The 72,089-nt window shown below is 34.5% G+C and overlaps 1 protein-coding gene across 5 annotated transcripts; it reads right to left on the reverse strand.

The window, feature by feature from the left end:
- Positions 1–24,300: 24,300 nt before the first annotated feature.
- LOC139898133 (aspartate--tRNA ligase, chloroplastic/mitochondrial-like) lies at positions 24,301–32,823 on the reverse strand. Of its 5 annotated transcripts, none has more exons than XM_071880844.1 (15): positions 32,391–32,822; positions 31,131–31,274; positions 30,949–31,058; positions 29,925–30,036; positions 29,736–29,807; positions 29,556–29,647; positions 29,351–29,462; positions 29,088–29,210; positions 28,745–28,940; positions 28,103–28,290; positions 27,945–28,016; positions 27,677–27,775; positions 27,466–27,546; positions 24,955–25,012; positions 24,301–24,605 (listed from the first exon to the last, which is right to left on the reverse strand). In XM_071880844.1, exons 1-15 carry the CDS (start codon positions 32,769–32,771, stop codon positions 24,436–24,438), a joined length of 2,010 nt encoding a protein of 669 aa, XP_071736945.1. In that variant the 5' UTR covers positions 32,772–32,822; the 3' UTR covers positions 24,301–24,435. The 5 variants fall into 5 exon arrangements, 4 of the variants coding, with proteins under 4 accessions (XP_071736945.1, XP_071736946.1, XP_071736944.1 ...); XM_071880845.1 differs by having other exon boundaries at positions 27,695–27,775; positions 29,351–29,471; XM_071880843.1 differs by having other exon boundaries at positions 29,351–29,471.
- Between the last annotated feature and the right edge of the window lie 39,266 nt (positions 32,824–72,089).

The raw sequence follows: 72,089 nt of genomic DNA on the forward strand, positions 1-72,089 counted from the left end.
GACCTAAGTAGTCGGCGCCGTCAATGACGATTTTGTCGGGTCGCTACACTATGGATAGATCTATCGGGCTTGACAACCCCATTTCGAGCTAGTCGCGCTAGCAATTTATAATCGGAATGTATTAGTACTTCGTTATTATTTGAAGATACACCTGTTCAGTGTATATTGTGTTTGGTAAGGGTATGAAAATGGTTAAGTGATTACCAGATGACTCATGGATTAATGGAATAATATTTTATGTTTTGTAACATTTGAAATCTTGTGGTCTAAAGTTTATACGTTGTTTTAAAACCTATAATTCATTCAACATTTTTGTTGACAGTTTACTCGCATGTTTTCACAGGTACATGATTATATGGCTTCCGCTGTGGTAGAGAGTTTGCATGCATTTTCGCAGATTTTTGTTAAACATTAAAACTTTGCATTCTCTTTTGGTTTGTTAAACTGTGGGTGTTTGATTGACAATGTTTTGGTCAACTTTGAATACTTTAATGTGTAACAACCCAACATCGATTTACCAAAAACACGACACAAAAAAAATTTCTGTGACTGCCCATCTGGACGGCGTCCAGAAATCGGGACGGCGTCCAGCCTTTACAACTGGGACGGCGTCCAAGGATTTGGAACGGCGTCCCAATGAACTAAAAAGTACTGATCAGTTTTTATTTACACGCGAGTGGAAAACCCGCTTCCCGACACTTTTAAACGTAACCATTTTCACAATATGACATATTAAGTAAAACTAAGATATTGCCACCATAAAAACAAGTTTTACAACCCCGGGCTCACAATGACCCGTTTTACAAATAAAGTAGCAGTTTCGACCCATTTATCTCTTTAGACGGATTAGAACTCTACAACCCAACCCGATACCAAGAGCATAATCCCGGGGACTACCAAAACCCCATCCGCGTCCAATTATCCGAAAGCTACCCCATCAAGCCCAACCGCTCCTGCATGTCTAGTCTAACAACTAGCTAGCATCAATAACACAATACCTATAAAAAGGTAAAAAACGAGAGGGGTAAGCATAAAGCTTAGTGAATGCAATAATTATACGAATACATATATAATTATACCTACTTGCATACTTACACAAACCGCAAACATGCTAGCAAACACAATTAGCTTATCGTCACAATAACAAGCTATAAATCTCCAATACCACAAGCTAGCATAACAACCGCATATAAATATAACTCGAATAATATAATATGCTTACAACACAAATAACCATGGTCGACCAATAGTACAAGGGAACGGCGCTCGCGAAAACGCCATCGGTGTTCATAACATCCGTTAGGGCACTTAGCACCTCGCACCACTAACCCCTAGGGTGGCACCTTAACACCTCGGCACATCACCCCGAGTGGCATCTTAACACCTCGATGCAACACTCATTATTTTACGGAGTGGTGTCTTAACACCTCGACACTACACTCCTAGGTGGCATCTTAACACCTCGATGCTACACCCGAGTGGCATCTTAACACCTCGATGCTACACTCTTCACGTGAAACGTGGTGTCTTAACACCTCGACACTATACCTTTCACGCTACAACAAATAGATACATTATATACATACGCATATAATTATTCCACTCACCTCGAATTGCCCGCACAAGTTACAAACGTAAATCGCCTCCAAAAGCAACCGAGCAAACCTTTTACCTATAATACGCATATAGATATACAAACAATCAACATACATTCTCTACGAGAGAATTCGACTTCAACACCCTTAACCAAGGGTTTACACCTATCACCACAAACCGCCCATTTTGACATAAGTCCCAAAAACATCTTTAATCACTAACGGCTAGTGACTAACTTTCCAAAATACCATTTAACACTTGAATCAAACATTTATATACTTGGTTCATCAAATCTTGACCCATAACTTAGTTTGACACCGAATCAAGCTTACTTGACCCAAAATACCCATTCGACCCATTTTGACCTAGATTAGGGTTTACACCCAAAAATCAAGTCAACACAAGTGTTCTAAGGTTTAACTAACACATGCAAGGTCCAAACTAACAATTCCATCAATTGAAACCCTAAGTCACCAATTCGGGTTTACATACATGAATCTTCCCCAAAAACCCCCAAACTTCACAATAAATGGGTTATAACTCTAACTAGCACAAACTTTAACTCAAACAATAATCTTAACAAAGAAATTCGGATTTAGAGCTTACCAACACTACCACCACGTAGCCGTGAACGAGGTGAACAACATTAACTCTTGCACCTTAACCCGAAATCAACATCCTTCTTCTTCAATGGAGCTTTCCTCTCTAAAACTCTCCCTCTCTCTCTAGGGTTTGGAGTGTTAGTGAGAAGGTGGAAGAGGTGAAAATGAGGATAAGATAGAGGTTGGATCAGTTTTAGAGGCTCCAAACCGACCCCAAGTGAAAAGACCCAAATACCCCTTTTAATTTGAGAAAAATATAGCTGCTGGCTCGTCAGGCCTTCTGGACGGCGTCCAAAAAACTTGGACGGCGTCCTAACCTTCATTTCAGGACAGCGTCCTGAAGTCTGGACGGAGTCCCAAAGTCTGAGTCTGAAACTGAACTTGTTTTGGTCGTAACTTTCAAACCGTAACTCCGTTTTTGACGAATCAAATATCGTTGGAAACGTAATGAGATTTACTATCCAATGGTAAGGTTTTAGAACATCAACTCCAACTTTATTTGGGATCCAAATATACACTTACATGCCTCGTATTTCGAATGACGCTCGAAATAACGTGTAACTGAAAAACGGGTGTTACAACTCTCCCCCACTTACATTGGATCACGCCCTCGTGATCCGCATAAACACTAGAAGTTAAGCACTTCTCTCACGAACATTTCCGCTTTCAACGCGGAGTCACACAAGTAGTAAACTCATCCGAATCCTCGCTTCGTGCACTAACGCATCATAATACAATAACCATACTTCACAATCGTCCTAAGAGTAGAACAATTTGCCGACAAATATCGTCGTCACGCCTCTCGATCTTACGAAACACAACCAAGCCCGACATCCATAACATCTTCTACAAATCCGAAGATCTAACCACACGCTAATAATCACTAGCGTGCACTACCGCAATAAACGATATCTCATACACTCAACGTCCAGAATTTCCATTTAGGAAAATACGAAAAATACCACATTTTTCTTCAAGTTCTCACGGCTGCAACACGCAACAAGCGTCATCCATAACTATATCGCCCTATGCGATCTTCTAAATTCACTACACCGCGAAGCAAGTCTTACATTAATCCAAATCGAGAAGGATTCATGCTTCCTTAAAATTTCGTACTCATTCGGTTCATAACCGTACTACTCGACCGATCATTCCTGAATATTCTTTAGGCCAAGAACCAAACTCCCTCCGGCTCTACACCGGATCATTCCTTCAACAAAAAAATTTTAATAACCCCGCAATAACACTTAGGAAGCACCACTTTCCCGCCGATCGATCCACACACGACTATACGTCACTGGATTAATCCAGGACGACAATAATCCACCACGAATTAGACGAAACATCAACACATCGTCATAGGATTTCTCCTCTGAACCATACAATACGGCTTCCTAGTACTAGCATAGAAGCTATTCGTATACTAAAATCCCGTCAACGGCGAATCATCATCACAAAATTTCCGCAATTCGCCACACGACTCACAAAAATATTCACCACGCCGGGTGAACTTTCCTACCTAGACCGTCCGTTAAGGATGGTCTCAACATTTCAATGCAACTAACAGTCGCATCACTAAGGAGCACACTCTCGCAAACAAACAACATCTGCGTGTCTCGATGTGAGACAGTCAAAATCGACACTCTCCGCCTCACATTCGTCCATAAAGTGGAATAATCTACTGACAATCTTCACGATTGCGTTTCCCGACAGGGAAAATACGATATTCGCCACGATATCGAACTCGTTCTCATTCAATTATACTGTCCGGGTTTCATGACAACCCAAATTTTTCACTACGGGAGCACTCGCAACGACACTTCATTCTCTCACTCCGGGATCTCAAACTTCACATTTGGTCTCATACCGCACATTGGTACTACACGACCACCTTACATACGAAGTCTTACACTTCCTTCGATCCCATCATCACAATCTTCACGCATAACATCCCAGAGTTGTAACTCACAATCGTAAAGCACGTTCTCGAGTCGACATTAGAAACCCGTCACTCTTCCTCGTTAGGAACTCCGAATACCTATTGAGGCTTAGCACGGTACGCTCCGACATTTCACTATACATAACACCACTGGAGTTTTCCTCGGGCGGCAGTAAAAACTCCCCCACTTAGGATTTATCTCCCTATTCTCACCGCCAAGATGATAACATCCCGCGGAATTGTAATTCCACGTCACACCTGACCATTCTCACCGTTGGTCATAAACATAAATTCACCACAAATTCGCTTTAGGCTCTCAGAGCCGACATGCACAATCACTTGAGACATCGTACACGCGATGAAATCGCACCTTCATACCACAATTCACAACTAACTACCTTAATCGTTCGAAAAGCAAACTCCACCAAAGTCTTACATATGCCTCTAAGCCTAGGCATATGTCACGCCGCTTACTTCGTCGTGATTCTCAGTCGAGATCACCCGACCTTCCACTTGATGAGTCGTTATCAACAATTGCTCACTCTCATGGAGAAGAGTGGCCAATTCTGACACCATAATTGCGTCCACCACAATATCAACACTTCATCAAAACCCTTCGGACTAATCGACCATTAAGTCCGTCACCGGCTCACCGGTCATCTCTACCCGTCTATCACTTAAGAGCAACAAGATTCGCTCACCCGTCACTTCATAAGAAGTATTCGTCACAATGCTCTTAAACTTCGACTTTCGCAACCGTCGAATTACCATCACCCGTCGATCACTATTATAATCTCCGATGCTTCCAAGGGTATCTCACGGGCACCCTAAGCACAAAGTGATCACACCACTACCGGAGTTGAACATTACACTAGCAGGTATAAAAAGGCACCTGACGCAGTGTCATGCAGAATCCCACCACAATCAAATGAATTTTAGAACATCGATCTTTAGGTTCCATACACACGATGTCACCCGTCTCTCTATAATAATGACCTGAAGTCATACATACCCGACAAACCTTACGGTTTATCGTCTTATCGAAGGTTCCTAGCGATCACACGCTACCCGCAATTTTCACAAGGCCAAAACGATATAGCCTAACGAAACCCTTCATCTAACACTAAGGAGATGCTTGAGAACACCAAGTCTTACACCCTTCCACCTATCGGCACAGTCACAACGACATGGGTATTCCGTTAGGAATGTTACCCTATAATCCATAACACACCAACACACTATCGTAAACATCGTCATATGGGTCCCACTCCCATGAGTTTAATGACCCGAAGACTCCTCGATTCGCCAATTCCAAGGCGACTCACAATTAGAATCCTAACACGATTCTCTACCCACACACTCTACCGAGTGTAACTCAAAACTACAATCATTAGACTTGTCGCATTCCATTAGGGAATTCAAGTCCTCGTCGCACACACGCAAGCGTAAATCGGTCATCCTAGTTACGATGGGTAACTAAAACCAATTACAATCTCAATAATGCACCCACTACTTAGGGTGGCTAAGCACGCACCAAACTTGTGAGTTAGCTCACTCACTTAACTAACCGAATCCATAGTAACACTTCACGACTCGCAACGAACCCGATGCGACTACAAGCACATCAACCGAGACAACTATCACTTAGGAACCAATAAAAGATTCCTAATTTGACCCGAATCTACCCCAACCATGCCACGTTTCCTCCGTTCGGTACTCGTCATGTCATGCTTGATGTCAAGATACACTTTCGTAATAATGGTGATCGGTCACTATTACAAATGCGTACCTTACCATTTCCACATGGTCACGCAAAGTACTTTACCCGGACTGACGCAACATTCACACAAAATAACACGCGATAACTCCTAGTACCCGAATGACCAAAGTCCTTACCGTGAACTTGATCACTCATAACCACCAAACCTTTGAATCTCTCCAATAGATTCATCTCTAAGACAACGCACCAATTAGATACCTGTACATATATATATATACACCAATATACAATAGTAATAAACGTACACAAGTACACCACAATAACACGTCATCCTACAGCCTAGGTGACTATCACTAAAACAACGTCCCCGTTCGCCTACTTACCTTAGGCACTAACAATCTAAGGCACTAATTTACTCACGAAATAAGGCCCCACATCATCACACTTTGGACAAAAACAAGTCCTAGTTAGTCACCTACTCTAAGGCACTAACAAATCTCAATCCGACCCGTAATCCTACAAGTCCCGCAAATAACGCACAACCGCCAATAAGTCTAAGACTAGGCACCTATTCCAAGGTCACCTAATTCTCTTAGACTATGCTCTGATACCACTTGTAACAACCCGACATCGATTTACCAAAAACACGACACAAAAAAATTTCTGTGACTGCCCATCTGGACGGCGTCCAGAAATCGGGACGGCGTCCAGCCTTTACAACTGGGACGGCGTCCAAGGATTTGGGACGGCGTCCCAATGAACTAAAAAGTACTGATCAGTTTTTATTTACACGCGAGTGGAAAATCCGCTTCCCAACACTTTTAAACGTAACCATTTTCACAATATGACATATTAAGTAAAACTAAGATATTGCCACCATAAAAACAGGTTTTACAACCCCGGGCTCACAATGACCCGTTTTACAAATAAAGTAGCAGTTTCGACCCATTTATCTCTTTAGACGGATTAGAACTCTACAACCCAACCCGATACCAAGAGCATAATCCCGGGGACTACCAAAACCCCATCCGCGTCCAATTATCCGAAAGCTACCCCATCAAGCCCAACCGCTCCTGCACGTCTAGTCTAACAACTAGCTAGCATCAATAACACAATACCTGTAAAAAGGTAAACAACGAGAGGGGTAAGCATAAAGCTTAGTGAATGCAATAATTATACGAATACATATATAATTATACCTACTTGCATACACTTACACAAACCGCAAACATGCTAGCAAACACAATTAGCTTATCGTCACAATAACAAGCTATAAATCTCCAATACCACAAGCTAGCATAACAACCGCATATAAATATAACTCGAATAATATAATATGCTTACAACACAAATAACCATGGTCGACCAATAGTACAAGGGAACGGCGCTCGCGAAAACGCCATCGGTGTTCATAACATCCGTTAGGGCACTTAGCACCTCGCACCACTAACCCCTATGGTGGCACCTTAACACCTCGGCACATCACCCCGAGTGGCATCTTAACACCTCGATGCAACACTCATTATTTTACGGAGTGGTGTCTTAACACCTCGACACTACACTCCTAGGTGGTATCTTAACACCTCGATGCTACACCCGAGTGGCATCTTAACACCTCGATGCTACACTCTTCACGTGAAACGTGGTGTCTTAACACCTCGACACTACACCTTTCACGCTACAACAAATAGATACATTATATACATACGCATATAATTATTCCACTCACCTCGAATTGCCCGCACAAGTTACAAACGTAAATCGCCTCCAAAAGCAACCGAGCAAACCTTTTACCTATAATACGCATATAGATATACAAACAATCAACATACATTCTCTACGAGAGAATTCGACTTCAACACCCTTAACCAAGGGTTTACACCTATCACCACAAACCGCCCATTTTGACATAAGTCCCAAAAACATCTTTAATCACTAACGGCTAGTGACTAACTTTCCAAAATACCATTTAACACTTGAATCAAACATTTATATACTTGGTTCATCAAATCTTGACCCATAACTTAGTTTGACACCGAATCAAGCTTACTTGACCCAAAATACCCATTCGACCCATTTTGACCTAGATTAGGGTTTACACCCAAAAATCAAGTCAACACAAGTGTTCTAAGGTTTAACTAACACATGCAAGGTCCAAACTAACAATTCCATCAATTGAAACCCTAAGTCACCAATTCGGGTTTACATACATGAATCTTCCCCAAAAACCCCCAAACTTCACAATAAATGGGTTATAACTCTAACTAGCACAAACTTTAACTCAAACAATAATCTTAACAAAGAAATTCGGTTTTAGAGCTTACCAACACTACCACCACGTAGCCGTGAACGAGGTGAACAACATTAACTCTTGCACCTTAACCCGAAATCAACATCCTTCTTCTTCAATGGAGCTTTCCTCTCTAAAACTCTCCCTCTCTCTCTAGGGTTTGGAGTGTTAGTGAGAAGGTGGAAGAGGTGAAAATGAGGATAAGATAGAGGTTGGATCAGTTTTAGAGGCTCCAAACCGACCCCAAGTGAAAAGACCCAAATACCCCTTTTAATTTGAGAAAAATAGAGTTGCTGGCTCGTCAGGCCTTCTGGACGGTGTCCAAAAAACTTGGACGGCGTCCTAACCTTCATTTCAGGACGGCGTCCTGAAGTCTGGACGGAGTCCCAAAGTCTGAGTCTGAAACTGAACTTGTTTTGGTCGTAACTTTCAAACCGTAACTCCGTTTTTGACGAATCAAATATCGTTGGAAACGTAATGAGATTTACTATCCAATGGTAAGGTTTTAGAACATCAACTCCAACTTTATTTGGGATCCAAATATACACTTACATGCCTCGTATTTCGAATGACGCTCGAAATAACGTGTAACTGAAAAACGGGTGTTACATAATGACTTGGGTTTGTTTAAACTACTTATTTTGGGTAAATTTCCTTTATAGGAAATTATTTTGAATAAAGAATGCAATGTTGTTTAATAAATTCATTTAGAGTTTCGATCAAGTTGTGGGACCTGTAGTGACCCGAACTTTTCCATGTTTATATATATTAAATGAAATTGATATTTACATGATTAAGTGTTTCCAACATGTTAAGCAATCAAACTTATTAAGACTTAATTAATTGGAATAGGTTTCATATAGACAAATGACCACCCAAGTTGACCGGTGATTCACGAACGTTAAAACTTGTAAAAACTATACGATGACATATATATGGTTATATATATAGTTAACATGATTTTATTATAAGTATGTATCTCATTAGGTATTTTAACAATGAGTTATATACATAAAAATGAGACTATTAAATTAAGAAACTCGAAAACGGTATATATAACGATTATCGTTATAACGTCTTACTAGGTACATATGAATCATATTAAGATATTGATACACTTGGTTAATTATGTTAAATGATAAGTAAATATATCATTAAGTGTATTAACAATGAACTACATATGTAAAATAAGACTACTAACATAATAATTTTGAAACGAGACATATATGTAACGATTATCGTTGTAACGACATTTAATGAATATAGATCATATTAAGAGATATTCGTACATCATAATATCATGATAATATAATAATTTAAAATCTCATTTGATATTATAAACATTGGGTTAACAACATTTAACAAGATAGTTAACCTAAAGGTTTCAAAACAACATTTACATGTAACGACTAACGATGACTTAACGACTCAGTTAAAATGTATATACATGTAGTGTTTTAATATGTATTCATATACTTTTGAAAGACTTCAATACACTTATCAAAATACTTCTACTTAACAAAAATGCTTACAATTACATCCCCGTTCAGTTTCATCAACAAATCTACTCGTATGCACCCGTATTCGTACTCGTACAATACACAGCTTTTAGATGTATGTACTATTGGTATATACACTCCAATGATCAGCTATTAGCAGCCCATGTGAGTCACCTAACACATGTGGGAACCATCATTTGGCAACTAGCATGAAATATCTCATAAAATTACAAAAATATGAGTAATCATTCATGACTTATTTACATGAAAACAAAATTACATATCTTTTATATCTAATCCATACACCAACGACCAAAAACACCTACAAACACTTTCATTCTTCAATTTTCTTCATCTAATTGATCTCTCTCAAGTTCTATCTTCAAGTTCTAAGTGTTCTTCATAAATTCCAAAAGTTCTAGTTTCATAAAATCAATAATACTTCCAAGATTGCAAGTTTACTTTCAAGTTTTCTAAATCCATTCTAAGTAATCATCCAAGATCAAGAAACCTTTGTTACTTACAGTAGGTTATCTTTCTAATACAAGGTAATAATCATATTCAAACTTTAATTCAATTTCTATAACTATAACAATCTTATTTCGAGTGGAAATCTTACTTGAAATTGTTTTCGTGTCATGATTCTGCTTCAAGAACTTTCAAGCCATCCAAGGATCCTTTGAAGCTAGATCCATTTTTCTAATTTCTAGTAGGTTTATCCAAGGAACTTGAGGTAGTAATGATGTTCATAACATCATTCGATTCATACATAAAAAGCTGTCTTATTCAACGTTATAAACTTGTAATCACTAGAACATAGTTTAGTTAATTCTAAACTTGTTTGCAAATAAAGTTAATCCTTCTAACTAGACTTTTAAAATCAACTAAACACATATTCTATATCTATATGATATTCTAACTTAATGATTTAAAACCCGGAAACACGATAAACACCATAAAACTGGATATACGCCGTCATAGTAAAACCGGGGGCTGTTTTGGTTGGGATAATTAAAAGCTAAGAAGAACTTTGATTTAAAAGCTATACTTCTGGAAAAATGATTTTTCTTATGAACATGAAACTATATCCAAAAATCATGGTTAAACTCAAAGTGAAAGTATATTTTTCAAAATGGTCATCAAGATGTCGTTCTTTCGACGGAAATGACTACCTCTTTCAAAAACGACTTGTAACTTGTATTTCCGACTATAAACTTATACTTTTTCTACTTAGATTCATAAAGTTAAGTTCAATACGAAATCGTGGCCACTGGAATCACTCAAAACGGATTAGAAACGAAAAAATGGCTAGTAAAACAAGATTGATAAAAACTACTCATTTTACCTACGTGAAAGTTAGTAATAAATCTATTCCAACCATAACCTAATCAACTTATATTGTATATTATGTAATCTTGAGATACCATAGACACGTATACAATGTTTCGACCTATCATGTCGACCCATCTATATATATATTGCGGAACAACCATAGACACTCTATATGTGAATGTTGAAGTTAGCTATACAGGGTTGAGGTTGATTCCAAAATATATATATAGTTTGAGTTGTGATCAATACTGAGATACGTATACACTGGGTCGTGGATTGATTCAAGATAATATTTATCGATTTATTTCTGTACATCTAACTATGGACAACTAGTTGTAGGTTACTAACGAGGACAGCTGACTTAATAAACTTAAAACATCAAAATGTATTAAAAGTATTGTAAATATATTTTTGAACATACTTTGATATATATGTATATATTGTTATAGGTTCGTGAATCAACCAGTGGCCAAGTCTTACTTCCCGACGAAGTAAAAATCTGTGAAAGTGAGTTATAGTCCCACTTTTAAAATCTAATATTTTTGGGATGAGAATACATGCAGGTTTTATAAATGATTTACAAAATAGACACAAGTACGTGAAACTACATTCTATGGTTGAATTATCGAAATCGAATATGCCCCTTTTTATTAAGTCTGGTAATCTAAGAATTAGGGAACAGACACCCTAATTGACGCGAATCCTAAAGATAGATCTATTGGGCCTAACAAACCCCATCCAAAGTACCGGATGCTTTAGTACTTCGAAATTTATATCATATCCGAAGGATGTCCCGGAATGATGGGGATATTCTTAAATATGCATCTTGTTAATGTCGGTTACCAGGTGTTCACCATATGAATGATTTTTATCTCTATGTATGGGATGTGTATTGAAATATGAAATCTTGTGGTCTATTATTATGATTTGATAATATATAGGTTAAACCTATAACTCACCAACATTTTTGTTGACGTTTTAAGCATGTTTATTCTCAGGTGATTATTAAGAGCTTCCGCTGTCGCATACTTAAATAAGGACGAGATTTGGAGTCCATGCTTGTATGATATTGTGTAAAAACTGCATTCAAGAAACTTATTTATTTGTAACATATTTGTATTGTAAACCATTATGTAATGGTCGCGTGTAAACAGGATATTTTAGATTATCATTATTTGATAATCTACGTAAAGCTTTTTAAACCTTTATTGATGAAATAAAGGTTATGGTTTGTTTTAAAATGAATGCCGTCTTTGAAAAACGTCTCATATAGAGGTCAAAACCTCGCAACGAAATCAATTAATATGGAACGTTTTTAATCAATAAGAACGGGACATTTCAGTTGGTATCCGAGCGTTGGTCTTAGAGAACCAGAATTTTGTATTAGTGTGTCTTATCGAGTTTGTTTGGATGCATTAGTGAGTCTGGACTTCAACCGTGTTTACTTGAAAAATGATTGCTTAACAAATTTTGTTGGAAACTATATATTTTTAACATGTGAATATTATGTGATATATTAATCTCTTAACGTGTTTGATATTATGTAATAGTTGTCTACCTCTAATACAAGTCTTATTGACTCACCTAATAATAATGAAGAGTCAAATGTAATTTGGAATGATTCGTGGACTGATTCACAAGTTCCCGAAGAGGAACCAGAAGAAGAATCGGAACCGAAAGAAGAATCGGAACCGGAGGAGGAGGAACCGGAAGAAGAAATAGAACCGGTGGGGGAAATAATAAAATGGTTAAGTAAAATAAAATCCTCAACCAACCGACCAAGGTTAATTATGGTCAACGGTGTTTCCGCCAAGGAAGCAAAATATTGGGAGGATTACCAATTCTCCGATGAATCGGATCCCAACGAGGATTCCGATGATGTTATAGAAATTACCCCAACTGAATTTAAAAAGGCAAAAGAGAACAATAAGGGAAAGGGCATAAAAATAGAGAAATCTGATTCCAACCCCGATGAACTTTATATGTATCGTCAACACCCGTATTTCTTAAGTTGTAACAATAACCCGGGAACCTCTAAACCACCAGGTTTTTCTAGACCAATGTGGAAAACGACGGCTCGTATTAGGGGAACATCATATATCCCTAAAAACTTAGCAAAAAGAACCAAGTTTGAAAAAGAAGAAACGAGTGAGTCGGAATAAGATAGTTGTATTTGTGCGGTGTAATATATGTAATATAGTGTGCTTATGCTTTACGATATATGTAAAAATTGCTTGTATTAATAAGTATTTTTTATGAATCTAACTCTTGTCTATTTTACAGTATAAAAACACAAAATAGATAGACAACCCAATATTTTAGAAGACTTACCCGGAGACATGATTGATGAAATCTTGTCTAGAGTCAGTCAGAATTCCTCGGCACAACTATTTATGGCAAAATCAGTTTGTAAGACATTCGAAGAACGTTCCAAGAATGCCTTGGTTTGTAAAAGGCTTTCGTTTGAAAGATGGGGGATATCACATTGGGAAACCCATAAGTTACGATGTGTTTACTTTAACGCATATATTGCGGGGAACCCAAATGCTATTTTACGCAACGGGTTAAGAAATTATTTTGACTCAATGTATCCGAATATAGGACTTCATGATTTAGAAAAAGCGGCTAACATGCAACATAAAGAAGTATGTTATGCTTACGGGTTAGTAATGTTCGCTTCTCACCAAAGTGAGAAAAAGAACATCGGGCTACAACTATTAAACAAAACGTTCCCACAAGTGACGGAGTCGGTAATTGGGGTAAGAAATGAGGTTTTTAGGTTATTACGAGACTGTTGGTCATTACGTAACCTTCGTCCTTTTGACGACGTTACAACACGTTGTCATACTATCGGTCACAATGGTTACGTTCTACAAGACCAAGGATGAGAAGTGGTATTAGTAAAACCAGAATGCATGACTTGTTTCTGGACGTATGAATTACGTGTCTTTGTTGCCTTTGCTGAACGCCTTATTTATTAACTAGAATTATCTTCGCAACCACTTTGTATCAAAGTTTTATGTGCTATATTTCATGCTATATGTAAAATAGCGGTATTGTAAGTTTGCAAGTTATTGTATAAAGGTTTGAATATGATATATATTTTTTTGTGATTAGTTTTTCATATAGAATTGTAGTAGTTGAAATGGTATGTTAGCTACTAAGTATGAACTTAACGGGTAGGTACTACCCGAATTAAAGAGTATAAAACGCTAATATGAAGAAAGAGCTTTTATAAATAAGTTCATATTACGCTACGAAATACTATTGACTACTCTTGATATTCTATATGATTAACTCGTTTCATTTGACTATTTTGAAGGAAATGGCACCGACTACTCGACACACCTTGAATATGAGTGAAGAGGAATTTCGTGCCTTTCTTGCTTCAAACATAGCCGCAGTACAGGCCGCGCTACATACCAACAATAACCTTGGATCTAGCAGTACAGGAAATCATGTAGGATGCACCTACAAAGAATTCACTGCCTGCAAACCTTTGGAATTTGATGGAACCGAAGGACCGATCGGATTGAAACGGTGGACCGAGAAGGTCGAATCGGTGTTTGCCATAAGTAAGTGTACTGAAGAGGACAAAGTGAAGTACGCTACGCATACCTTCACAGGTTCTGCGTTAACATGGTGGATTACCTATCTAGAGCAAGTGGGACAAGATGATGCTTACACACTACCGTGGTCAGCATTCAAGCACTTGATGAACGAGAAGTACCGTCCCAGAACCGAGGTCAATAAGCTCAAGACAGAACTTAGATTGTTACAAACCCAAGGATTTGATATTACCACGTATGAAAGACGATTCACAGAATTATACCTATTGTGTCCGGGAGCGTTCGAAGATGAGGAAGAGAAGATCGACGCCTTTGTGAAAGGATTACCGGAAAGAATCCAAGAAGATATAAGTTCACACGAGCCCTCCTCCATACAACAGGCATGTAGAATGGTTCACAAACTAGTGAACCAGATTGAAGAAAGAATTAAAGAACAGACTGCTGAAGAGGCCAATGTGAAGCAAGTCAAAAGAAAGTGGGAGGAAAACGGTGATAAGAATTACCAATACAACAACAACAGCAATTACAACAATAATCGCAACAACTATCCTAACAATCGCAACATCAATCGCAACTACAACAAACGGCCCAACAACAACAACAACAACAACAACAACAACAACAACAGCAACTACAATAATCATCTTAACAACAATAATAACTGCAACAACAACAATCAGAAGCAGCTATGCCAAAGGTGTGAAAAGTAACATTCGGGGTTCTGCACCAAATTTTTCAACAAGTGTAAAAGAAATGGTCATAGCGCGGCGAAGTGTGAGGTCTACGGACCAGGGGTTAACAGAACAAAAGGAACAAATGGTGTCGGAACGAGTAATGGCGGAGCAAGTAGTGTCGGAGCAAGTTATGCCAATGTAGTTTGTTATAAATGTGGAAAAGCGGGCCATATTATTAGAAATTGACCGAACCAAGAGAACACGAATGGACAAGGCCACGGAAGAGTTTTCAATATTAATGCGGCAGAGGCACAGGAAGACCCGGAGCTTGTTACGGGTACGTTTCTTATTGACAATAAATCTGCTTACGTTTTATTTGATTCGGGTGCGGATAGAAGCTATATGAGTAGAGATTTTTGTGCTAAATTAAGTTGTCCATTGACGCCTTTGGATAGTAAATTTTTACTCGAATTAGCAAATGGTAAATTAATTTCAGCTGATAATATATGTCGGAATTGAGAAATTAAACTGGTTAGCGAAACATTTAAGATTGACTTGATACCAGTAGAGTTAGGGAGTTTTGATGTGATAATTGGTATGGTCTAGTTGAAAGAAGTGAAAGCAGAGATCGTTTGTTACAAAAATGCAATTCGCATTATACGAGAAAAAGGAAAACCCTTAATGGTGTACGGAGAAAAGGGCAACACAAAGCTACATCTTATTAGTAATTTAAAGGCACAAAAACTAATAAGAAAAGGTTGCTATGCTGTTCTAGCACACATCGAGAAAGTACAAACTGAAGAAAAGAGCATCAATGATGTTTCCGTCACAAAAGAATTTCTCGATGTATTTCCGAAAGAATTACCGGGATTACCCCCACATCGATCCGTTGAATTTCAAATAGATCTTGTACTAGGAGCTGCACCAATAGCTCGTGCTCCTTACAGACTCGCACTCAGCGAGATGAAAGAACTGCAAAGCCAATTACAAGAACTTTTAGAGCGTGGTTTCATTCGACCAAGCACATCACCGTGGGGAGCTCCTGTTTTGTTTGTCAAGAAGAAAGATGGTACATTCAGGTTGTGTATTGACTACCGAGAGTTGAACAAACTTACCATCAAGAACCGCTACCCACTACCGAGAATCGACGACTTATTTGATCAACTACAAGGCTCGTCTGTTTATTCAAAGATTGACTTACGTTTAGGGTATCATCAAATGCGGGTGAAAGAAGATGATATTCCAAAGACTGCTTTCAGAACACGTTACGGTCATTACGAGTTTATGGTCATGCCGTTTGGTTTAACTAATGCACCAGCTGTGTTCATGGACCTTATGAACCGAGTGTGTGGACCATACCTTGACAAGTTTGTCATTGTTTTCATTGATGACATACTTATTTACTCAAAGAATGACCAAGAACACGGTGAACATTTGAGAAAGGTGTTAGAAGTATTGAGGAAGGAAGAATTGTACGCTAAATTTTCAAAGTGTGCATTTTGGTTGGAAGAAGTTCAATTCCTCGGTCACATAGTGAACAAAAAAGGTATTAAGGTGGATCCGGCAAAGATAGAAACTGTTGAAAAGTGGGAAACCCCGAAAACTCTGAAACACATACGCCAGTTTTTAGGACTAGCTGGTTACTACAGAAGGTTCATCCAAGACTTTTCCATAATAGCAAAACCCTTGACTGCATTAACGCATAAAGGGAAGAAATTTGAATGGAAGGATGAAAAAGAGAAAGCGTTTCAGTTATTGAAGAAAAAGCTAACTACGGCACCTATATTGTCATTGCCTGAAGGGAATGATGATTTTGTGATTTATTGTGACGCATCAAAGCAAGGTCTCGGTTGTGTATTAATGCAACGAACGAAGGTGATTGCTTATGCGTCTAGACAATTGAAGATTCACGAACAAAATTATACGACGCATGATTTGGAATTAGGCGCGGTTGTTTTTGCATTAAAGACTTGGAGGCACTACTTATATGGGGTCAAAAGTATTATATATACCGACCATAAAAGTCTTCAACACATATTTAATCAGAAACAACTGAATATGAGGCAGCGTAGGTGGATTGAATTGTTAAATGATTACGAATTTAAGATTCGTTACCACCCGGGGAAGGCAAATGTGGTAGCCGACGCCTTGAGCAGGAAGGACAGAGAACCCATTCGAGTAAAATCTATGAATATAATGATTCACAATAACCTTACTACTCAAATAAAGGAGGCACAACAAGGAGTTTTAAAAGAGGGAAATTTAAAGAATGAAATACCCAAAGGATCGGAGAAGCATCTTAATATTCGGGAAGATGGAACCCGGTATAGGGCTGAAAGGATTTGGGTACCAAAATTTGGAGATATGAGAGAAATGGTACTTAGAGAAGCTCATAAAACCAGATACTCAATACATCCTAGAACGGGGAAGATGTACAAAGATCTCAAGAAACATTTTTGGTGGCCAGGTATGAAAGCCGATGTTGCTAAATACATAGGGGAATGTTTGACGTGTTCTAAGGTCAAAGCGGAGCATCAGAAACCATCAGGTCTACTTCAACAACCCGAAATCCCAGAATGGAAATGGGAAAACATTACCATGGATTTCATCACTAAATTGCCAAGGACTGCAAGTGGTTTTGATACTATTTGGGTAATAATTGATCGTCTCACCAAATCAGCACACTTCCTGCCAATAAGAGAAGATGACAAGATGGATAAGTTAGCACGACTGTATTTGAAGGAAGACATCTCCAGACATGGAATACCAATCTCTATTATCTCTGATAGGGATGGCAGATTTATTTCAAGATTCTGGCAGACATTACAGCAAGCATTAGGAACTCGTCTAGACATGAGTACTGCCTATCATCCACAAACTGATGGGCAGGGCGAAAGGACGATACAAATGCTTGAAGACACGCTACGAGTATGTGTTATTGATTTCGAAAATAGTTGGGATCGACACCTACCGTTAGCAGAATTTTCCTACAACAACAGTTATCATTCTAGTATTGAGATGGCGCCGTTTGAGGCACTTTATGGTAGAAAGTGCAGGTCTCCAATTTGTTGGAATGAAGTGGGGGATAGACAGATTACGGGTCCGGAGATATTACAAGAAACTACCGAGAAAATCATCCAAATTCAACAAAGATTGAAAACCGCCCAGAGTCGACAAAAGAGCTACGCGGACAGTAAAAGAAAAGATATAGAGTTTGAAATTGGAGAAATGATCATGCTTAAGGTTTCACCTTGGAAAGGCATTGTTCGATTTGGTAAATGGGGGAAACTAAATCCAAGGTACATTGGACCATTCAAGATTATAGATCGTGTCGGACCAGTAGCTTACCAACTGGAGCTACCTCAACAACTCGCGGCTGTACATAACACTTTCCACGTCTCAAATTTGAAGAAATGTTTTTCTAAAGAAGATCTCACTATTCCGTAGGACGAAATCCAAATCAATGAAAAACTTCAATTCATTGAAGAACCCGTCGAAATAATGGATCGTGAGGTTAAGAGACTTAAACAAAACAAGATACCGATTGTTAAGGTTCGATGGAATGCTCGTAGAGGACTCGAGTTCACCTGGGAGCGTGAAGATCAGATGAAGAAGAAATACCCGCATCTATTTCTAGAAGATTCGTCAACACTTTCAACAGCTTAAAATTTCGGGACTAAATTTATTTAACGGGTAGGTACTGTAGTGACCCGAACTTTTCCATGTTTATATATATTAAATGAAATTGATATTTACATGATTAAGTGTTTCCAACATGTTAAGCAATCAAACTTATTAAGACTTGATTAATTGGAATAGGTTTCATATAGACAAATGAGCACCCAAGTTGACCGGTGATTCACGAACGTTAAAACTTGTAAAAACTATACGATGACATATATATGGTTATATATATATAGTTAACATGATTTTATTATAAGTATGTATCTCATTAGGTATTTTAACAATGAGTTATATACATAAAAATGAGACTATTAAATTAAGAAACTCGAAAACGATATATATAACGATTATCGTTATAACGGCTTACTAGGTACATATGAATCATATTAAGATATTGATACACTTGGTTAATTATGTTAAATGATAAGTAAATATATCATTAAGTGTATTAACAATGAACTACATATGTAAAAATAAGACTACTAATTTAATGATTTTGAAAAGAGACATATATGTAACGATTATCGTTGTAACGACATTTAATGTATATAGATCATAATAAGAGATATTCGTACATCATAATATCATAATAATATAATAATTTAAAATCTCATTTGATATTATAAACATTGGGTTAACAACATTTAACAAGATCGTTAACCTAATGGTTTCAAAACAACATTTACATGTAACGACTAACGATGACTTAACGACTCAGTTAAAATGTATATACATGTAGTGTTTTAATATGTATTCATACACTTTTGAAAGACTTCAATACACTTATCAAAATACTTCTACTTAACAAAAATGCTTAAAATTACATCCTCGTTCAGTTTCATCAACAAATCTACTCGTATGCACCCGTATTCGTACTCGTACAATACACAGCTTTTAGATGTATGTACTATTGGTATATACACTCCAATGATCAGCTCTTAGCAGCCCATGTGAGTCACCTAACACATGTGGGAACCATCATTTGGCAACTAGCATGAAATATCTCATAAAATTACAAAAATATGAGTAATCATTCATGACTTATTTACATGAAAACAAAATTACATATCTTTTATATCTAATCCATACACCAACGACCAAAAACACCTACAAACACTTTCATTCTTCAATTTTCTTCATCTAATTGATCTCTCTCAAGTTCTATCTTCAAGTTCTAAGTGTTCTTCATAAATTCCAAAAGTTCTAGTTTCATAAAATCAAGAATACTTCCAAGATTGCAAGTTTACTTTCAAGTTTTCTAAATCCATTCCAAGTAATCATCCAAGATCAAGAAACCTTTGTTACTTACAGTAGGTTATCTTTCTAATACAAGTTAGTAATCATATTCAAACTTTAATTCAATTTCTATAACTATAACAATCTTATTTCGAGTGGAAATCTTACTTGAAATTGTTTTCGTGTCATGATTCTGCTTCAAGAACTTTCAAGCCATCCAAGGATCCTTTGAAGCTAGATCCATTTTTCTCATTTCCAGTAGGTTTATCCAAGGAACTTGAGGTAGTAATGATGTTCATAACATCATTCGATTCATACATAAAAAGCTGTCTTATTCAACGTTATAAACTTGTAATCACTAGAACATAGTTTAGTTAATTCTAAACTTATTCGCAAATAAAGTTAATCCTTCTAACTAGACTTTTAAAATCAACTAAACACATGTTCTATATCTATATGATATGCTAACTTAATGATTTAAAACCCAGAAACACGATAAACACCATAAAACTGGATATACGCCGTCGTAGTAAAACCGGGGGCTGTTTTGGTTGGGATAATTAAAAGCTAAGAAGAACTTTGATTTAAAAGCTATACTTCTGGAAAAATGATTTTTCTTATGAACATGAAACTATATCCAAAAATCATGGTTAAACTCAAAGTGAAAGTATGTTTTTCAAAATGGTCATCAAGATGTCGTTCTTTCGACGGAAATGACTACCTCTTTCAAAAATGACTTGTAACTTGTATTTCCGACTATAAACTTATACTTTTTCTATTTAGATTCATAAATTTAAGTTCAATACGAAACCGTGGCCACTGGAATCACTCAAAACGGATTAGAAACGAAGAAATGGCGAGTAAAACAAGATTGATAAAAACTACTCATTTTACCTACGTGAAAGTTAGTAATAAATCTATTCCAACCATAACCTAATCAACTTATATTGTATATTATGTAATCTTGAGATACCATAGACACGTATACAATGTTTCGACCTATCATGTCGACCCATCTATATATATATATATATTGCGGAACAACCATAGACACTCTATATGTGAATGTTGGAGTTAGCTATACAGGGTTGAGGTTGATTCCAAAATATATATATAGTTTGAGTTGTGATCAATACTGAGATACGTATACACTGGGTCGTGGATTGATTCAAGATAATATTTATCGATTTATTTCTGTACATCTAACTGTGGACAACTAGTTGTAGGTTACTAACGAGGACAGCTGACTTAATAAACTTAAAACATCAAAATGTATTAAAAGTATTGTAAATATATTTTTGAACATACTTTGATATATATGTATATATTGTTATAGGTTCGTGAATCAACCAGTGGTCAAGTCTTACTTCCCGACGAAGTAAAAATCTGTGAAAGTGAGTTATAGTCCCACTTTTAAAATCTAATATTTTTGGGATGAGAATACATGCAGGTTTTATAAATGATTTACAAATAGACACAAGTACGTGAAACTACATTCTATGGTTGAATTATCGAAATCGAATATGCCCCTTTTTATTAAGTCTGGTAATCTAAGAATTAGGGAACAGACACCCTAATTGACGCGAATCCTAAAGATAGATCTATTGGGCCTAACAAACCCCATCCAAAGTACCGGATGCTTTAGTACTTCGAAATTTATATCATATCCGAAGGGTGTCCCGGAATGATGGGGATATTCTTAAATATGCATCTTGTTAATGTCGGTTACCAAGTGTTCACCATATGAATGATTTTTATCTCTATGTATGGGATGTATATTGAAATATGAAATCTTGTGGTCTATTATTATGATTTGATAATATATAGGTTAAACCTATAACTCACCAACATTTTTGTTGACGTTTTAAGCATGTTTATTCTCAGGTGATTATTAAGAGCTTCCGATGTCGCATACTTAAATAAGGACGAGATTTGGAGTCCATGCTTGTATGATACTGTGTAAAAACTGCATTCAAGAAACTTATTTCGTTGTAACATATTTGTATTGTAAACCATTATGTAATGGTCGCGTGTAAACAGGATATTTTAGATTATCATTATTTGATAATCTACGTAAAGCTTTTTAAACCTTTATTGATGAAATAAAGGTTATGGTTTGTTTTAAAATGAATGCAGTCTTTGAAAAACGTCTCATATAGAGGTCAAAACCTCGCAACGAAATCAATTAATATGGAACGTTTTTAATCAATAAGAACGGGACATTTCAGGACCAAGTGACGGAGCCGTTAAGTGTACTTGACGGGTCATCACACCACTAGTTTGCAAATTTTTAGTAGAAAATACTCTTTGAATTGTATGGGACACCACTAAATTTAAATGAAGAACTCCATAAAATTTTCAGATTTATAGTTTTTCCTTTAAAATGTATAGGACACTACTAAATTTAACTACTCGGAACCGATATATTTGCTGAATTCATAGTATTTTCTAAGGTAAACTACGACAAAAATAACATTCAAATATAATTGATATCGAAAAAAAATTCGGGACTCCATTAAATTATAATCCTCTGAGTAAAAGAATTTTCTCCCACAGTATCACATGCATGGCTAGATTATATTATAGATATGCATCTTAGGCATCTTGATTTTAATTTGATATGATGATTGTTAGTCGTCATATTAATAATATATGCTCCTTCAATTCAATAGGATATATGAAATACATATACATTTCTACCAATAAGCCATATATTTATATGTTGTGATTACGTACCCCATGCATATATATTTCTATATAAGCTACTTGCAATTATAAAAGGTGTTTCCATTTAAGCTATTTTGATAAAGGCAATGCCATGTTCTTGATTAACATCTTGATTAGCCTAACTGGTAGCGATTGGTCTCATCTCTTAGCAACTCTTTCCATTTTATCTGCTACTTTTTATATTTCAAAACTTTCCAATCAAAACTTTGGATACTTCTGTGTTTCTTTCGACATATCATGTTTAATAGGAGTATTTAATATATTTTACTTGGTTGTATTTAAAAGTAAACTAGAGAAATTAGTACAAAATGTAACTTGAATACTGTATGGGTTTCTTTATTATATAATTAGGCCACCTAGTCCAACATGTTCCATTTGAGGTTCTATCTAACAACATATATGCTGTGAAAAAAACGAAACATAAAAAAAGATCAGAAGTCAACTAAAAGTAGGCCAGCCTTATTTTAGGGCTTCATTATCATTATTATGGTATAAGTTTGGGGTTGCTCTAGTATAGATATGCTCCAACCAGTTAACTATTTAACTAGTTTTAGTACTACAATAAGTTCCAACTTTACCTCAATTGTAAATCTACACTTTTCCACTTATAATCATACGTAATATGGACGATTTATCAGTAGAGTAGTAATCAAAGAATTTATCAATAGGTTTAACGAAATTATTAAATAACACCAAGACGGGGTATGAGAAGGCACGAAGTAGACGACTGCACCTTTATTTTTGAGAAAGACGTCTAACAAAAATACGGAATGTGGTACTAGAAATTATACCGATAATAATACTAATACTAGTAATAATAAAATGTATTATGAAACATTACAATTACAAATACTGTTATATTAATAGTAATAAAGTATATATAATTGTAGTATAATAATTTATAACAATATCAAGTCTAAGGGGTCCTTTACTTTTTTTCGAATTTACCTCTGTTTCCATTTGTCTTTTGATCTATCTCAGTTTTTTTTTCGAATTTACCTCTGTTTCCATTTGTCTTTTGATCTATCTCAGTTTAGAAAGAGGGTATCTGATTCTATGTCTCATAGAAACATACTAATTTTCGGATTAAATGACAAAGAAATACGTAGTAACAATTTTACTTATTAAATTAAGAGCTATATTGAAATAGATTGTTAAGTAAAAAGTAAACATACCCTTAAGTGACATTACACACTTCAAATATATTTCAAAACTTCATGGTGCAACATAAGTGTACTAATGCAACTATCAATCTTTTTTCAACATCCCAATACAACCCGATTTGTACCATTTTTATGATATGAAGCTTATACTAAATAATCAATAACTAGTCAAATTACTCCATTTCAACAATTAATATATCCAAGAAGAGTAGCACATATTTATTCCTAAGGTAAATGGATCTCACTTTATGTGATAAAGGTTGTTGCTGTAACTAAAATACAATGAAGTATAAGTTAAAAATGATGTTGGTTTGTAACATGGCGAGTTTTCAAAACATAGATCAAAACAAAAAGCAATCCCTCCTGTTAAAAATGATGTTGGTTTGTAACATGGTTTGATACTATTATTGAAGGCGATAAGAGAGGTCTCGAAGTTGTTGAGGATCAACCTCCGAAGGTGAACGAGTAAGGGCACATTGTGCTGTTGTCGTTTTGGGGAACGCTATCACATCCCTTATTGAGCTGCTACCACTCAGTAGCATCACCAACCGATCCAACCCAAAAGCAATCCCTCCTGTCAAAGTCGGATTTATTAGTTCAAAGTTTGAATTTTTTTGGGTCAAAATAGGTCAAATACAGTCAAAGTCAATGTTGGTCAATGAAAGACTAGTCCCCGACTAGGGACTTTATCAACTTTGGCTACAATATGACTATGAAAGTCAACCACGTCGACTGTCATACATGAGGCTAACAAATAATTATGTGGCAAAATTGAATTTATGTTTTGATCAACTATTGAAGAGTGATGATGTTATGATTATCACTATATCTTCTAGACGACTTCAAAAATTTCAGATTAATTCATGGCATAATATAAGTAGTCCTTTTGACCTTGAAAAGTCAAAGTTATTGAAATTTCTTACCATGTGGAGGAGCACCCATGTCAAGAGCCTCTAGAAGATATCCAAACTTTGCTTCTGCCTGCAAATATATATATATATATATATATATATATATATATATATATATAGTGGTGGGATCAAGAGGGAAGTAACCAATCGGGGGGAAGCGGGGGAAGCAAAAATTTTTTTTTTTTTTTCGTTTTTTGAAAAAACCTTGTTCACGAACATTATAGATGGGATGAAAATATGAACATTTAGTAGAGACACTTTGTGATAAATGTTTTTATTTTGACGGGAAAACGCTCGAAGAAGTAATATATAACAATTATCGTGTTTTTCGAGCGTATGTTGAGGTTTTAGCTATTGGGGTTTAGATATTAGGGTTTAGATATTAGGGTTTATAGGGTTTAGATATTATGGTTTAAAAATTTAGGGTTTAAAGTTTAGATTTAGGGTTTAGATTTAGGATTTAGATTGAGTTTTAAACACGAACCATAAACCCAAAACACCAAACACCAAACCCTAAACTCTAAATCGGGCTAAATTTTACTTCACAAAACATGAAGAAAAAAAACGTTCATATTCTTCACGAACAATATTATCTTGAATGTTATTTTTGTCGATCGTTTTCCCGCCTAAAGAATAACATTCATCATGAAGTGTCTCTTCTAAATGTTCATATTTTCGTGTGATCTTGATGCCGGAAAAAAAAATTCCAAAAAAAAACGAAATTTTTTTTTTTTTTTTTTGCTTCCCCCGATTGGTTACTTCCCCATTGATCATGCCCATATACATATACATATACATATACATATACATATACATATACATATACATATACATATACATATACATATACATATACATATACATATACATATACATATACATATACATATACATATACATATACATATACATATACATATACATATACATATACATATACATATACATATACATATACATATACATATACATATACATATACATATACATATACATATACATATACATATACATATACATATACATATACATATACATATACATATACATATACATATACATATACATATACATATACATATACATATACATATACATATACATATACATATACATATACATATACATATACATATACATATACATATACATATACATATACATATACATATACATATACATATACATATACATATACATATACATATACATATACATATACATATACATATACATATACATATACATATACATATACATATACATATACATATACATATACATATACATATACATATACATATACATATACATATACATATACATATACATATACATATACATATACATATACATATACATATACATATACATATACATATACATATACATATACATATACATATACATATACATATACATATACATATACATATACATATACATATACATATACATATACATATACATATACATATACATATACATATACATATACATATACATATACATATACATATACATATACATATACATATACATATACATAGTGGTAGGATCAAGAGGGAAGTAACCAATCGGGGGGAAGCGGGGGGAAGCAAATTTTTTTTTTTTTTTTCGTTTTTGAAAAAACTTTGTTCACGAACATTATAGATTTGATGAAAATAAGAACATTTAGAAAAGACACTTCGTGATGAATGTTATTATTTTGGAGGGAAAACGTTCGAAGAAGTAATATATAACAACTATCGTGTTTTTCGAGCGTATGTTGAGTTTTAGACATTAGGGTTTAGATATTAGGGTTTATAGGGTTTAGATATTAGGGTTTAGAAATTTAGGGTTTAGGGTTTAGATTTAGAGTTTAGATTTAGGATTTAGATTGAGTTTTTAACACGAACGGTTTAGAGTTTAGGGTTTAGGGTTTAGGGTTTGGTGTTTTGGGTTTATGGAATAAACCCAAAACACCAAACCCTAAACCCTAAACTCTAAATCGGGCTAAATTTTACTTCACAAAACATGAAGAAAAAAAACGTTAACATTCTTCACGAACAATATTATCTTGAATGTTATTTTTGTAGATCGTTTTCCCGCCAAAATAATAACATCCATCACGAAGTGTCTTTTCTAAATGTTCTTATTTTCATCCAATCTATAATGTTCGTGAACAAAGTTTTTTCAAAAAACGAATTTTTTTTTTTTTGCTTCCCCCGCTTGGTTACTTCCCCATTGATCCTGCCGCTATATATATATATATATATATATATATATATATATATATATATATATATATATATATCAACTAGTAATTAAAAGCTGTTCAAATCGACCTTTGATCATTTGATCAACGTTTTAGTTATATGTGGTTCAACCAACGACCCACATTATCCACTATACTAATTGTGAACCACGTCAAATTACCATCATACCCCTGTGCACAATTACGTACACAAGTATACAAGCAGGGTATTTTTGTAATTTTGAATTGGGGCCTACAATTACTAGTTATTAGTCGCATCTCCTTACCTGATCAGGGGAGATGCCAACTATCTCTAGAACTTTTTGTTGGACATCACGTCGATAAATTCTCAAACTTCCTCCACCAATCTAGAAGAAGAAAACAAACCAAGATAAGTCAACTTTCCAAATATAAAAAAGTCAACAATTGATCACGTGAGCCTCACACATATGTTGCTATAACAATAACAAATAATTATGAAAATGTCAACGAAAATACCTCAACACCATTGTAGACCATGTCATAAGCCAAGGCACGAGCAGATGCAAGATCATTCATGTCTTCAGGGTTCGGGGCAGTAAATGGGTGATGAAGTGCCTGCAAAGTTTACGTATTTTTTTATTATCTTTTTGCTTCATGATAATTAATTTTGTTAAAATATTGTTATTATTTTATTAATTAATTATTATTATTATTATTATTATTATTATTATTATTATTATACAAATATATATTATAAATAGTAGATGAGTCTTATAGTACAAACCTCAAGCCTCTGCTCGATATCATTCCATTCAAACATCGGGAAATCGGTTACCCACAAGATAGAATGTTTGGCCTACGCATCACACAAAGTAACATGTTAGCATAATATACACATAAGTAAGAAAATAAGCGGGTCAACGTAATACATTAAGATCTTACATGGTCAACCAAGCCTAATATGTTGGCTACGTACATCCTTAGCCGGTCTAAGGTTTTGTTAACTAATCCACTGGGACCCACTGCAAACAAAATAAGATCACCAGGTTCGGCTTCACATCTTTTCGAAAACAATTCTTTCTTCGTAGGATCTAAACTTGACGTTAGTGCAGGAACTCCTTCGAGTTGACCTGCAAACAGGTTATGTTGACTATAAAAACGAAATTACACATCAATTTTCATTCTTATCCATAGATAAAATAATTTAGCTTATCTTTTGTTATATGATAATGAAATTACTCCTCTAATGTATTAAACAACAATAATTTATATGTGACTTAATTTGCACGTAAATAATGTTTCTGACAGTTAGACAAGTATATACACCGGACATTATATTATAGAAATATCTATAATCTTACTACCTTATTCATAAGCAGTACACTGTAGACTGTAACAGCAATAATACAGCTTCTATAATCAAATCTAGCATAATACTAATACTAACTAATTATAGAAGTTAAATGTATATGTACTGAAAATGAAAATGTCTGTGGTCAATCAACCGACCCATTTTGACCTGTTGACCCATTACCCAACCCATATTCGCTAGAAAAAAGAGCATATCAATTTTAAAAACTATACCATCTTCCATGATCTTCAAAAACGGTAAACCCTTTGCCCCAGATTTGATAGCTTCACTGACAATTTCGCCTTTTTTCAAAGCAGTGTTGGAAAAAGCTTTGGCTCCTGAAGGCACACGTAACACTTTGATAATTCCACCGCCACTTACGGCATCCGTAAAAACTTTGAAAGAAGAATCTGAGAAAATATCAGACACCTGCAAATGCAACATCAGTGAGACAAGTAGTTACATGAATTTTTCAATACACCAAAGCTTAAAGAAAAAGGTTTGCACTGTGAAAACACAAAAAAATAAAAAAATATGCTTTTCAAAAAAAAAAAAAAAGATATAAAAAACAATTACATCTTTGAGTTCAAGATCAAAGCGGGTATCTGGCCTGTCTGAACCGTAACGACTCATTGCTTCAGTGTAAGTAAGCCTTGGGAACGGATTTGGTAGCTCGACACCTTTGATATCTAGAAAAACCTGAAATATGCCAACAATTCATGAATTCATTATAATAATCAAGTCTTCATAGGATGATCCAGTCTAATTTTTCGTAAAAATTAAAAAAAAAAAAGAGATAGAGAGAGAGAGAGAGAAAAAGTTTATAAAGTGTATTTAACCTTTCGAATCAAATTTTCATTGAGGCTTAACATGTCCTCGAGCGGAGTAAAAGCCAATTCCATATCCAATTGTGTAAATTCAGGTTGTCTATCAGCTCTTAGATCTTCATCCCTAAAACATCTGCTCCAAAACAATCCTAAATTAGTTGAAATCAACAAAATAGAACATAATTATTACTGTAAGAAAAATATATAAAAGGGGGACCTTGCTATTTGATAGTATTTGTCGAAACCAGAGACCATAAGCATTTGTTTGAATAGTTGTGGACTTTGGGGCAAAGCGTAGAACGTTCCTGGCTTCATAAAGTGAACTAGTGTGAATTAAAATACAACTACCATAGCATTCGGAATACATCTAGACGTTAGTTAACTAAAAATGTAATACCTGAACTCTTGAAGGAACCAAATAATCTCGAGCACCTTCAGGAGTCGACCTCGAGAGTATTGGAGTCTCAATCTACCTTACACCCGTGAAAAAATCAGGATCAAAATAAAGTAGGAAATCTTTAATATTCATGAAAAAAGCATATGAATCATATTTGAAGAATTCAGACCTTAAGTTTCAAGAAAGTACCTCCACAAAATCATGCACATCTTCTAAATACCTTCTCATAAGCTTCAAAACTTGATGTCGTAGCATTATGTTGGAATTCATTTGTGGACGACGTAAATCAAGGCAACGGTATCTACAATTTAGATCATTAGCAAAAGATAATCCCAAAAACCATAATCCATTTTCAAAGTAAACGACACTATATAAGATATTAACGCTAATATCTATAAGTAGTAGTTTGTGCCCATTTACTTTTAAATAGGGTGATTCAAGTTACGAATCCTAACGACTCAATAGAATCTATACTTGAAGAAAACAAAACAAGCAAAATAACACCCTAAGATAACAACAAAATGTGTCAAACGGGTCAAACAAGTCAAAAGACCCCTAAGACAACAATGAACTAGCTTCAAAAGTTAATGCCCTTGCACTAAGTTTGAATTCATTTGTGGTCGACGTAAATCAAGGGAATGGTATCTACAAACTCGGTCTTGATACCTTTAACAAAAGATAATCCCAAAAACCATAAGTATATATTCTATTTTATGAAGGAAACACTTCAAAAAATAATGATGATAATATCTATAAGTGGTAGTTTGGCCCATTTACTTGAGAATAGGGTGAATCAAGTTGAGGGTCCTAACAATTCAATAGATTATATACTTAGAGAAAACAAAATGACACCCTATGATAACTATGAAATGGGTCTAACGGGTCGAACAAGTGTATATATAATGCATAAAATCTTCTTAATAATGATACTCCGTATTAGATAACTATTGAAAAGATATGTATTTCATAATCATACTTGAAACATTATAAATGTTAAGCATAACTGTTTTGGGTCAGCCCAACATACCAATGCAATCGTTACCAAAAAAACTACCCGTTTTGACTCCCTTCACAACCCACCCATTTTGCTACCACTAATAATGACAATAACAACAGACGGTGTGTGAATATAATGCGGAACTATCAAAAAGCGAGTTTTGTATCGCTCACAAACCATATATTCATGTGAGTTACAGAACTCTATGCTTTTTACCTCAAGCGGATTTCCTCTTTAATAGAATCTTTAGCATCATCTGAGCTGGTAACCAAGAACGGTAACTTGGCCTTCACAGAATTCAACACTTGAACTTGCTCTGCAGTAACCTGATGTAGATTATAAATTACAAATATATACATAATATCGGTTTTTAGACACTAAATCACAAATGGGCCTACCTCTATCATGCCAGTCTTCATGTTTTTATTAATTGAATCACTTGGACGTAACCGAACAACACCTTCAATAGAAACCACATACTCGAGTCTCAAGTCATTCACCACAGAATGAGCATCAGGGTATTCATTAGGAAGAGTTGTAACCTAATTTAACCAATCCAACAATATTAACAAATTAATGTTGATGCAACTATTAAATAGTATCACATCATAACTTCACACCAAAGATATATAGAGCAAATGACTTGTCTTTGCAACCAAGTTTCAATCTTTTTACAAGCCAATGCAAATAAGTAAATTTTAGCAAAATATATGCAACCATGTTACAACTAAAGAATGTGAAACAAAAATTCTCACTAAAGAAGCAACCAGTATTTTACTTTTTCAACTTAAAATACACAACAAGTTTCAATCTTCTAACAAGCCAATGCAACTAAGTTGATTTTTAGTTAAATATGCAACCAAGTTACAACTAAAGGATGTGAAACAAAAAATTATCACTAAAAATGCAACCAGTATTTTACTTTTCACCTTAAAAAAGACATCAAGTTTCAATCTTTCAACAAGCCAATGCAACTAAATTGATTTTTAGTTAAATATGCAAACAAGTTACAACTATAGAATGTGAAACAAAAAATTCTCACTAAAAATGCAACCAATATTTTACTTTTTCAACTTAAAAAAGACATTAAGTTTCAATCTTTTAACAAGAGAATGCAACTAAATTGATATTAAGTTAAATATGCAACCAAGTTACAACTAATGAATGTGAAACAAAAATTTCTCACTAAAAATGCAACCAATATTTTAGTTTTTCAACTTAAAAAAAACATCAAGTTTCGATCTTTTTACAAGCCAAAGAAACTATGTTAATTTTTAGTAGAATATTTGCAACCATGTTACAACTAAAGAATGTGAAACAAAAAATTCTCACTAAAAATACAACCAATAATTTACTTTTTTAACTTAAAAAAAGACATCAAGTTTCAATCTTTTTACAAGCCAATGAAACTAAATTAATTTTTAGTAAAATATATGCAACCATGTTACAACTAAAGAATGTGAAACAAAAGTTCTCACTAAAAATGCAACAAGTATATTGATTTTTCAACTTACAAAAACTATCAATTTTCCAACTTTATTGCATAAATAAGTAAAAAGCTTAAAACTTGCATATACAATTCACTTGCTCAGCAATATAATAAACATATTTACAACAAAATCATTGCATACAAAATCAAGAAAATCAGATAAGCAAACCTGAACAATTCCAGTATGATCTCTAAGGCTAATAAAAGTGAGTCCACCATGACCCCTATGAAGTGCAACCCACCCACAAAGTCTAACACGTTTACCCACATCATTCTCACATAATTCACCACATAACCCGTTTCTATTGACCCATTCAAGATTAGTGGTTTCGTGAATGGATCCGGGTACGGATTCTCGTCGTTGTTCTTTGGCAGTTGTGGGTTGATTACTGACAACAGGTTCTGTTATTGAAGCAGAAACTGAAGAAAATGGTTTTGTTAACAGGGGTTTTAAGAGGATGTGGTTAAGGGGAAAGAGAGTCCGGGTTTGGGTTGAAAGGTATCTGGATCGGATAGCTATGTCGGGTAATACCCGGAGAATAACAGACATGGTTATGTTGCTGCAATGGGGGATAGGGGTTGGAGCAGCTTATCTATCGAGAACGAGAAAGGATGAAAGAGGGTTTTATAGTTGTATATTAATATTAATATTTATATTTAATTTATATTTATTTACTTTATAGCAGTAAATTATTGCTTTTAGTTTGTAATGTATTTTATTGCGTTTAGTTTGTAAAATTATTTTATGGTTAAAGAATGATGTCGTTGAAGCGCAACTCGAGTCGAACTAAAAGGTATAACCAATGAAAGATTTAAATATTATTTTAAATTAACAATATATGTTCATCTCCGCGTTTAGCTATGTAATTATCGACTTTTAAAAATTTAACGCAAAATCAACGTGTATGAAAAGTACCCCAAATATTTAGCGTTTTTTTAAAAGCGTCCGTTTTACGTATAGTTAGTGACATTGTGTTCCTAAAATTATTTCGAGTTTAACGATGGTGTCGGAAAAATTTAATTCGTTGCGAGCGAGAAGATATGACCCGTTGAATATTTGGGTGGAGTTTATTTAAGATTTTTTTTGAAAATGGTTATTTAACACTTTACCCTCCTATTTAGGGGTCGATTTGAATATTTGAAAAAAGTGTGGGGGTCTTTGTTGGTATAGTGAAATTTAATTAGAATAATAAACAAAATGAGAGGACGAAAATGCCCCTAGTTACTATTCACCATTTTTGTCTATTAGATAATATATTAAAGTAATATTTATTACTCCGTATTTAATATTTAATTATTTATTTATATTTATTATTATTATATTATTTTTAGTTTAATTTTTATTTTTAATTTTAGGAGAAAAATAGTAACATAAATAAAGAATTTAAAAATCAACAAAGTACAAGACCGAATCATCCAGGTTCAAAAATCTAGCCTAACAAGATGGTTAAACGGCGACTGTTGCTTTTCCGATCTAGGGGTGGTGTTTGGTGTTTTTTCCGGCTAACCGGATTTTTAGGCTCTTTTTTTTTTTGTAAAAACGGCGACTTTTCCCTTTCCGGGTTGACTGGTTTTTGATGACTGGGCCGCTCTCCTTTGTTGTGTATTTGGTCTGATTCGCTCGTCCTTCCTCGTCACCGGTTTTAGTTCGGAACGAACCGGTGTTGTTGCCGCCTTGGCGGCTTTAGGGTCGTGAGAGGTTATCTCTAGAGTCGTTAAGCACCAAAAGAGTGGTTTCTCGGGTTGTTTACTGTGACGATCGCTCCAAATCCATATGGATGAACACGTCATTCATCGATTTCATTGCGAGGTATTTGACCTCTATATGATACGTTTTGTAAACATTGCATTCTTTTGAAAAGGCACACTATAAATGAATATTTAAATCAAAGGTTTTTGACATCTGATGATTTCTACATATAGACAATCACCGTAAATAATAGTTTACAATAGTAATTCCGTTGACAATGCAGTCAAAATAAGATACATGGTGATGATTTGGTGAATGCAACGTTTCCTTGATAAATATGCCATGTAAGACTCCATGCACATAGCTTGTCTAACATATAAGCAAACAGCGGAAGACTTCTAGGGAACCTGAGAATAAACATGCTAACAAGTGTCAACACAAAGGTTGGTGAGTTCATAGTTTTAATGTTGCGCATAATCTGTATATAAAGGTGGATCACAAGATTTCAGTTGTTTCATCCAGAAACGTTTATCAAAATATTCTACAAGATTGATCACCCTGGTAACTAAACTTAATGTATATATAATTTATACCCTTTGTATAATCATCTTAATAATACACGCAAACCAACGTGTACGCTTCTCAAATAGCATACGTCCGTTAAAAGGCTAGTGCTCTATCTCGGACGGGGTTATCAAGCCCTATGGATCCATATACTACTACTCGCGCCCACCAGTTCTTATAACTGGCAGTTACTAGTTACCAAAGCTAAGGGATTTTCGGTTCAAACTCAGTGTAGAATTTAGTATGTACTTGTATCCATTGCGTTTAAAATAAAGTGCATGTATTCTCAGCCCAAAAAAATATAGATTGCAAAAGCAATTAAAAAGGAAGCAAATGAAACTCACGCATATAAATATTGTATATCGGTTAATAAAGTATTTGCATGTATTCTCAGCCCAAAAATGTAGAGAGTAAAAGGGATCTTATGAAACTCACCTTAGCAGCATATAAAGTCGTTCACCAAAATGTGACCGAAACTCGGATTACCAAATAACCATAGATCTCAATGTATCAATATTGTGATTCAATATTGCAGGAAAGTACGTAGACGTAACAGAGATGATAAACACTAGTTTTGACTTGCGAACAATACCCATGAATATTACCCATAACCTCCATAGCTATAACCCATAGTTTCCTTAGCTCTATCCCGCTTGAAAACCCATTTTGAAAGTGACACGCTCAAGACCTCGTCGTAGTATTTTATGTATAATACTAATTAATAGCAACACTAATACTACTAATAGTAATATTAACATAAATAATAATAATAATAATAATAATAATAATAATAATAATAATAATAATAATAATAATAATAATAATAATAATAATACAGAGATAGATAGAAGTAGATATGTGTAAAAAAACATGCGCAAGAAACCTGGTATTTATAGCCATAATTCCTGATTCTGATGCTCATGCGATCGCATGGGTTTTATGCCTATTTCTCATGCGATCGCATGGCCGTCAGATCCAGCTCACATATTTTTTGTTTTCTTGTTTGTCGACATAATTAAATATAATATATATAATATATATAATTTAAATAATTAATTATATATTATATTAAATTCATGTGCATAGTTGACTTGTAAATTTCGTTCCGATGACTCGTACGTTGTCACTCGACTTATGTCCCGGTTCCGGTTTCTCGAACGCAATTTCGTACGCTTAGAAAACTCGCAATTTACGTTTTGTGACTCGTACTTTTGTCAAAATATAGTCTTAAATTATCAACAAACTATATCATTCAAAGTGTATCTTAAACTTTCGAGTGTTTTGGTCATTTACTTTTATAAATCATTGTCTCACTATTTGTTAATATATATATATATATATATATATATATATATATATATATATATATATATATATATATATATATAATAATAATAATAACAAATCGTTTTATGACCAAGTTAATATATATTTTCAACATTCATAAACACGTTTTAAATATACGTCGTAAGTTATTCATACAATTAATATTCCAACTTATCATATATATTCAAATAAATATTTAAACCAATAAGTTTAATGTACGGTATCAAAAAAATTAATACATTGTTACGTTTTCAAGTTATAGTATATATATATGTATCTATATACATATAATTGTTCGCGAATCGTCGAGAACAACCGAAAGGTATTTGAATATATGAAAATAGTTCAAAAATTTTGAGATTCAATTTTACAGACTTTGTTTATCGTGTCGAAAATGTTAATCATACAAAGATTAAGTTTAAATTTGGTCAGAAATTTCCGGGTCATCACAGTACCTACCCGTTAAAGAAATTTCGTCCCGAAATTTGAGTGAGGTCGTCATGACTAACAATAAAAATATTTTCATGCCGTATATGTGTTGATAAATAGAGTTTTATCACCGTTGAATAATATGGATAAAACAATCCGATTATTCGAAGCGTATGAGAGAAGTTATCGTAAAAGAGTGAAATGGAGAATAGAGATTCGTCTTAACTCTTGACGTATTAACGATTGATTTCCGTAATTTAAGGAATAGAAAATCTTCATAATCTAAATAAGATTTGATTCTTCGGAATTTAAGGAAATTAAGATTTCTTTTGATTAAATGCGTAATTTGCCTCGATTGCTATGTTTGATATTTCGCTATAAATTGACCTCTTCCGTTTCATTATTTTCATCACTCTTACATCTTCTTCCTCATTTCCTATTTTTAAAAGATTGTAAAAATGCTTCATCCAGTTCTGATTCTTGATATACTCCTAACTTTCATATCTGTCATTCTTCTTTTTCATCTACCACCGGATGAAGTTATTTTCTTCTACCATTACCTTGGGGTTATAGTGTTTTTCATTCTCCCGTGTCTTTATATTGCTATACCCATTGATATACACGGTTTGTAATTTCTGGGTGGCTGTTGGGTTTTATATCTTCCCTTATATTTCGATGTTTCTACTTCTGTCTTTCCATAATCATTGACATCCACAGTTAATACTCTCTCTAATTTACTGTGATTTATATATACTCCCATTGATATTTTGAAGCTTCATGCTTTTGTTTTATCTTCCTGACTTTAAATCAAGCGAATAATGGTCCAGAATTCGTAGGTATGAATTTCGGAATGAACATAATTAATGTTCTAAAAAAAATGGTAATAGCACAATCTGACTTGTCAAATTACCAGAATACCTCGAAAAGACCGAATCATTAAGAAAATATTTTCTTGATGGTTTAGAGGTTAAATAGAATGAAAGAGTTATGTAACATGGTTTATAATGAGGGTATGATCTGTGAACCTTTATCACGTTCCATTAGAAACTCAGCACGACTTACTGTAATATAATCACGTTGATCAAGTGTCATTATATTATATTAACTCATGCTTCAGTTCCCAACACCACTTCAAAAATATTCATATTTTAAACTCGAAGGTTTCAGAATTTAGAAACTAAAATAGTTTCTTTTATGATGTTACACAGATATCGCAAGGAGAAAATTGATTTCCGATGAGAATGATTATGGAATTATCTCCAGAAATATGGAGGATATTTATAATGAAAGATACGATGATATCTTAGAATTTCTAATATCAGAGGATGATGAAGAATATTGTTCGCAAGGGTTTAGATTCGGAAGCAAGGTATTCGTTAATGGCTTCAGAAGATACTGAATAATTTAGATTCTTTGAAGGCAGGTTTAGTCTTTGTGATTTATCCACAGCCTCTTTCATACTTTGCTCAATCCGTTTTTCAGTTCCAAACCTTCTCTTTTTCTGAGCTTTGCCAACACACTATTCTTTATCATCAAACTTTTGGCTGTTAAGATCGTTTACAGTTTTTGCTGCTTCATCAGCATTCAAAGTTATCATAACCGAATCGTTGGTTATCAATCCGAGGTGTTTTCAAAAGTTTGAAGGGTTTGCATGAAGATTGTAATTGTCAAGATACATATGATGTTCTAGAATTTTGAACGATACAATTTTTTTTTCTGGGTTTAAATGAATAGAAGTGATGTTCTAGCACAGTTTTGAAGTCAAAGTATAGCATTTGAAAGATGTAAGAATCTAAGAGTGATGTTTTCTGTTAAATCTTGGCTTGGATTCTGATTTTTCAAAATCAGAATATGTAATTGAATTTGTATGGAAACGATTGTATATCGTTGTGAGCATAGTTAATAATTTTTGAATCAAAGTTGAAGAATGTACAATATAACATATTAATTGTGAACTTATATATTTCCCGAGTATTACCTACCCGTTAAAGATTTCACAATTAATACTTTGTACAAAAGAATTTTTTATTACCGTCTTTATGAAAATATATGTATGTATATTTTCTTCAGATGTAATACAGATTTGATGAGTTAATATCATATTAAGCTCATTTGATTTTTGAATTGAATGAATAATCTCTAAAACATTAAGGATTACATAATCTTCGCGGAGTATTTCACTAATGAAATCAATACTTCATTATTTATTCTTATTCCTCGGTGAAGGATGTTGATGCTCGTGGAATTCTTATGAACTTCATAAGATATAAATGATGTTTTCTAAAAAGTTTCGAGTACATCGAAGATAAAAGTGTAAAATCAAATATGTAATTGATTAATACACTAAGTTCATTATGAAATGGAATTCATTGAGTTGAAACAGATATTTGTAGTTAATGATGGTTAAGTTGTTAACGAAGGATGTACATCATAGCATATTAGTAATATGAATTAACCGAGTAGTATCTACCCCTTAAAATTCACACGTAATAGCTTAGTACGAAAAGATTCATGATGGTTTTAAAATTTATATATATAAGATATACATATAAATTCTTTGGATGAATTGAGTTATTACTTCATAACTCATTGATACAATATACTCGTTGTTGACTCGTAATGATGTCCATGGTGCTTTCTTGAACTGACGGAGCTTGTGATGTTAGAGGTGCTACTGATTCTGACGATGTTGACAGCACTGACTGTGCTGGTGAGGCTAATGGTACTGTTGATGCTGTTGGTAAAACAAGTCTAGCTTGTATCTTACACCATTCGGATAAGGGTTTCTACTCTATCTGATTTAGGGTTAAGGCTAGAATAGATAATCTCTAAACTTTAGAAATTACATAATCGCCGTAGAATGTTTCTCCGATGAAGTTATGAATCCATACTTCATCGTTTGTCGTTGCTGGTACTTCTTGGTACCTATAGTGCGTATGATGTTGATATCCGAGGTACAAATTGTGATGTTGAGGCGTGTGATGCGGATGTGGTTGTTGGTGGTGGTAATGATCCTGTTGGTGTGGATGATGGTGGTACCTGTTATGCTGCGGGTGCTGCTACTGGTGTTCGTAACCCTTGCACCATATTCTCCAAAGCCACTACCCGAGCACGAAGCTCGTTGACTTCTTCTATTATACCGGGATGATCGGTGGTTCGGACGATTGGAAAAATAAGATTTATAATATGGGATAGTATATAATCATGATGAGATACTCTGAAAATGAGAGAGAAAATAGTATTACGAATAGGTTCGCCGGTAAGTGCTTCAGGTTCTTCGCCAAGAGGTGAATGTGGTGGATGGAAGGGATCACCTTCTTCTTGTCTCCAATGATTAAGTAGGCTATGAACCCATCCCCAATTCATTCAGAATAGGTGATGGTTGATTGGTTGATCCATTCCGGTTACACTTTCTTCAGAGTTCAGGTGAATATCCATATCGGAATAGCTGCCGGAATTTAAGGAATTTGAACTAGATACGGGATCCATCTTGTATAATTAGAGAGATGATTTTTGATATGAAATAGATTATAGAATTTGATTGGTACTCTTCAATACATAATTTACATATGTATATATAATACCAAAATCCCGTAAATTACGGAGAAATTTTCGGAAGATGGCAGTCAAGGTTTACTGTAATAGATATGCCAAGATATGAATTTTGTCTATACACTATCTATGCAATCAATGCAATAAGACGCGTTTAGACTTAAGATGATAGACAGGTAATTTCTGACAAGAAATGATAAGCAAAACTTTTGACATGCAGACACAGTCGAAGTCCAGACTTACTAATGCATCCTAACAACTATCAGTTAGACACACTTATGCAAGACCTGGTTCACTAGGACCAACGCTCTGATACCAACTGTGACGATGGCTCCAAATCCATATGGACGAACACATCATTCATCGATTTCATTGCGAGGTATTTGACCTTTATATGATACGTTTTGTAAACATTGCATTCTTTTGAAAAGGCACACTATAAATGAATATTTAAATCAAAGGTTTTTGACATCTGATGATTTCTACATATAGACAATCACCGTAAATAATAGTTTACAATAGTAATTCCGTTGACAATGCAGTCAAAATAAGATACATGGTGATGATTTGGTGAATGCAACGTTTCCTTGATAAATATGCCATGTAAGACTCCATGCACATAGCTTGTCTAACATATAAGCAAACAGCGGAAGACTTCTAGGGAACCTGAGAATAAACATGCTAACAAGTGTCAACACAAAGGTTGGTGAGTTCATAGTTTTAATGTTGCGCATAATCTGTATATAAAGGTGAATCACAAGATTTCAGTTGTTTCATCCAGAAACGTTTATCAAAATATTCTACAAGATTGAGCACCCTGGTAACTAAACTTAATGTATATATAATTTATACCCTTTGTATAATAATCTTAATAATACACGCAAACCAACGTGTACGCTTCTCAAATAGCATACGTCCGTTAAAAGGCTAGTGCTCTATCTCGGACGGGGTTATCAAGCCCTATGGATCCATATACTACTACTCGCGCCCACCAGTTCTTATAACTGGCAGTTACTAGTTACCAAAGCTAAGGGATTTTCGGTTCAAACTCAGTGTAGAATTTAGTATGTACTTGTATCCATTGCGTTTAAAATAAAGTGCATGTATTCTCAGCCCAAAAAAATATAGATTGCAAAAGCAATTAAAAAGGAAGCAAACGAAACTCACGCATATAAATATTGTATATCGGTTAATAAAGCATTTGCATGTATTCTCAGCCCAAAAATGTAGAGAGTAAAAGGGATCTTATGAAACTCACCTTAGCAGCATATAAATTCGTTCACCAAAATGTGACCGAAACTCGGATTACCAAATAACCATAGATCTCAATGTATCAATATTGTGATTCAATATTGCAGGAAAGTACGTAGACGTAACAGAGATGATAAACACTAGGTTTGACTTGCGAACAATACCCATGAATATTACCCATAACCTCCATAGCTATAACCCATAGTTTCCTTAGCTCTATCCCGCTTGAAAACCCATTTTGAAAGTGACATGCTCAAGACCTCGTCGTAGTATTTTATGTATAATACTAATTAATAGCAACACTAATACTACTAATAGTAATATTAACATAAATAATAATAATAATAATAATAATAATAATAATAATAATAATAATAATAATAATAATAATAATAATAATAATAATAATAATAATAATAATAATAATAATAATACAGAGATAGATAGAAGTAGATATGTGTAAAAAAATATGCGCAAGAAACCTGGTATTTATAGCCATAATTCCTGATTCTGATGCTCATGCGATCGCATGGGTTTTATGCCTATTTCTCATGCGATCGCATGGCCGTCAGATCCAGCTCACATATTTTTTGTTTTCTTGTTTGTCGACATTATTAAATATAATATATATAATATATATATATAATTTAAATAATTAATTATATATTATATTAAATTCATGTGCATAGTTGACTTGTAATTTTCGTTCCGATGACTCGTACGTTGTCACTCGACTTATGTCCCGGTTCCGGTTTCTCGAACGCAATTTCGTACGCTTAGAAAACTCGCAATTTACGTTTTGTGACTCGTACTTTTGTCAAAATATAGTCTTAAATTATCAACAAACTATATCATTCAAAGTGTATCTTAAACTTTCGAGTGTTTTGGTCATTTACTTCTATAAATCATTGTCTCGCTATTTGTTAATATATATATATATATATATATATATATATATATATATATATATATATATATATATATATATAATAACAAATCGTTTTATAACCAAGTTAATATATATTTTCAACATTCATAAACACGTTTTAAATATACGTCGTAAGTTATTCATACAATTAATATTCCAACTTATCATATATATTCAAATAAATATTTAAACCAATAAGTTTAATGTACGGTATCAAAAAAATTAATACATTGTTACGTTTTCAAGTTATAGTATATATATATATGTATCTATATACATATAATTGTTCGCGAATCATCGAGAACAACCGAAAGGTATTTGAATATATGAAAATAGTTCAAAAATTTTGAGATTCAATTTTACAGACTTTGTTTATCGTGTCGAAAATGTTAATCATACAAAGATTAAGTTTAAATTTGGTCAGAAATTTTCGGGTCATCACATTTTCTCGGTTGGTGCCCGTCCTCCGTTTGGTCTGGGCTTTGACTGGTTAAGGTTTCTGGGTTGGCTGCTTCTGGGGTCTGCTTGGAGGTGTTGATCGTCGGGGATTTAATCTGGGTTTCTGGTCGATGCGGCCTCGAGGGAGGTTTTCTTGGGGTTCCAGGCGGGTGATTGGATTCGGATGTTCGTGCAGGGGTTGGTGCGGTTGGTGTGGGACTCGTGGGTTCTGGCTCACGGTTGCAGACTTCGATTCAGGTGAGGACCTTTTTTGGGGTTTGACTTTCTTCGTGGTGGTTACGTCAATTTGCAACGGGCACGGAGTTTATAGTTTGTTTGTTCGGGTCTACGGGATTTTTCTTCCCGGTTTGTGATGTTGCTTTCAATGTTTATTAATTCTATACGTTAGCTTGTCTTTGTATAGGTGAGTTCAATAGGGCGGTTTGTGATACGCCTGTCAAACAGATTTTATAATCCGTCTCAATTGTAACACCACAAGATCGTCAGATCTTCATTTTATTTTTTTATATATATGTTTTTTCGCCAAAAAAAAAAACAAAAACAAAAACAAGATGGTTAAACATATACTGTATTTATTTGAAGACCAACAATTTTATATTTTTTTATAATTATATTATATTTATATTTATATTTATATATTCAATTAAAACTCCATTCGAATTGATATTTTCACTTTTTGTCGGAGCATCATTTTCTCCAATGATTCTTTTTAGATGGCTCATGTTACTGCGGGTGGATATAAATTTCATGGTTGTATTAGTTAGAGTAAAGTTCATTTTTAAAGATGCTTCGCGGTGTGTGTTTGTGTTATGTTTTAGGCTATCTCATCTCATAAGAATTGCTGGATTTGGGATTATGAAATTCAATTGATCATTGAATCATTCTATTTAACTTCTTTTTTTGCTAAAAATAAGAGGCTCGAAGTTTTGTTAAGATATTGAAATTGATCAGACGAGCTACCAATTTGTGTTGAATTGGCATGTTGGCAAAATGGTAGATTCATACATGCAAAGAATTTGGTAATCCTGGCCTCATTTCACTTGCATATGTTGACCGTATCACAGATGAGTATAAATAAAGCACTTTGCAAGCTCAAATACCGAATAACTATCCTCGTTAGTGATTTCAAATAATTATCTTTAAAAAACTACCTCAAATAACTAACCACTAACTTCAATGTACAACTCTTAATGCTTAAACTATTTTCTTAAGTATAGCTCTATCATTAGATAAATAATAATATTTGACATTTAATTGCTCACCAAACGAAATACTATTGATTCCCAAAACCATTCATGTACTTGGGTTGGCATAGGATTGACTCTTTGGTGCCATCGGTGCCAATCATAGCGCATGAGTTTTGCTTGTGGTTTGGTGTGTCACACTAAGGGTGTTCATCGGTTCGGTTTTCGATTTATTCGGTTCAGTTTTTTCGGTTTTAAAATTCTAAAAATTAAAACCAAAAATCAAACCGAAACCAAATTCAAATATCAAAACCAAAACCAAAACCAAAACCAAAACCAAAACCAAAACCAAAACCGAACCGAAAACCAAATTTGAATTCGGTTCGGTTTCGGTTAAAACCAAATTAACTTCCACATCGATTTTTTTTTTACTTTTTTCTCACGATGTAAATAAACATTATATTATTAACTTTGTAAGTATCATACTAAAATAATATATATAATCAAACATATACACAAATTTTAGAAAATAAAATAAGCTTATATAACATCATAATACAATACATTTTATATCAAAAAATAAACAAAACCAATACCAATAGCAAAACTAAAACTTTCTCTGTTTTAGTCATAGTGTATACTTTCTAATAATAAACTGTTGTAAAGCAGTGTATATAAATTTGATTGATTCAACGTGCACACACACATAAATTGAACTGAATAGCAAATCGACTTGAAATGATTACAGTTTCAAAAATGTAGAGTTAAAAGAAAAATTATGAAATTAAAGATTAAAATAGGATTTCAATCCAAGTAAACCGAATTTGACTTGAAGAGTTAAAATATCTATTCAAAATCGTTTCTCGTACATGTATACAATAATATAAATAACTTAAAATATTTATTTAATATTGTATAAATTGAATTCGGTTTAATATTCGGTTTTCGGTTAACCAAATTAAAAAATTTCAAAACCGAAAAACCGAATTAAAATTCGGTTTCGGTTTTTCTCGATCCGAAAACCATTTTTCAAATTCGGTTTGGTTTTTTCCGATTTGGTTTCGATTCTATATTCGGTTTAAATGGTTTCAAACCAAATGGTGCACATCCCTGTGTCACACCACCATTGATGCGAGTGCTATAAGTAAAAACAAATGAGTTTATTAAACACCTTTTATTTTGGAACAACGGAAATTTATTAGAAACTAAAACATCCCGTTGTTTTCGTTCTCGTTGAACTTTCTTGCTATGGTACCTTATAAAGTCGCCCGTTTTTTAGAGTTTCCTTGAATCGGATCTTTAGGCATATCAATCTTGAAATGTCCCGTTCTTATTGATTAAAAACGTTCCATATTAATTGATTTCGTTGCGAGGTTTTGACCTCTATATGAGACGTTTTTCAAAGACTGCATTCATTTTAAAACAAACCATAACCTTTATTTCATCAATAAAGGTTTAAAAAGCTTTACGTAGATTATCAAATAATGATAATCTAAAATATCCTGTTTACACACGACCATTACATAATGGTTTACAATACAAATATGTTACAACAAAATAAGTTTCTTGAATGCAGTTTTTACACAATATCATACAAGCATGGACTCCAAATCTCGTCCTTATTTAAGTATGCGACAGCGGAAGCTCTTAATAATCACCTGAGAATAAACATGCTTAAAACGTCAACAAAAATGTTGGTGAATTATAGGTTTAACCTATATATATCAAATCATAATAATAGACCACAAGATTTCATATTTCAATACACATCCCATACATAGAGATAAAAATCATTCATATGGTGAACACCTGGTAACCGACATTAACAAGATGCATATATAAGAATATCCCCATCATTCCGGGACACCCTTCGGATATGATATAAATTTCGAAGTACTAAAGCATCCGGTACTTTGGATGGGGTTTGTTAAGCCCAATAGATCTATCTTTAGGATTCGCGTCAATTAGGGTGTCTGTTCCCTAATTCTTAGATTACCAGACTTAATAAAAAGGGGCATATTCGATTTCGATAATTCAACCATAGAATGTAGTTTCACGTACTTGTGTCTATTTTGTAAATCATTTATAAAACCTGCATGTATTCTCATCCCAAAAATATTAGATTTTAAAAGTGGGACTATAACTCACTTTCACAGATTTTTACTTCGTCGGGAAGTAAGACTTGGCCACTGGTTGATTCACGAACCTATAACAATATATACATATATATCAAAGTATGTTCAAAATATATTTACAACACTTTTAATATATTTTGATGTTTTAAGTTTATTAAGTCAGCTGTCCTCGTTAGTAACCTACAACTAGTTGTCCACAGTTAGATGTACAGAAATAAATCGATAAATATTATCTTGAATCAATCCATGACCCAGTGTATACGTATCTCAGTATTGATCACAACTCAAACTATATATATTTTGGAATCAACCTCAACCCTGTATAGCTAACTCCAACATTCACATATAGAGTGTCTATGGTTGTTCCGAAATATATATAGATGTGTCTACATGATAGGTCGAAACATTGTATACGTGTCTATGGTATCTCAAGATTACATAATATACAAACAAGTTGATTAAGTTATGGTTGGAATAGATTTGTTACCAATTTTCACGTAGCTAAAATGAGAAAAATTATCCAATCTTGTTTTACCCATAACTTCTTCATTTTAAATCCGTTTTGAGTGAATCAAATTGCTATGGTTTCATATTGAACCCTATTTTATGAATCTAAACAGAAAAAGTATAGGTTTATAGTCGGAAAAATAAGTTACAAGTCATTTTTGTAAAGGTAGTCATTTCAGTCGAAAGAACGACGTCTAGATGACCATTTTAGAAAACATACTTCCACTTTGAGTTTAACCATAATTTTTGGATATAGTTTCATGTTCATAATAAAAATCATTTTCTCAGAATAACAACTTTTAAATCAAAGTTTATCATAGTTTTTAATTAACTAACCCAAAACAGCCCGCGGTGTTACTACGACGGCGTAAATTCGGTTTTACGGTGTTTTTCGTGTTTCCAGGTTTCAAATCATTAAGTTAGCATATCATATAGATATAGAACATGTGTTTAGTTTATTTTAAAAGTCAAGTTAGAAGGATTAACTTTTGTTTGCGAACAAGTTTAGAATTAACTAAACTATGTTCTAGTGATTACAAGTTTAAACCTTCGAATAAGATAGCTTTATATGTATGAATCGAATGATGTTATGAACATCATTACTACCTTAAGTTCCTTGGATAAACCTACTGGAAAAGAGAAAAATGGATCTAGCTTCAATGGATCCTTGGATGGCTCGAAGTTCTTGAAGCAGAATCATGACACGGAAACAAGTTCAAGTAAGATCATCACTTAAAATAAGATTGTTATAGTTATAGAAATTGAACCAAAGTTTGAATATGATTATTACCTTGTATTAGAATGATAACCTACTGTAAGAAGCAAAGATTTCTTGAGGTTGGATGATCACCTTACAAGATTGGAAGTGAGCTAGCAAACTTGAAAGTATTCTTGATTTTATGAAACTAGAACTTTTGGAATTTATGAAGAACACTTAGAACTTGAAGATAGAACTTGAGAGAGATCAATTAGATGAAGAAAATTGAAGAATGAAAGTGTTTGTAGGTGTTTTTGGTCGTTGGTGTATGGATTAGATATAAAGGATATGTAATTTTGTTTTCATGTAAATAAGTCATGAATGATTACTCATATTTTTGTAATTTTATGAGATATTTCATGCTAGTTGCCAAATGATGGTTCCCACATGTGTTAGGTGACTCACATGGGCTGCTAAGAGCTGATCATTGGAGTGTATATACTAATAGTACATACATCTAAAAGCTGTGTATTGTACGAGTACGAATACGGATGCATACGAGTAGAATTGTTGATGAAACTGAACGAGGATGTAATTGTAAGCATTTTTGTTATATACATGTATATACATTTTAACTGAGTCGTTAAGTCATCGTTAGCCGTTACATGTAAGTGTTGTTTTGAAACCTTTAGGTTAACGATCTTGTTAAATGTTGTTAACCCAATGTTTATAATATCAAATTATTATATTATCATGATATTATGATGTACGAATATCTCTTAATATGATATATATACATTAAATGTCGTTACAACGATAATCGTTACATATATGTCTCGTTTAAAAGTCATTAAGTTAGTAGTCTTGTTTTTACATATGTAGTTCATTGTTAATATACTTAATGATATGTTTACTTATCATAGTATCATGTTAACTATATATATATCCATATATATGTCATCATATAGTTTTTACAAGTTTTAACGTTCGTGAATCACCGGTCAACTTGGGTGGTCAATTGTCTATATGAAACATATTTCAATTAATCAAGTCTTAACAAGTTTGATTGCTTAGCATGTTGGAAACATTTAATCATGTAAATATCAATCTCAATTAATATATATAAACATGGAAAAGTTCGGGTCACTACAAATCTAACACTGTGCCGACCAAACTTCTTGCGGTGCCCATAATTTCTGTTCATCGGTTCACGCGGTTGATCTTTACCCTTTCTTTGATGGTTATGTTTTTTCCTCGATCTGTCAGCTTTAGTTTCTTACGTTTGTACGTGTTGGGTTTGTTGTTAAAAATTTTGTTGTTGAAAATTTACGGGTTGAAACCCGAGTTGTTATTGAAGTTGTTTGTAGTTGTTGAGGTTGCTGTAAATAGTTGATGTAAGACCCTATTTCGGTTTCAGCTCTGTTCAGTTAATTGGGACGCCGTCCAATTTATGGGACGCCGTCCAGTAGAAAAGGGTTGGACGCCGTCCAAACGGTCTGGCGGGTTAGCTGTCTCGTTTTGAGATATTTAAGGGGTATTATGGTAAATTCACTTGTGGCACGTTTTGAGGCCACAAAAGCTGATCCAATCTCATTTGGATCTTATCTTCCACCTCTCCAAACACTCTCAACCCTTTTTAGTGAGAGAAACCTTGGTTTTAGAGAGAGAGAGAGAGAGAGAGAGCGCTTGATTGGAGAAGAAGGAGTTGGATTCTCACCGAAGTGCGAGCTTTAAAGTTGTTCATCTAGTCACTAGCTAGGTTGTGATAGTGTTGGTAAGTTCTAAACCTAATTTCTTTACTTGACTAGCGATAAGGGTTAGGATTTGGGTAAATGGTGAACATAAAACCCATGTTTGGTGATTTTGGGTGTTTTTGGGTAAGTTTGGGTCATGAGGACTCAAAGATAACTAACCTAGGGTTTCAAAGTGTTAATTAGTGGTTATGAGTCTTAAATGGTTAGTTAATCACTAACACACCTTGATATTAAGTAAGTGGGTGTTATTTGGGTATGTTGGTGACCTAAATGGGTGTGTTAACCTTGAAACGGGTCAAATGAGCCTTTGGTGACCTAAGTTGTTTAATGAGTATGAAAATGCGATAACCTTGTGTTAATAAGTGAATTAAGACCAAAATTTGGCTAGTGTTAGGGTTTGGCGAAGATGACATAATGATTAGGGTTAAGGGTCCAAATGGGTCGAAATTTCACTATGGGTCAAAATGACACTAGAATGGTGAGTGAGTTGGTTGACCAACTTGATTGTATGATTGATTATATGCATAATGTAATAGGTACGTCACGTTGAAGGTTGCGAGCTTGATTATCTCACCAAAGGCGTTAAGGTGAGTGGAATAATTATGCGTATATGTATGTGACGTGTTTATTTGTGAATGTTATGGCATGAACCAACGAGCCGGTAGTACCATAGCATGTATGTGGCGAGTATCATGATGTGAACCACGAGCCGGTAGCATCAAGTGTGAATCATGAGCCGGTAGCACTATAAAATCATGATGTGAACCACGAGCCGGTAGCATCAAGTGTGAACCACGAGCCGGTAGCACCACGAGCCGGTAGCATCAAGTGTAAACCACGAGCCGGTAGCACTATAAAATGAGGCGTGAACCACGAGCCGGTAGCGCCAAAGTGTGAACCACGAGCCGGTAGCACTATAAAGGAGTATGACTCAAATGCGAAGTGGCATGAACCAAAGATCCGGTAGCGTCATAGCATTACGTATGGTGTGAACCACGAGCCGGTAGCACCATAGCGTTATGGTTAACCATATTGTGTTTGTTAATTATTGTTAGCATGCTACATATATATTGTGTTGAGTATATGCTAATGAGGTGTTGTTGTACTGACCCGAACTTTTCCATGTTTATATATATTAAATGAAATTATTATTTACATGATCAAGTGTTTCCAACATGTTAAGCAATCAAACTTGTTAAGACTTGATTAATTGAAATAGGTTTCATATAGACAATTGACCACCCAAGTTGACCGGTGATTCACGAACGTTAAAACTTATAAAAACTATATGATGTCATATATATGGATATATATATATATATATATATATATATATATATATATATATATATATATATATATATATATATATATATATATAGTTAACATGGTATTATGATAAGTAAACATATCATTAAGTATATTAACAATGAACTACATATGTAAAAACAAGATTACTAACTTAAGGATTTCGAAACGAGGCATATATGTAACGATTATCGTTGTAACGACATTTAAATGTATATATATCATATTAAGATATATTAATACATCATAATATCATGATAATGTAATAATTTAACATCTCTTTAGATATAATAAACAATGGGTTAACAACATTTAACAAGATCGTTAACCTAAAGGTTTCAAAACAACACTTACATGTAACGACTAACGATGACTTAACGACCCAGTTAAAATGTATATACATGTAGTGTTTTAATATGTATTTATACACTTTTGAAAGACTTCAAGACACTTATCAACATACTTCTACTTAAAAAAATGCTTACAATTACATCCTCGTTCAGTTTCATCAACAATTCTACTCGTATGCACCCGTATCCGTACTCGTACAATACACAGCTTTTAGATGTATGTACTATTGGTATATACACTCCAATGATCAGCTCTTAGCAGCCCATGTGAGTCACCTAACACATGTGGGAACCATCATTTGGCAACTAGCTTGAAATATCTCATAAAATTACAAAAATATTAGTAATCATTCATGACTTATTTACATGTAAACAAAATTACACATCCTTTATATCTAATCCATATACCAATGACCAAAAACACCTACAAACACTTTCATTCATCAATTTTCTTCATCAAATTGATCTCTCTCAAGTTCTATCTTCAAGTTCTAAGTGTTCTTCATAAATTCTATAAGTTCTAGTTTCATAAAATCAAGAATACTTCCAAGTTTGCTAGCTTACTTCCAATCTTATAAAGTGATCATCCAACCTCAAGAAATCTTTCTTATTTACAGTAAGATATATTTCTAATACAAGGTAATACTCATATTCAAACTTTGATTCAATTTCTATAACTATAACAATCTTATTTTGAGTGGAAACTTACTTGAACTTGTTTTCGTGTCATGATTCTGCTTCAAGAACTTTCAAGCCATCCAAGGATCCTTTGAAGCTAGATATATTTTTCTCATTTCCAGTGGGTTTATCCACAAAACCCGAGGTAGTAATGATGTTCATAATATCATTCGATTCATATATATAAAACTACCTTATTCGAAGGTTTAAACTTATAATCACTAGAACATAGTTTAGTTAATTCTAAACTTGTTCGCAAACAAAAGTTAATCCTTCTAACTTGACTTTTAAAATCAACTAAACACATGTTCTATATCTATATGATATGCTAAATTAATGATTTAAAACCTGAAAACACGAAAAACACCGTAAAACTGGATATACGCCGTCGTAGTAACACCGCGGGCTGTTTTAGGTTAGTTAATTAAAAACTATGATAAACTTTGATTTAAAAGTTGTTCTTCTGGGAAAATGATTTTTCTTATGAACATGAAACTATATCCAAAAATCATGAAAAAACTCAAAATGGAAGTATGTTTTCCAAAATGGTCATCTAGACGTCGTTCTTTCGTCTGAAATGACTACCTTTACAAAAACGACTTGTAACCTGTATTTCTGACTATAAACTTATACTTTTTCTGTATAGATTTATAAACTTAAGTTCAATATGAAACCATAGCAATTGGATTCACTCAAAACGGATTTAAAACGAAGAAGTTATGGGTAAAACAAGATTGGATATTTTTACTTGTTGTAGCTACGTGAAAATTGGTATCAAATCTATACAAATCATATCCTAGCTAACTTATATTGTATTATACATGTATTCTAATATAATATGTAATCTTGGGATACCATAGACACGTATGCAAATGTTTTGACATATCATATCGACCCATCTATATATATTATTTGGAACAACCATAGACACTCTATATGCAGTAATGTTGGAGTTAGCTATACAGGGTTGAGGTTGATTCCAAAAATATATATACTTTGAGTTGTGATCTAGCCTAAGACGTGTATACACTGGGTCGTGGATTGGGTCAAGATAATATATATCAATCTAATTCTGTACATCTAACTATGTACAACTAGTTGTAGGTTACTAACGAGGACAGCTGACTGAAAATATTTAAAACATTAAAACGTATTAAAAAATCTGTGGCCAAGTCTTACTTCCCGACGAAGTAAAAATCTGTGAAAGTGAGTTATAGTCCCACTTTTAAAATCTAATATTTTGGGATGAGAATACATGCAGCTTTATAAATGTTTTACAAAATAGACACAAGTACGCAAAACTACATTCTATGGTTGGATTATTAAACCGAATATCGCCCTTCAAGTCTGGTAGCCTAAGAATTAGGGAAATGGCCCCTAATTGATGCGAATCCTAAAGATAGATCTATTGGGATTAACAACCCCCATTCAAGTTATGGATGGTTTAGTACTTCGAGATTATTATACAGACGAGAGGTTCTGTTTTAGGGATATTCTATGCATTAAGTTAACGTCGGTTACCAGGTGTTCAACATATAAATGATTTTTATCTCTATGCAGTTTGCGAAATGCCTAATAAGAGATGTGTTATAAAAATGAAATCTTGTGGTCTATTATTATGATTTAATAATATGTAGGTTAAACCTATAACTCACCAACAATTTTGTTGACATTTTAAGCATGTTTATTCTCAGGTGATTATTAAGAGCTTCCGTTGTTGCATACTAAATTAAGGACAAGATTTGGAGTCCATGTTTGTATAATATTGTTTAAAAACTGCATTCGAAGACTTATGTTGATGTGTAATATTATTGTAAACCATTATGTAATGGTCGTGTGAAAAATTCTATATTTTAGATTATCATTATTTGAAAATCGTCGTAATATTTTAAAGGTTATGGTTTGTTTTAAAATCGAATGCAGTCTTTGAAAAACGTCTCATATAGAGGTCAAAACCTCGCGACGAAATCAATTAATATGGAACGTTTTTAATCAATAAGAACGGGACATTTCAGTTGGTATCCGAGCGTTGGTCTTAGAGAACCAGAAATTTGCATTAGTGTGTCTTATCGAGTTTGTTAAGATACATTAGTGAGTCTGGACTTCGACCGTGTTTTCTTTAAAAACGATTGCTTAACACTTTTGTTGAAAACTATATATTATTAACATGTAAATATTATGTGATATATTAACCTCTTAATATGTTTGATATTGTGTGATAGATGTCTACCACTAGTACAAATCCCATCGACTCACCTAATAATAATGAAGAGTCGAACATAATTTGGGAAGATTCACAAATTCCAGAAGAGGAACCGGAAGAAGAGGAACCGGAAGAAGAGGAATCAGAAGAGGAGGAACCGGAAGAGGAGGAACCGGAAGAAGAAGAGGTTCCGGAGGAAGAAATATTGATACCTACAGTAGATCGATTAAATAAAAGAAAATCATCAACCAACGGACCAAAGTTAAAAATGGTCAATGGTGTTTCCGCCGAGGAAGCAAAATATTGGGAAGATTACTAATTTTCTGATGAATCGGATCCCGATGAGGATTCCGATGATGTTATAGAAATTACCTCGACCCAATTTAATATGGCAAAAGAAAATAATAAGGGAAAAGGTATAAAAATAGAGAAACCTGATTCCAACCCCGATGAACTTTATATGTATCGGCAACATCCGTATTTCCTAAAATGTAACAATGACCCGGGAACCTTTAAACTACCAGGTTTTTCTAAACCATTGTGGAAAACGACAGCTCGTATTAGGGGAGCATTATATATCCCTAGGAAATTAGCAAAATGAACCAAGTCCAAAGAAGAAGAAACGAGTGAGTCGGATTAAAGAGTTGTAATCATGTTGTGTAATATATGTAATATAGTGTGCTTGTACTTTTATGTTCTATGTAAAAATTGCTTGTATTGTTTGTTAATTATCTTTTACGAATCTAATCCTTGTCTATTTTACAGTATAAAAACAAAATGGACGTTAAGGGTAGACAACCGAATATTTTAGAAGACCTACCAGAGGATATGATTGAGGAAATCTTGTCTAGAGTCGGTCAGAATTCATCAGCACATTTAGTTATGGCGAAATTAACTTGTCAAACATTTGAAAGACTTTCCCGAAATGCCTTAGTTTATAAAAGACTTTCCTTTGATAGGTGAGGTATATCACATTGGGGAGACCGTAAGTTACGCCTTGTTTTCTTTAAAGCGTTAAATGCGGGGAACCCAAATGCAATTTTACGCTACGGGTTAAGAACCTATTTTGACTCAACATATCCCAACATAGGATTTCGTGAGTTAGAAAGAGCTTCTAACATGCAACATAAAGAAGCATGTTATGCTTACGGGTTAATAATGTTCGCTTCTCATCAAATTAAGAAAAAGAACATTGGGTTGCAAATTTTAAATAAAACATTCCCACAAGTGATGGACTCGGTAGTTGAGATGAGAAACAAGGTTTTTAGATTATTACGGGGCTGTTGGACATTACGAAACCCTCATCCTTTTGACGACATTACAACATGCTGTCTTGTCAACGGTCACAACGGTTATGTTCCACAAGACCAAGGATGGGAAGTAGTCATAGTAAATCCAGAATGCATGACTTGTTTCTGGACGTATGAATTACGTGTCTTTATTGTCTTTGTTGAACGACTTGCGTATTAACTAGAATTGTCTTCACAACTGTTTTGTATCAGAGTTTTTATGTGCTATATTTCATGCTATATGTAAAATAGCGGTATTGTAAGTTTGCAAAATATTGTATAAAAGTTTGAATGTGAAATATTATTACAATCAGTTTTCATATAGAATTGTAGTAGTTGAATTGTATGTTAGCTACTATGTATGAACTTAACGGGTAGGTATTACCCGAATTAAAACTTATAAAACGCTAATATGAAGAAAAAGCTTTTATAAATGAGTTCATATTATGCTACGGAATACTATTGACTACTCTTAATATTCTATATGATTAACTTAATTCTTTTGGCTATTTTTGAAGGAAATGACACCGACTACTCGTCAGAACTTGAACATGAGTGAGGAAGACTTCCGTGCTTTCCTTGCAGCAAATATAGCCGCAGTACAGGCTGCAATGCAAAACAACAATAACTCAGGGTCTAGCAGTGGAGTTAACTCCACAGGAAACCATGTAGGATGCTCCTACAAGGCTTTCACTGCCTGTAAACCTCTGGAATTCGATGGAACTGAAGGACCAGTCAGACTAAAACGATGGACCGAAAAGGTCGAATCTGTGTTTGCTATAAGCAAATGTGCTGAGGAAGTTAAGGTAAAGTACGCCACGCATACCTTCACAGGTGCTGCGTTAACATGGTGGAATACCTATCTCGAACAAGTGGGACAAGATGCTGCTTACGCACTACCGTGGTCAGCATTCAAACACTTAATGAATGAGCAGTACCGTCCCAGAAACGAGGTCAATAAGCTCAAGGTAGAGCTTAGAGGGTTACGAACACAAGGGTTTGATATTACCATGTACGAACGACGATTCACAGAGTTGTACCTATTATGTCCGAGAGCGTTCGAAGATGAAGAATAGAAGATCGACGCATTTGTAAAAGGGTTACCAGTAAGGATTCAAGAAGATGTGAGTTCACACGAGCCCGCTTCCATACAAAAGGCAAGTAGAATGGCTCATAAACTCATAAATCAGATTGAGGGAAGAATTAAAGAGCAGGCGGCCGAAGAAGCCAACACGAAACAACTCAAGAGAAAGTGGGAAGAAACCAGTGACAAAGGTCACCAATACAACAAAAACAATAATTCCAACCACAGCCGCAACAACAATCGCAACAATAACCGTAATCCTAACAATAACTACAACAAACGTCCCAACAACAACAACAACAACTACAACAACTGTTCCAACAACAATGACAATCTCAACAACAACCTCAATAACAACAACGGCAACAAAAACCAAAAATGCCAAAGGTGTGAAGAGTACCACCAGAATGGGTTCTGCACGACATTTTGCACCAAGTGTAAAAGAACTGGCCATGGTACGAAAAAGTGTGAGGTCTACGGACCAAAGTTTAACAGAACTAAAGGAACAAATAGTGGCAAAACAAGTAATGCCGCCTTTGTTTGTTATGGATGTGGAAAACCGGGCCACATTAGAAGTAATTGCCTGAATCAGGGGAATGCTAATGGGCAAGGCCGCGGAAGAGTTTTCAATATTAATACGGTAGAAGCGCAGGAAGACCCGGAGCTTGTTACGGGTACGTTTCTTATTGATAATAAATCTGCTTATGTTTTATTTGATTCGGGTGAGGATAGAAGATATATGAGTAGATATTTTTGTGCTAAGTTAAGTTGTCCATTGACACCTTTGGATAGTAAATTTTTACTCGAATTAGCAAACGGTAAATTAATTTCAGCAGATAATATATGTCGGGATAGAGAAATTAAACTGGGGGATGAAACGTTTAAAATTGATTTAATACTAGTCGAGTTAGGGAGTTTTGATGTAATAATTGGTATGAACTGGTTGAAAAAGGTGAGAGCAGAGGTCGTTTGTTACAAAAATGCGATTCGCATTATGCTTGAAAAGGGAAAACCTTTAATGGTGTACGGAGAAAAGAACAATGCGAAATTAAATCTTATTAGTAGTTTGAAGGAGCAAAAACTAATAAGAAAAGGTTGTTACATCATTCTAGTACACATCAAGGAAGTTAAACCTGAAGAAAAGAACATCAATGATGTTCCCGTCGCAAAAGAATTTCCCGATGTATTTCCGAAAGAATTACCGGGATTACCCCCACATCGATTCGTTGAATTTCAAATAGACCTTGTACCAGGAGCTGCACCAATAGCTCGTGCTCCATACAGACTCGCACCCAGTGAAATGAAAGAATTACAAAGTCAGTTACAGGAACTTTTAGAGCGTGGTTTCATTCGACCAAGCACATCACCGTGGGGGGCTCTATTTTGTTTGTCAAGAAGAAGGATGGTACATTTAGGTTGTGTATCGACTACCGAGAGTTGAACAAACTTACCATCAAGAACCGCTACCCACTACTGAGAATCGACGACTTATTTGATCAACTACAAGGCTCGTCGGTTTATTCGAAGATTGATTTACGTTCTGGGTATCATCAAATGCGGGTGAAGGAGGATGATATTCTAAAGACTACTTTTAGGACGCGTTACGGTCATTACGAGTTTATGGTTATGCCGTTTGGGTTGACTAACGCGCCAGCTGTGTTCATGGACCTCATGAACCGAGTGTGTGGACCATACCTTGACAAGTTTGTCATTGTTTTCGTCGATGACATACTTATTTACTCAAAGAATGACCAAGAGCATGAAGAACATTTGAGAAAAGTGCTAGAGTTGTTAAGAAAAGAAAAACTGTACGCTAAGTTTTCAAAGTGTGCATTTTGGTTGGAAGAAGTTCAATTCCTTGGTCATATAGTGAACAAAGAAGGTATTCAGGTCGATCCAGCAAAGATTGAAACCGTTGAAAAGTGGGAAACCCCGAAAACTCCAAAACACATACGTTAATTTTTAGGGCTAACTGGTTATTACAGGAGATTCATCCAAGATTTTTCCAAAATAGCAAAACTCTTGACTGCATTAACGCATAAAGGGAGGAAATTTGAATGGAAGGATGAACAAGAAAAAGCTTTTCAATTATTGAAGAAAAAGTTAACTACATCACCTATATTGTCATTACCTGAAGGGAATGATGATTTTGTGATATATTGTGATGCCTCAAAGCAAGGTCTCGGTTGTGTATTAATGCAACGAACGAAGGTAATTGCTTATGCGTCTAGACAATTGAAGATTCACGAGCAGAATTATATGACGCATGATTTGGAATTTGGCGCAGTTGTTTTTGCATTAAAGACTTGGAGGCACTACTTATATGGAGTCAAAAGTATTATATATACCGACCATAAAAGTCTTCAACAATATTTAATCAGAAACAACTGAATATGAGGCAGCGTAGGTGGATTGAATTGTTGAATGATTACAACTTTGAGATTCGTTACCACCCGAGGAAGGAAAATGTGGTAGCCGACGCCTTGAGCAGAAAGGACAGAGAACCCATTCGAGTAAAAGCTATGAATATAATGATTCACACTAACCTTACTACTCAAATAAAGGAGGCGCAACAAGGAGTTTTAAAAGAGGGAAATTTAAAGGATGAAATACCCAAAGGATCAGAGAAGCATCTTAATATTTGGGAAGACGGAACCCGGTATAGGGCTGAAAGAATTTGGGTACCAAAATTTGGAGATATGAGAGAAATGTTACTTAGAGAAGCTCATAAAACCAGATACTCAATACATCCTGAAACGGGGAAGATGTACAAGGATCTCAAGAAACATTTTTGGTGGCCGGGTATGAAAGCCGATGTTGCTAAATACGTAGGAGAATGTTTGACGTGTTCTAAGGTCAAAGCTGAGCATCAGAAACCATCATGTCTACTTCAACAACCCGAAAGCCCGGAATGGAAATGGGAAAACATTACCATGGATTTCATCATTAAATTGCCAAGGACTGCAAGTGGTTTTGATACTATTTGGGTAATAGTTGATCGTCTCACCAAATCAGCACACTTACTGCCAATAAGAGAAGATGACAAGATGGAGAAGTTAGCACGACTGTATTTAAAGGAAGTCGTCTCCAGACATGGAATACCAATCTCTATTATCTCTGATAGGGATGACAGATTTGTTTCAAGGTTTTGGCAGACATTACAACAAGCATTGGGAACTCGTCTAGACATGAGTACTGCCTATCATCCACAAACCGATGGGCAGAGCGAAAGGACGATACAGACTCTTGAAGACATGCTACGAGCATGTGTTATTGATTTTAGAAATGGTTGGGATCGACATCTACCATTAGCAGAATTTTCCTACAACAACAGTTACCACTCGAGTATCGAAATGGCACCGTTCGAAGCACTTTATGGTAGAAAGTGTAGATCTCCAATTTGTTGGAATGAATTGGGGGATAGACAGATTACGGGTCCGGAGATTATCCAAGAAACTACAGAGAAAATCATCCAAATTCAACAACATTTGAAAACCGCTCAGAGTCAACAAAAGAGCTACGCGGACCTTAAAAGAAAAGATATAGAATTTGAAATTGGGGAGATGGTCATGCTTAAGGTTTCACCTTAGAAAGGCGTTGTTCGATTTGGTAAACGGAGGAAACTAAATCCAAGATACATTGGACCATTCAAGATTTTAGATCGTGTCAGACCAGTAGCCTACCGACTTGAATTACCTCAACAACTCGCCAATGTACATAATACATTTCACGTCTCGAATCTGAAGAAGTGCTTAGCTAAAGAAGATCTCACTATTCCTTTAGACGAAATTAAAATCAATGAAAAACTACAATTCATTGAAGAACCCGTCGAGATAATGGATCGTGAGGTTAAAAGGCTCAAGAAAAATAAGATACCAATTGTTAAGGTTCGATGGAATGCTCGTAGAGGACCCGAGTTCACCTGGGAATGAAAAGATCAGATGAAGAAGAAATACCCGCACTTATTTCCAGAAGATACGTCAACACCTCCAACTGCTTAAAATTTCGGGACGAAATTTATTTAACGGGTAGGTACTGTAGTGACCCGAACTTTTCCATGTTTATATATATTAAATGAAATTGTTATTTACATGATTAAGTGTTTCCAACATGTTAATCAATCAAACTTGTTAAGACTTGATTAATTGAAATAGGTTTCATATAGACAATTGACCACCCAAGTTGACCGGTGATTCACGAACGTTAAAACTTGTAAAAACTATATGATGTCATATATATGGATATATATATATATATATATATATATATATATATATATATAGTTAACATGGTATTATGATAAGTAAACATATCATTAAGTATATTAACAATGAACTACATATGTAAAAACAAGACTACTAACTTAAGGATTTCGAAACGAGGCATATATGTAACGATTATCGTTGTAACGACATTTAAATGTATATATATCATATTAAGATATATTAATACATCATAATATCATGATAATGTAATAATTTAACATCTCTTTAGATATAATAAACAATGGGTTAACAACATTTAACAAGATCGTTAACCTAAAGGTTTTAAAACAACACTTACATGTAACGACTAACGATGACTTAACGACCCAGTTAAAATGTATATACATGTAGTGTTTTAATATGTATTTATACACTTTTGAAAGACTTCAAGGCACTTATCAACATACTTCTACTTAATAAAAATGATTACAATTACATCCTCGTTCAGTTTCATCAACAATTCTACTCGTATGCAACCGTATTCGTACTCGTACAATACACAGCTTTTATATGTATGTACTATTGGTATATACACTCCAATGATCAGCTCTTAGCAGCCCATGTGAGTCACCTAACACATGTAGGAACCATCATTTGGCAACTAGCATGAAATATCTCATAAAATTACAAAAATATTAGTAATCATTAATGACTTATTTACATGTAAACAAAATTACACATCCTTTATATCTAATCCATATACCAACGACCAAAAACACCTACAAACACTTTCATTCATCAATTTTCTTCATCAAATTGATCTCTCTCAAGTTCTATCTTCAAGTTCTAAGTGTTCTTCATAAATTCTATAAGTTCTAGTTTCATAAAATCACGAATACTTCCAAGTTTTCTAGCTTACTTCCAATCTTGTAAAGTGATCATCCAACCTCAAGAAATCTTTCTTATTTACAGTAAGATATCTTTCTAATACAAGGTAATACTCATATTCAAACTTTGATTCAATTTCTATAACTATAACAATCTTATTTCGAGTGGAAATCTTACTTGAACTTGTTTTCGTGTCATGATTCTTCTTCAAGAACTTTCAAGCCATCCAAGGATCCTTTGAAGCTAGATATATTTTTCTCATTTCCAGTGGGTTTATCCACAAAACCTGAGGTAGTAATAATATTCATAACATCATTCGATTCATATATATAAAACTACCTTATTCGAAGGTTTAAACTTGTAATCACTAGAACATAGTTTAGTTAATTCTAAACTTGTTCGCAAACAAAAGTTAATCCTTCTAACTTGACTTTTAAAATCAACTAAACACATGTTCTATATCTATATGATATGCTAACTTAATGATTTAAAACCTGAAAACACGAAAAACACCGTAAAACTGGATATACGCTCTCGTAGTAACACCAGGGCTGTTTTGGGTTAGTTAATTAAAAACTATGATAAACTTTGATTTAAAAGTTGTTCTTCTGGGAAAATAATTTTTCTTATGAACATGAAACTATATCCAAAAATCATGATTAAACTCAAAATGGAAGAATGTTTTCCAAAATGGTCATCTAGACGTCGTTCTTTCGACTGAAATGACTACCTTTACAAAAACGACTTTGTAACAACCCAAACCAAACCACGTTCGAACCCGCTTAAAGTATCACAAAAAAAAAATTTATTTTTGTTGCACAGCTATTGGTGCGGCGCGCCAACATTCTGCGTGGCGCGCAAAAAGGCCTGGACAGGCTGCTGTCCCAAAAAGTCAAAAACATGAAAATGTTTGACCACTTCCCGACGTATTTAGACAAAACGCTTTTCACAACATATTCATATATGAAAAACTAACACGTTCCATTCATAAAATAAGTTTTACGAGACCGGGCCCACATCGGCCGTTTTACGACTTTCGTACAAAATACAAGTTTTCAACCACATGATTTTTAATACAAAATAAAGCCGAGCATGGCGATTGGGGATACGCTACCCAATCTTAATCGAATCCAAAAGCATGCCTCTAAAGCAACTACGCAAGTCCACCAGTCCCCGCACTTACCCGAGCCGCCGCGTCCATGCAATCTATAAAAATGTCAACAACGAGAGGGTAAGCTAACGCTTAGTGAGTGAGAATATACTACATACATATATATGCATAAAATGGACACGCCACATAAATAAACAAATACTGCACACCGAAGCATCCAAACATAAAGGCAAGCTAATCTAAGCATACCGTACGATCACTAAGCAACAAGCTAACAACATCAACAATGAGTAAGTTCACCAACGACAATGTGAACAAATGCTAATAAGCTACACCCGGAGGGTTAGCTACATCACGACAATACAACATTATACGTATACAATATTTAACATGCTAAACAATCACAAACACAATATGGTTAACCATAACGCTATGGTGCTACCGGCTTGTGGTTCACACCATACGTATTTGAGTCATACTCTTTTATAGTGCTACCGGCTCGTGGTTCACACTTCAACGCTACCTGCTCGTGGTTCACGCCTCGTTTTATAGTGCTACCGGCTCATAGTTCACACTCGATGCTACCGGCTCTTGGTTCACATCTATTTTTATAGTGCCACCGGCTCGTGGTTCACACTCGATGCTACCGGCTCGTGGTTCACATCTATTTTTATAGTGCTACCGGCTCGTGGTTCACACTCGATGCTACCGGCTCGTGGTTCACATCTATTTTTATAGTGCTACCAGCTCGTGGTTCACACTCGATGCTACCATAACATCCACAAACAAATACGCCATAAACATGAACGCATAATTATTCCACTCACAATATTAACCCTTCGGGATTGGGGTTATATAATCCACATCACCCGCCCATGTGATAACATACACACAAAGTGTGCACCTCGTCAAAGGTGATCAACCAAAACGCACAACCGTGCCAATTGGACCTATACACAAGTCCATCAATCCACCTATATGTGAAGTGAGATCTATGACCGAGAACCACTTCACCCGACCCGCACCCATCCTACACATACATATGCATATAGGATATTAACACTCACCTTGAAGTCTTGATGGATGCCAACCAAAATCCGAAATCGCCGATGGAATGTACCAATACCGCCATAATGATGCTGTTGACGAGTAGAACAACTTTAAAACCCGAGCTTTGGTGAGAATCCAACTCCTTCTTCTCCAAATCAAGCTCTCTCTCTCACTAAAAGTGGGTTTCTCACTCTAGGGTTTGATGAGAGTGTTTGATGAGAGAAATGTGATCCAAAATGATCAATGGATCAGTTTTGATGACCCCAAACCAACCCCAAGTGAAAAGACCAAAGTACCCCTCATTTAAACCCTTTAAAAATGCTGAAAATTGCATCAGCAGCAATCGGAGCGCCGCTCCAAAAGGTGGCGCGCCGCTCTACCCTTCAGGTCAGTTTTCAGTAACTTGTTTTGGCCATAACTTTTTGACCGTAGCTCCGTTTTCGATGAATCAAATATCATTGGAAACGTAATGAGATTTTCTTTTCAATGGTAAGGCTTTAAAACATTAACTCAAATTTATTTAGGGTTGAAAAGATACGTACACACCTTGTCACTTCAGACAACGTCCAGTTTCCTTCGACGTTCAAGCAAGCAACACGTACGTGCTTTGTACACTTCATACATGCATCGTACACTTCATACATGCATTGTACACTATAAATACATTATGTACAATAAATATTTGGGTCTTACAGACTTGTAACCTTTATTTCCGACTATAAACTTATACTTTTTTTGTATACATTCATAAACTTAAGCTCAATATGAAACCATAGCAATTGGATTCACTCAAAACGGATTTAAAACGAAGAAGTTATGGGTAAAACAAGATTGGATATTTTTACTTGTTGTAGCTACGTGAAAATTGGTAACAAATCTATACAAATCATATCCTAGCTAACTTATATTATATTATACATGTATTCTAATATATTATGTAATCTTGGGATACCATAGACACGTATGCAAATGTTTTGACATATCATATCGACCCATCTATATATATTATTTGGAACAACCATAGACACTCTATATGCAGTAATGTTGGAGTTAGCTATACAGGGTTGAGGTTGATTCCAAAAATATATATACTTTGAGTTATGATCTAGCCTGAGACGTGTATACACTGGGTCATGGATTGGGTCAAGATAATATATATCAATTTATTTCTGTACATCTAACTATGGACAACTAGTTGTAGGTTACTAACGAGGACAGCTGACTGAAAATATTTAAAACATTAAAACGTATTAAAAAATGTTATAAATATATTTTGAACACACTTTGATATATATGTACATATTTGTTATAGGTTCGTGAATCGACCAGTGGCCAAGTCATACTTCCCGACGAAGTAAAAATCTGTGAAAGTAAGTTATAGTCCCACTTTTAAAATCTAATATTTTGGGATGAGAATACATGCAGCTTTATAAATGTTTTACAAAATAGACACAAGTACGTAAAACTACATTCTATGGTTGGATTATTAAACCGAATATCGCCCTTCAAGTCTGGTAGCCTAAGAATTAGGGAAATGGCCCCTAATTAACGCGAATCCAAAAGATAGATCTATTGGGCTTAACAACCCCCATTCAGGTTATGGATGGTTTAGTACTTCGAGATTATTATACAGACGGGAGGTTTTGTTTTGGGGATATTCTATGCATTAAGTTAACGTCGGTTACCAGGTGTTCAACATATGAATGATTTTTATCTCTATGCAGTTTGCGAAATGCCTGATAAGAGATGTGTTATAAAAATGAAATCTTGTGGTCTATTATTATGATTTAATAATATGTAGGTTAAACCTATAACTCACCAACAATTTTGTTGACGCTTTAAGCATGTTTATTCTCAGGTGATTATTAAGAGCTTCTGCTGTTGCATACTAAATTAAGGACAAGATTTGGAGTCCATGCTTGTATAATACTGTTTAAAAACTGCATTCGAAGACTTATGTTGATGTGTAATATTATTGTAAACCATTATGTAATGGTCGTGTGAAAAACGCTATATTTTAGATTATCATTATTTGAAATCGTCGTAATATTTTAAAGGTTATGGTTTGTTTTAAAATAGAATGCAGTCTTTGAAAAACGTCTCATATAGAAGTCAAAACTTCGCGAAGAAATCAATTAATATGGAACGTTTATAATCAATATGAACGGGATATTTTAGTTGTGATAGTGTACGAGTTGTTAGCATTATGAGTATTAATGGCATGCTATTTGAGTTATAAATTCGTATGAGGTATTTTGGTCGGTGCATTTGCAAATAGATGGGTTATATATGTGTATGTATAATTGTTGCACTCACTAAGCATTGCTTACCCTCTCGTTGTTTATATTTTTAGGTTCGGGCTTAGATAAAGGCAAAGGTATCCGTTTGGATTAGTAGTGGCTCTCGGGGGTTTAGCTTTTGAAAGTTCGACCAAGTTGTGGGTAGTTTAACCCCAAACACCATGCTCTAGGTGTCGTTTGGAAATTAAACTCTTATGGTCGAAACTTGTATTTTTGAACGGAATTCGTAAAACGGTCGATGTGGGCCCGATGTTGTAAAACTCGATCTTATGGTGGAAATCTCTTAGTTTTACTTATATTAACATGTTGTGAAAAGCGTTTCGTTTAAAAGTGTCGGGAAGTGGGTTTTCCGCTCGCGTAAGTTGGACCCCTTGATCAGAATTCTGCAGTTCATTTGGATGCCGTCCCAAATGGTTGGACGCCGTCCTGGCCTTCAGTACTAGATGCCGTCCAGATAACTGGACGCCGTCCAGATGTACAGTCTCACAAATTTTTTTTTAAGGCGTGTTTTTGGTATAACGAGGGTTGGGTCATTACAAGTGGTATCAGAGCATGGTCTAAGGGATTTAGGCGACTTGAAATAGGCGCCTAGACTTAGACTTTATTGTGTATGCGTTTTATGCGGGACTTGTAGGAGACGGGTCGGACCGAGAATTGGTTAGTGCTTAGGTTTATGTGAACTAACCTTGTACTAATTGTTTTGTGTTGTGTTTGCAATCATCAAGCAAGATAGATGTCGTGCTAGCAAGTTAATGCGACATGCTCGCGTAGCAATGACTAGCTACTATTGTTACGGGATCAACTCGTGTCAAACAAGCGATGTACGATGAATGTCAAGCAAGATGGGGCAGTATGGTATACTGTCGTTTCCTTTACGTTTCGTTATTTAATCGATGTGCATTCTTTAGAATGAAGACGGAAGATGGAATTGGAATGAACGCGCCTAATCATGAAAGGAAGGATGAGTTAACGGTGAGGGTTGAGGCCGTGCTCGGATATTATGTCTCGGGTTTGGCCAACGAAGTTAGATAGGTCGTCAAGGAGTCAATCGAAGGACGAGTAACCGAAATGGTCCGAGATCAAGTGACTAAGATCGTAAGGGAAGAGTTTGAGAAGAGGTTTTTCGAACCTCGAGGTAGTGGTGATGAAGAAGTACTTTCAAGGTTAGAGTCAAGTGCTCCTGGTAAGAGGACGAGAAGTACACATGAAGGCATTGGAAACGTGAAAAAGAGGAGTAAGAGAGGTTACGTGCCTTCGTGCTATAATTGTGCACAACGGGGTCATTTGTCGCGTGATTGCACCAATGCGCCTTCAAACAACGACACATGTTTTAAGTGTCGAAAGGATGGACACCGCCATTCGGAGTGTCCCGAGTTGTTTAATGATTAAGGTAAAGGTGTAATGGAGAGTGCGGGTAGCAAGAGGAAGGGAGTGTCGGGCTTTAGTATGTCTAAATGCTATAATTGTGGACAAGAGGGACATAAGTCTCGTGAGTGTCTGTCGAGCAAGACTGTATGTTTTTATTGTCAGAAGGAAGGGCACCAAAAGTCAGAGTGTCCCGCTTGGGTTTCTAAACAGACTAAAAAGTTAGAAGGTTTCGTGCCTACGCGTCATAATTATCTACAACGAGGTCATTTGGCACGGGATTGTACGGGTGTACCTTTAAGCACGGTCAGGTCCTTTATTTGATAGAAGGAGGGACACCGAAAGTCGGAGTGTTCCGAATCGTTTGCCGATCGGGTTAAGAGGTTGGAGCACAACTATTTGATGGGTAGTGAAGCACAAAAGTCCAACGATGCTACTTCAGGTACTTTTATTTTCGAAACAAGTATGCCTTATTATTATTTGTCGTGTGCCGATGGATTCGGTTGTGAATTTAGGGACTTAAATTTTGTTTCGAAATCTAGTTAGTCTCGAGTGAGCGTATATTTCATTAGTACCCACATAGGTGCGGGGTTAGTAATTTCGATGACGGTGCACTAGGGTAGCGCTTGAGTCGTTGACACGTGAGAACTGGCCTGGGTCGAATGCATTGTGTAAATACGTAGTATAGTTATGGGTAGCTGATGTGCTAGTGGGGGTGTACGAAATTGTGACGACCCGGAAATTTTCGACCAAATTTAAACTTAATCTTTATATGGTTTCGACATGATAAGCAAAGTCTATTAAATTGAATTTCAAAAATTTTGAACTAGTTTATGAAATCATTTGACCTTCGACTGCTCTCGACGATTCACGAACAATTAATTGTAAATAGATATGTGTGTATGTATATATAAATAATAGTTCGAAATATAATTTGAAGTATTATATGTTGTCGTTATTAAAAATTAATAAAAATAAATATAGGATATTATAATAATTATTATTTAAAATATATCTCTATATATAAAGTATATTAAAAATAAATATTAAATGATTGTAATACTCGTTTGATGTTTCGATTGATATTAAGCAAGTTAAATTCAAACTTATGTAATTTTAAAATAAACAGTGATACGAAAATGAGTTCTATAAATTTTAGGCTTATTAAAAATATATTTAGGAACTATTTGTTAAGTTTTAACACTTTTTATATTTTACCCATAAATGAGAGGGACAGTTGATGTAATTTTTATTTAATAAATTAATGATCGAATTTTATACCATAATGACCAAAATAAATAAATATAGTTAATCTAAAAATTTGAAATTTTTTTGAAAGAATTTTATCCGCTACTAATTAACAACGGGGCACGATATACTACCCGATTGAAACTGTCAGCACATATTGATAAATTTATCGGCTGCTTACTGTGTTATATTGAATATTATAATATATATAATATATACATGTGCTCTATCCCTGATTCAATATATATACATATATATGTTTGAGATATATATGTGGGAGAGATACATGAATCTCATCACTTATCAATCATCAACACATCACCACCCCATTGAATTATAACCGCCACTATTCCACCAGAGGTCACTATTTAACCACCTTCTACCACCACCTTTGATCATCATCTTCAATCGCCATGAGACCATTTTCATAATCATCTCACTAATCATCCATTACCATATTTCACGGCTACTGTTTTCTGTGCGATAATCATCAACACACGATCACCACTTCGAACCCGAACACCAATTTTGTTTATTTACTGCAACAGCTACTGTTTCGATTATGATCTTGTTCAACCACCATAACCATCACATCATTAACTTCATCTTCTTATTTGATCAGACCCACTAACTGCTACACGATCATACATGTTTTCTGCTACAGATCGAAATTGTTTGCTACCTCAAACCTAAATTATTATTACGATAGCTGCTAGTTTCTGTTTTCCTGTCCAAACCAGAACCACAACCATCCTATTCGAACCACTATCAATTAACCATCCTCCACCCTCACCATATTGAAACCGCCACATCCCTCTCTCTCTAAAAACTTTTGGATCGTGAACCACTCCAAGGATCACCACCTTTGATCTCTATTTATTTTGATCACCGTCTTCATCATCTTCATACCAACACTTTCATTAACTTCATTTAACGAACACCACATCACTATATTTATCAAACCACCCTTCGATTACAGCTACTGTTGACCGATTGCATGACCCAAACCACCACCACCAACTACCACTGAACACCACTAGATCACCAAAACTTACTATTGTTTTCTGCTTTCTTATTGGACTTCTAAAACCACCAACCCTTTTGAAAACTGCTACTATGCTGCTGTCAATTGCAGCCATAAACTACCGCCATCACCACAGCCACGCTGGTGTGTAATTGTAGCTGTAAACCAAAGCCAAACACCACCGTATATTCTATTTTACTACTACTCTATTCTGTCAAAACAAAGAGATGATTGACGATGATTAGGGAAATGATGATAAAAGATCAAACGGTCACATGCTTTTCTAATTATTTATACTACCACTTGGTTGATTATTTAATGTTACAACTTAAAAAGTGAAGTTGCCACTTTACTTTCTTTTGATCGACACCTAATAAACCAAGTTGGACATGGACCCGTTCCTTAGAACCTTTTCATACTACTAAATGGGCTTCAGAAGTTTTGGCTTGAAAAACTGTTCTTGGGTCGAAGACTAACCTTTTCCTGTTGGGCTTACCAAAAACGGGACCAAGACATGATGGGGTTGCATATATGACATACGTATAAGAATAAGAAATGAGGATTGGATCGATAAATTTTTTTTTGAGAAGGAGAAGAAGAAAAACAGATATATACGGTATATATATAATTCGAAAGTGATCTAAATCAGAAAAGTAACAATAGACGGATGGTTTAGGGGTGTAGCGGGTTAGCAAGAGGTCTTGGGTTCAAACCCGGACTTGGGCATTTTTTTAGGACTACTTCTTTGAGGTAGTTTACTTATTACTCATTATTATTATTATTATTATTATTATTATTATTATTATTATTATTATTATTATTATTATTATTATTATTATTATTATTATTATTATTATTATTATTATTATTATTATTATTATTATCATTATCATTTTAATGTAAGTAGTATTATTATTGAAACTAATTTTTTTTTTATAAAAATTATCATTTTTATTAATAGAACTATCATTATTATTATTATTATTATTATTATTAGAATTATCATTATTTTTATCATTATTATTTTTATTATTTCTAACACTAATATTATTATTTTTTTCATTATTATTATTAGTATTATTAATATATCAAATATAGATTTTCTATATAAAAATATATTATTTACATAAAACATAACTATATTAATATGTTTGTAATAAATATTAATTATCTATTTAATGTATATAAAAATAAATATAGTTAATTTAGTTATTAATGAAACGTACAAGTTACTAAAATAACAATTAATAATAATACCTAAATTTGTTCGATTACCATTATATGTGTTAATATACATATAAATGATATAAGTTCGTAAATCCGAGGCCAACCTTGCATTGTTCAGTTTCATCGTATGAATATTTTTACTACAAAATATTGGATTGTGAGTTCATTTGCTCCCTTTTACTCTTTACATTTTTGGGACTGAGAATACATGCACTGTTTTTACAACTACTTTATTAAATGCCTTTGAAATCTATATTTTTGGACTGAGATGCTTTTATAAATATTTGACGAGATAGAAACAAGCAAAACATTCCTCGAATGAATTATTATGCAGACAGCAGTTCTGTGGATTATTATTGAATTAGTTGGATGTAGGGGTGGTCAGTATTTGGTTTGAAACCGTGGAACCCGAAAACCAAACCGAAACCAAACCGGAAAAAAACCAAACCGAATTTGAAAAATGATTTTCGAATCGAGTCAAACCGAAACCGAATTTGAATTCGGTTTTCGGTTCTGGAAATTCTGAATTCGGTTTAACCGAAAACCGAATTCAAAACCGAATTCAAAATTTTTATATATTTAATTTGTATATTTATGTTTTAATGTCATTATAATTTGGAATCCAGTCAATAAAATATGTTCTCACCCATATGACGATTTGGTAACTCACATTATAATTATGTTACTCAAATTATTATGTTCTTCTTCTTAATAACAGAAGCGGTAAAAGTCATAATTAAGCTGTAAATATTAATAAATCATCGAATTATTGATAATTTAATAGAACGTCATTGTTTTAGGATATAAATAACTAAGGCATTAGTAACGCCACAATTAAACTACCATCGTTCTCTGTTTTTTCATAATATTCGGTTTTAACCAAAAACCGAACCGAATTCGAATTTGAATTCGGTTTTCGGTTCGGTTCGGTTTTAACTTTGAATTCGGTTTTCGGTTCGGTTTTCGGTTATGCCCACAAAAATTCAAAACCGAATACACCGAACCGAATAAACCGAACAAACCAAAAACTGAACTGATGAACACCCCTAGTTGGACGTGATAATTGCCATTAATTGTTGTGAATATTTTCCCCTGATTATTATTGCTTGGTAACCTAAGAATTAGAAATGGGTATGGCCCTAATTCACGCGAATCCTAAAGGTAGCTACCGGGTTTAACACCCCCCACCCAGAATGTTCACTAGACTGAAGAGCTAGTGGGCGTGGTGTTTAGTACTTCGAAGTTTATATGATTATTATACAGACGAGATGTTTTGTTTTGGGGATATTATTATTGATGCACATTATATGTTAAGGTCGGTTACCATGTTGAGCAATAAAATCGAAATGAATGTTATGTATCGAGAGAATGATTTTTATACACAGGTTATGTGTATTAGTTTTGTGCACGAGATATGTGCACGATTATTTAAAAATAGCGAGGCAACCTACGGGGGAGAAAAGGATATGAACCTACTCTGCTAAGCATTATGAAAAATGGTTTTGTACACGAGATAGGTGTACTATATTTGAATCTTGTGGTCTATCAAAATGATGAATTTTATTGTTTACGATAAACTTATGAACTCACCAACCTTTTGGTTGACACTTTAAAGCATGTTTATTCTCATGTATGAAATAAATCTTACGCTGTACATTTGCTCATCTTAGAGATATTACTTGGTGTCATTCATGACATATTTCAAAAGACATTGCGTTCGAGTCATTGAGTTCAACAAGATTATTATTAAGTCATTTAGCGCGTCTCCATTGATTAAGTCGACTATGAATCCATCAGATGAATTGGGGATGGATGATTGGTTGATTCATTCTGGTGTCGTTGCTTCCGGAGCTTAGATGACTATCCATTCTGAAAGACTGTCGGAATAACTATCGGAATAGCTGTCGGAATCCGAGGGACTCGATCTAGTTGAGGGATTCATCTCGTACGATCAGATGAAGGATTTTCGATAAGAAATAGATTATAGGATGTAGATTAGTATTCTGCAATACATAATTTACATATACATATATAATACTAAAATCTCATAAGTTACGGTGGA

Source organism: Rutidosis leptorrhynchoides, chromosome 3, assembly GCF_046630445.1.
Source record: "Rutidosis leptorrhynchoides isolate AG116_Rl617_1_P2 chromosome 3, CSIRO_AGI_Rlap_v1, whole genome shotgun sequence".
Lineage (NCBI taxonomy): Eukaryota > Viridiplantae > Streptophyta > Magnoliopsida > Asterales > Asteraceae > Rutidosis > Rutidosis leptorrhynchoides.

Bases quoted from the DNA above. Each gene is read 5' to 3' on its own strand.
- LOC139898133 (XM_071880843.1), bottom strand. From the start codon at position 32,771: ATGTCTGTTATTCTCCGGGTATTACCCGACATAGCTATCCGATCCAGA. The intron at 27,776-27,944 runs GTTTGTACTATA...TAAACTTTGCAG, and splicing joins ATATCGAGCAGAGGCTTGAG to GCACTTCATCACCCATTTAC. The intron at 27,547-27,676 runs GTATTTTCGTTG...TTCTTCTTCTAG, and splicing joins TGGTCTACAATGGTGTTGAG to ATTGGTGGAGGAAGTTTGAG.